Below are 70,854 nucleotides of genomic sequence, written 5' to 3' on the forward strand. Positions count from 1 at the left end.
GAGTTCTCCAAGTATTTTTCTTCTTTAGATAACGTTTTAAGAGTAAGTTGATGGTTGATGGTATCAGATTGCCAGATCCACACAGCAAAAGCCTGAAGGGACGGAGCCAGTCTGTGAAATGCTGGCCAAGAGTCCGTACCGCGACATACAGCTGCCTTTTACTTCGGTAAAGTTAGAAAGATATTCACAGATTCGGCTTTTCCGGATCAATAACTCATCGGCGGATGATTTATTCTACAAAACAGACACCTCTCTGTAACCACAGCAAGGCAGACAGTGAGCTGCAACCATAGTTTCCTCAAAACGAGTCTCCCACCGCGCAGGGAGAATTACATTGGACCCAGGCCAGTACAGACAAGAGAGCATGGAAGCATGAAATCACTGGACCCGCCCGGTAGGTTAAAAAAAATTGTTCACTACGGATTATTTTGGTGTTTTTGTCTTCTTAAAATGGGTGGGGGTGTCGGCGACATTGCAGCGTAAACACAGAAGTACTAGCGCCTGTGAACGGGGGCGTAATAGAGCGGCTGCTGCTCCAGACAGCCGCTTCTGCTGGTAGAAGCGGTAGCGGTAGCAGAAGCGGCTGCTGTAGCAGCAGCAGAAGCGGCTTCTCCGGCCCCTGTAGCGATCGCCACCTCCCCTCCGCCGCTATTTAAGTAGAACAATGACTAGAGCAGAATTAAGTTGTATTTACCGGAGATGAAGTGTAGGCTGCAAATTCTGTCGTAGTCTGATGTCTCCCCCAGTCCATTGGGAGTGTCTGCCTGCGCTCTTTTGAAAATATCCATTTCTTTCTTCGGTAAACGACAGAAACGTACATCCAACGATTGGGAATGCCTCTCTGTGCAACCGGGAGCACAACAAGTCGTAGGCATTGTTTAGATTCCAAAAATAAACTAACTAAAAGTACGCTCTAAATCACCCGTTTTGTCATGTAGTAGACGAGAGCAGCTGTGCTTTTTGCCTACCCCGCAGGACCCGGATGTAGCGCTGACGTCACGCGTGAACTGGTCTATATGCTGGAGATAGGCACCAGCAGCCCCGCAACCCCATGAGGAATTAAGCGGGTCAAAAAATGGATGGATGGATGGACGGATAGATATATTTGTTTGTTTGTTTTATTAGGATCCCCATTAGCTTCAGCATCAGCTAAAAGCTATTCTTCCTGGGGTCCTTCAGTCTTCCACGTGACAATACAATGTATTACATCCCATTACACACTATACATACAAGACATTTACACAAAATGTAATACATATTTACATTGAACACCTTTTATCATTAAAAAGTAACATAAATAAATAAACATGATTAACATAAAATTTTGCTACTCCAGATAGATCTATATCAAAGAACTAGCTAACAAGAACCCTACACAATATCTCCTCAATAAAATTAACCTTAACTATCCAAATTTCTTTGAAGGTAATATTTCTTATGTGCAGTTTTGAAACCATAGAGAGTGTTTTGTTGTATGATAGTCTTTGGGAGTGAATTCCATTCACACATTGCCCTGTACCTAACTGAACGTTGAATTGATTTTGTTTTAACTCTAGGTAAAATAAAACTACCTCCTACTGCATGTCTTGTTGGATAATAATGTGTATCAGTACTAAAGGATAGTTTTGTATATAAAATGAAAGGCGTTTTATTTGTTATAACATTATATAGAAATACCATTACTGAATACACCAATCTGTTTTTAACTTTTAACCATAAAAGACTATCGTGCATTTTGTCCACATTTGATCTAAACCCACATGAAAGGGCAACATGTGCAGCTTTATTCTGAATTACTTGTAGTTTTTTTATATTAATTGATGAAGTATTTGACCAAACCACTGAGCAATAATCAAGATGTGAAAAAAACAACGCATCAGGTACTTGTGTAACAACCTGCGGTGTAAAGTATTTTGAACACCTTTTAATGACCGATAAACTATTACCCATTTTAGTTAACAAGTTCTGAACATGTCTATCCCAACACAATCTATTATCAATTATCACTCCCAACAGTTTAGCCTCTTGTTTTTGATCCACAGAATTTTGCTCTATGGTGAGTTCAAGTTTCGGTTTGGAAAGTAAAGAAAAAGGAGTTCCAACCACTAAACAGGTAGTTTTAGATACATTGAGAACCAATTTGTTACTCCTTATCCAGTCCACAACTAACTGTAGCTCTCTTTGTAGTTTTGTATTTAACTCACTAATATTAGTTTCTGCTAAATATATGGTGGAATCATCTGCAAACATTGAGATGCTTGGCTTTTCTAAAACAGATGGAAGATCATTTGTAAAGATTGTGTACAGGAGCGGCCCAAGACAACTTCCTTGAGGCACCCTGTGTCCCACAGCCCTTACATTTGAAAAACTGCCATTAAAATAAACTAGTTGTCTTCTATCCGACAAATAACTTTTCATCCATAATAATGCAGTTTGTGAAAAGCCATAATACTCCAGTTTTTTTAACAGTAATTTGTGGTCAATGATATCAAATGCTGCAGTGAAATCAAGCATTACATCACCTATTATTTTTCTCTCCTCCATATCCTTGAACCAGTCATCAACCATCTGAGTCAGGGCAGTGGCTGTTGAGTGTTTTTCTCTATATGCATGCTGAAACGTTGTAATCAAATCATTATTCTTAAAATAAGATTGAATCTGTTCATAAACAATTCTTTCCATTATTTTACCAAGAATTGGTAATAAACTTATTGGTCTACTGTTTGATCCAGAAAAGGGCATTTTCTTATTTGTAGGGATTGGCACTACTTTACATATTTTCCATTCTTGCAAACATATATTGTGCATGAAACACAAATTAATTATATGAGCAATAATAGGAGCAATAATAGCAACTATTGGTTTAAGCAACGTATGATCAAGGTAGTCTACACCAGGTGGGTTTATTTTTTTTACAATTCATCAGAAGTAATTCCACTTTAGAAACACTTACACTCTTGAATTTAAAGCTACAGGTTTTGTCTTTCATCATCTTATTTATTAGTGTATTTGATAACTCTGTCTTGTATGGCTGTGTGGTATCTTTTAGTTTGTTTATTTTGTTCATGAAATAATCATTAAGATGATTTGCTATATCACTTGGTCTAGTAAAAAATTCACCTTCATGTTCTAAATAAGCTGGAATTGATTTACTATTTCCTCTTAATATATTATTCAGTGTATTCCATAATTGTTTACTATCATGTTTTATTGCTAGAATAAATATGTGTGTGTGTTTGTAGAGATCCATCCATGATCAAATCCTGTCCTCTGTTGGAATTTTTAAATGTATTCCATACAACGCCACATTAAAGCATTAGTGTATATATATATATATATATATATATATATATATATATATATATATATATATATATATATATATATATATATATATATATATATATATACACACACATGGATGCATACATATATACATACAAAATTATTGAAGTGGACTTCTAAGTTTTAATTGTATACCCCTTACTTTGACTATTAATGGTAAGAGTTGTTGTAGTTGCAAAAACAAGCCACGAGATGGAGCCCTTGCTTCATTTTCTGAAAAGCTCTTTACAATAGGTTTTTGTCAAACTATCTAAATAAATATTCCTATTAAATCAACGGTTTGCTCTAAAATTCTGAAAATATTCATGAATGTCCAAGAGTGTTTTATCTAACCACACGATTTTTTTGATGGTCATTAAAAAAATGGATTCAGAGAAAAAAAAAATTTAACTTTAAAATCTTGTATCATTAATTTTTAAAATCTTGTAAATTGGTCAAAATCGCCTGGATTTTTACCAAACTGAAAGACATGTTTATTCTGGCTGTGCTTTACAGATAGAGGCCATTTTTATTGGGATTGACCAATATTTGTGGAAAATACATTGATTTCTCCATTTTACAAACTTTGAAAAAAACAGAGTGTGGCACTTTCAAACACTGGAATACATGCAGTGAGAGAACTGTTGCACCTTATTCAAGGAATACATCCTGAAAATCTGAGCTTGTTACACCACACAAGTGATTTTAGGTGAATTTTTGAAGTTTTCCCGTTTTTTTCCACACTTTTGGAAATAGGCCCCGCCCACTTGTTTCAATAAATACCATATTTAATACTTTAGTTAAGGGCAATGTCTGGAAGGGAATGAAGAAGGTTTTGTAAAAATCCGATCAGCCATTCTTGCGTAGTAGATTTCTTGACATCACAGCGCCCCCTAGTGATGGACGATCCTCAAATGCGGGTTACATGTGCAAAATCTTATTTGGACAATGGGTTATGAAGGACATGTCAAAATCTGTTATGGTTTTACAATAACCAGCAATTACATTTAGAGCTAGCTAGCTAACAATCACTTATTGTAGCGTTACTTTTTGAAAAAGTAAAAATTCAAAAATCTGCCGCGTTAACTTTTTTTATTTGTCCATGACACGCTTATATATAAAGTTTTGCGCGGATTGCACAAAAAATGTAGGAGGAGATTAACAAGAAAGGTCCAACCTTTGTAGCCATGTAGCGTGAAAACCAGCTGGGAAACGAAGGGTGTGCCAATTCCCTTTATTTTGCAGAATCATCCAATAAACAAATTGATGTGAAGTTTTTGAGTGTAGGACCAGTAGTTTGGTGGTTATAGGCCAAAACGCGTTGTCCTTTGTTATAGCGCCCCCTAGTTGTTGAGGGGTCTGAATTTCTGGGTTTGAGTAGCGGTGCACATTCTGTACTTGGATACCTGATTCAATAAGTTCGTTACAAATCCGCATGGGCTGCCCAACGCGTTTTAGCGGAGAATAATAATTACCCGTAATAATAATAAATAATTTAAAAACACGGGAAAAACAATAGGGTTCTCTGCTCACAGAGCAGACGAACGGCATAGCCGTTCGCCTGCGCTGCGGGCTTGGAACCCTAATAATTTAAAAACACGAGAAAAACAATAGGGTTCTCTGCTCACAGAGCAGACGAACGGCATAGCCGTTCGCCTGCGCTGCGGGCTTGGAACCCTAATAATAATAATAACAACTAGAACTGCAAGCAGTTATTAACGGGTTCCAAGCCCACGTACCGCCCCCTTTGAGCATGTTCCTGGACTTCAGCGTTCAACACCCTCATCCCACAGCATCTGGTGGAAAAACTGGAACATCTGGGCTTCAGCACACCCCTTCACCACTTCTTCACCTCCTGACCACTGTCGGTCCGGGTCTGACAGACCACCTCTGATGTCATCACCCTCAGCACGGGCTCCCCTCAGGGCTGCATTCGGAGCCCCTTGCGGTTTACTCTGAGACACGACTGCACCCCCAGGTTCACCCCCAATCACATCATGAAGTTCGCAGATGACACAAACTCATCAACAGTTCAGCTATGGAGGTGGTTAGCAGCACCAAGTTCCTGGGGGTGCACATCACGGTCAACCTCACCTGGTCTGTGAACACCACATCACTGGTGAAGAGGGCACAGAAGCGCTTGTACTTCCTGCAGAGGATGAGGAGAGCCCACCTGCCCCCACACATTCTCACAACCTTCTACAGAAGTACCATAGAGAGCATTCTGACCAGCTGTCTCTCTGTGTGGTGTGGAGGCAGCAGCACCTCCGACTGGTGGAAAATGAGGAGAGTGGTGGGGACAGCAGAAGGGATCATAAGGGCTCCTCTTTCCTCCATTAAGGACATTTCATCCCAGCGCTGCATGTCCCCAGCCCATAGCATCAACAGAGACCCTCAAACCCCCACCATGAACTGTTCCCCATATATATATATATATATATATATATATATATATATATATATATATATATATATATATATATATATATATATAAATATAAATATAATGAATGTTCTTCATTTACAGTGACCCTTTAAACCAATAATGCTATTACTCATTTTCATGACAACTCATAATATGTGAATTACATGTTTCCCGTAACTTATACCTTTTTATTCTAAGTTCAACCAAAATATTCTCTTCTTATCCTTGCAGCTTGTAGTGTTAAATAAGACTAAAATCGTTTCATTTGAATCAAGGTATGCAGATGTTGATAGATATATCTATCAGTGACGTGCGGTAGGGTTCATAGCTGGTGAAGCACTGACATCATCAGTCAGATTTACAAATATATACACTCTACAGAGTAGACTCATTGCAAAGTGCTGAAGGAGACTACTTGAGCCAAATCAATTAATCAAGAGACATGGAAAAAATATTATTTGTTAAAAAAAATAAATAAAACTAAATTATTTGTCATTTGATTGGTAGCAGTTTATGAGTTATGATGGATTTCTACATTTGTAACACATTCAAAAACTAACCTACATTACGCACATTTCATTACAAAAACAAAACATGAATAATTATCTCTGTCTTACCTCTACTTAGAAATGAAGTCCAGCTGCACTCTTTCTGAACAAAAATATCGGTCACTTTCCGGTAAAAGTTCTTTTTATCTTCTTCAGTTTTAAAAGTTTCTCAGTCTCAGTGGAGCTCACTGCCAGGGAGGAAAGCCTTCCTTCATCAGTCCTGTTCCAGCTGTATGTTTAGAGTCTTTTTAGTGCTTTACTTGTCTAGCAAAACTCGCTAATAACACATCCATAACTTGCTTTGACTCTACTATTTGGGGATCAAAGCGGTGCCCCTTGAGCGCCCCCTGCCTAGAGGCCAAGGAACTGCCGGCCTCACCTACAACCAGCTCTTTGGCTTTTATGATCACCCAGCAGCACACGAAAACACATAGTTTAATGACCAAAACACAATTCGTAATCCACATATATTAAATTGTGGAAAATCAGTTCATCAGTGTTTGAACAATTGAATTTATGATCTAGAGACGGGAAGATGCATTCACGGAATGGAAGTCAGCGCAGTTAACATGGGATTGCGCAATCCCAGAGGAGGCCAAGATCGCTGGCTTGGTGGCGCTTCACTATCAAGCACCACCAAGGATTTACGTTAAAAATAGCCATAAGTCTTCGATTTTAAAGAGAATATGATAAAAAAAATAAGGAAATTAGATTAAAAAAGCTATTATTATTACAAATGACTGAGTGAATCACAATATATATTGTTATCATTATTCTATATTTTCTTTCTTTCCATGATTGCCTCCCCTGAATGCATGTCACTGCTATCTATAACTATAACCCATAAACTTTGCACAACATTCGCATATTTGCTCATTTTGCATCATTGCATCTCCAAGTAGCATTACAAATGCTGTCGAACTCTCAGTTTCTAAATGCATTCTCGCACAAATGCCCTTTGCACAATCAATTCAGTACATGGTTTTAAAAATACTTACCTGTACACTGTGACTTTCTCATGCATTGTTTACACTTCAATTGTTTACTTTTAAATCACTGCTGCACCTTATATTGTAATTTAAATTGACTGTAATTTACAAGCTGTATTCTTGCACAAATTGCCCTCTGCACAATCAATTCTGCATATACAAACGTTTTTTAAAAAATACACACCTGTACACTGTGACTTCTCCTGATTTGTTTGCATTTCAATTGTTTACTTCAAATCACTGCTGCACCTTATACTGTAATTTATTTTACTGCAATTTACAAGCTGTATGCAACAGAATTTCGTTCTGTATGCACTCTGTGCATACAAAATGACAAATAAAGTTTTCTAATTCTCACTAAGTCTATCTATCTATCTATTTATCCATATTATATTATAGCGTTACTTTTCGAATAAGTCTGATCCATATCTGAACTATGGATCTTTGCAAATGTTCTTGCCATTACTTTTACTTTTTATTCATTTGTTAATGCTGTTCCTTCTTCATGTTTTAGAACTGGATATGTTCTCTCTGATCTATTTCCCTTCATTTTCTTAATCATTCCCCATACCTCAGCTATAGAAGTTGTTCTGCCTATTGAATCACAAAAATCTCTCCATTTTGTCTTCTTTGCCTTCTAAATAACTTTCCTTGCTTCTGCTTGATCTTTTTTATGTTCAATTAAATTTTTTAAATTATGTGTTCTTTTCAAAACTCTAAAAGCTATCCTCCCATTTCAAGTCTCTGCTCCGCTTAGAAAAAACACAGGATGTGACGTCACTTCCGGTGATGTGCCCAAATATGGGCATAATGGCCGCCCTGTTCACAGTTCTGGATGGCAGAGCTCTCGATGATGAGAGCTGTAAACTGATCACAAACTTCATAAATTTGTTAAAATTCAACGGTTTGCTCTAAAATTCTGAAAATATTCATGAATGTCCAAGAGTGTTTTATCTAACCACACGATTTTTTTGATGGTCATTAAAAAATGGATTTAGAGAAAAAAATTATTAAACTTTATAATCTTGTATCATTAATTTTTAAAATCTTGTAAATTGGTCAAAATCGCCTGGATTTTTACCAAACTGAAAGACATGGTTATTCTGGCTGTGCTTTACAGATAGAGGCCATTTTTATTGGGATTGACCAATATTTGTGGAAAATACATTGATTTCTCCATTTTACAAACTTTGAAAAAAACAGAGTGTGGCACTTTCAAACACTGGAATACATGCAGTGAGAGAATTGTTGCACCTTATTCAAGGAATACATCCTGAAAAGCCGAGCTTGTTACACCACACAAGTGATTTTTGGTGAATTTTTGAAGTTTTCCAGTTTTTTTCCACACTTTTGGAAATAGGCCCCGCCCACTTGTTTCAATAAATACCATATTTAAGACTTTAGTTAAGGGCAATGTCTGGAAGGGAATGAAGAAGGTTTTGTAAAAATCCGATCAGCCATTCTTGCGTAGTAGATTTCTTGACATCACAGCGCCCCCTAGTGATGGACGATCCTCAAATGCGGGTCACATGTGCAAAATCTTATTTGGACTATGGGTTATGAAGGACATGTCAAAATCTGTTATGGTTTTAGAATAATCAGCAATTACATTTAGAGCTAGCTAGCTAACAATCACTTATTTTAGCTTTACTTTTCGAAAAAGTCAAAATTCAAAAATCCGCCGCGATAACTTTTTTTATTTGTCCATGACACACTTATATATAAAGTTTTGTGCGGATTGCACAAAAACTGTTGGAGGAGTTTAACAAGAAAGGTTTAACCTTTGTAGCCATGTAGAGCGAAAACTAGCTGGGAAACGAAGGGTGTGCCAATTCTCTTTATTTTGCAGAATCATCTAATAAACAAAGTGCCATCAAGTTTTTGAGTGTAGGACCAGTAGTTTGGTGGTTACAGGCGTAAACGCATTGTCCTTTATTATAGCGCCCCCTAGTTGTTGAGGGGTCTGAATTTTTGGGTTTGAGTAGCGGTGCACATTCTGTACTTGGATACCTGATTCAATGGATTCGTTACAAATCCGCGTGGGCCGCCCAACGCGTTTTAGCGGAGAATAATAATTACCCGTAATAATAATAATAATAATAACTAGAACTGCAAGCAGTTATTAACGGGTTCCAAGCCCACGCACCGCCCCCTTTGAGCATATTCCTGGACTTCAGCATTCAACACCCTCATCCAAGCCCACCTACGCCGCGCCCCCATTGAGCATGTTCCTGGACTTTAGCGTTCAACACCCTCATCCCACAGCATCTGGTGGGAAAACTGGAACATCTGGGCTTCAGTACACCCCTCAACACTTCCTCACCTCCTGACCACTGTCAGTCCGGGTCTGACAGACCACCTCTGATGTCATCCCCCTCAGCACGGGCTCCCCTTAGGGCTGCGTCTGCAGCTCCCTGTTGTTTACTCTGATGACACACGACTGCACTCCCAGGTTCACCCCCAATCACATCATGAAGTTCGCAGATGACACAAACTCATCAACAGCTCAGCTGTGGAGGTGGTTAGCAGCACCAAATTCATCAGGGTGCACATCACGGACAACCTCACCTGCTCTGTGAACACCACATCTGGTGAGGAGGGCACAGAAGCGCTTGTACTTCCTGTGGAGGATGAGGAGAGCCCAACTGCCCCCGCCCATCCTCACAACCCTCTACACAAGTACCATAGAGAGCATTCTGACCAGCTGTCTCTCTGTGTGGTGTCGAGGCAGCAGCACGTCCGACTGGTGGAAAACAACGGTTGTCAAGCTTCTGAAGTTTGCGCACGACACCACTCATGGGATTTATCTCTGATGGTGACGAGTCCGCCTACAGGTGGGAGGGTGACCATCTGGTGACCTGGTGCAGGGAGAACAACTTAAAACTCAATGCTGTAAAAATAGTGGAGATGGTTGTGGACTTCAGGAAGAACTCAGCCCCAGCTACCCCAACACCCTCTGTGACTATATATAATATATTTCAGTCGTCAGTCAAGTCAAGTTATGTTGCGAGTTCAGTTGTTTTTTTTTTCTTTTCTTTGTTCAGTGGTTTGTGTTGTTACCACTGGCAAGTTCATGTCAGTAAGAAGAATGAAGTTTGTCAATGGAGGTTCAGTTCTGCTTGGGGCACAGGCTCGCCATGTCCTTTCAGAGAGAATCCATGGAATCTGATCCAGTAGTCTGATCCAGCTTTTTGATCAGCAGCAACAAAAAAACCTAGCCTGCACACGATAATATTATTATTGCATTCAGCTAAATAAACTCACTTTATCAATTTTTACAGCATTGTTTTTTTCTTCATTCCTCACATTTCCATTGCGATGTTTTACATGCACTTTAAAAATTTTTCCCAACTCAAAACACCGGAATCATCTTTAACCCATGTAAAACAAAAATATAAAATCCTTTTTAATTATGAAACTATGACCTGTAATTTAACAAATTACAGCATAGGTTTTTTTAATCCTCTTCCAAGTCTTTGTAAATCATGAGATGAAATACAGTTATCACCTTACCAAAGAGCATGAAATCCTTCTACATCCAATACTCTCCATCATCCATTGTATGGACGAAACCCAGCGCTGAACACAGAGAAATGTCGGACTGGATCAAATACTGTGTGTGTGATGGGTTCAAGTACCTCGCTCAACGTAGGAATTTACACATGTACAGCCTCAAGCTATTTAACTAAGATGTAAACGAGGTTTAAAATGTCTACTGTTTAGTTTGATATTAATGAACAGTCATAATTTTAATTTACATGTAGTATGGTTGAACTAGAAGAATTAACAGTGGGATGTTGATAAACTGACTGTATATTTGTATTGTAGTGCAGAACCATAGATTTACTTCTGAGTCAGTTAGCTTGCAGTTAGTTGACCTCCATGCAGATTTGGCTCTGAAGGAACAGTCTGTTAAGAGTGATCCTATATATATATATATATATATATATATATATATATATATATATATATATATATATATATATATATATATATATATATATAAGTGCTGTCAAACGATTAAAAATTTTAATCGCGAATAATCCTATGATGTCGATAGTTAACTCGAGATTAATCGCAAATTAATCGCATATTTTATCCTTTTATTTCTGAAAGTGTAATAGCCTATTTGGGCATTTTAATATGCAATTTTGCAATAAATGACACTAATAAAATACATGCTTGTACAAAAAATATTTTTGTTATTTTTCAAGCACTTTTCAGAATTGGTATGAAAACATCCTGGTGCCAAATGTTAAACTCTGGACTATAATGGCTATATGACTAATCATGATACCCTGATGTTTACACCATGTGTAAACAAATGTGTAAATACCTGTTTTCATGCCGATGTATTTTTTTTTGCCTCTTAAACAAAAGGTATTATGCATACATATAAATTAATAAAAATTGAACATTTCGATAAAGTCATAAGTTTTGTTCATTTCTTCACTCTCTCTCTCTCTCACACACACACATCTAATTCTGAGCTTTCACACCAACAACAATAATTTCTTTGAAAATTTTTGCTTGCTGTTTCTATCCATATTCATAGAGTTTAAGCCTGGAAAAAGGTTTTAAATCTCCAGGTCATTCCAGCCTTACACTTTGCTTGCAACTGGGCAGGAGCTTAATACCCTGAATGAGACTGTTTAGCAACTGTTAGTAACTCCAGGTCCTTCGTTTGGAAAAGTGATTCATCCCTGGGTTGTCAAATACAGAGACAACAAATTAATAAGCATTAAAGAACGGTTTATGGGTTGGGTTTCTGCAATGTTATCAACGTGTAAAAGCTCATCTTCAGAACCAATCTCTGCTTAAAATGGTGATCTGCACCAAGTAATCTACTTTCAGCAGTTATCACCGGTTATTGCACCGTAAACTGCAGAAAATACGTGCAGAGTTGCTCTGTCTGCCTTTACTACCGTCGGCTCCTATGGCGGAGGGATATTTCAGCTGGATACACTCAAATGTAGCGCTTGCAGGCCACTTAATAACCCCTATTTCGTCACTTATTTAAGACCCCAAATAAGCGATTTCACTTTCAGAAACCTGCCCAAAAAAAACGCAACCCGTGACTCATGAAATTTAGAAGCGCTTTTAGAAAAAAGAAGCCCAAAGTCGCGTGTGTCCGATGTGTGTGTGTTTGTAGAGATCCATTCATGATCAAATGCGGTCCTCTGCTGGAATTTTTTAAAGCATTAGTGTAAATATATATATATATATATATATATATATATATATATATATATATATATATATATATATATATATATATATATATATATATATATATGGATATATATACTTGCCAGCGGACTTCAAGCTGGATTGAAGATTGGCAAACGGTGCAGCAGTAGTTGAGCTTCTGCCACAAGAACTTCTCATCTTCTTCTGGCAGGAGTCCTTTTTTAACCCATTTCAATTTCTTCCAAGCTCTTCCTACCCAGAGCTCTGAAGTGGTTCTTCTAATGACAACCACCCCTGTTACAGTGGCCAGTCTGATATAGGGTGGCAAGGTGCATGATTCACTGGCCATTCTCCGGTCTCTGGTTTTCCTTAGCTAAGAACTGGCTTGAGCTGCTCCACCCCTTGGATCCCCTTCTTGTGCAGCAGCACAGTGTTACAATCTAAAACCTGCTTTACCAGCACTAAAAGGTACTTCTCACCTCTTTTTCCTGTCATCCCCATGGGGCCCACAACATCTATGCAAACTGACCCCCACGGGACGATGCTTTAATGGTTAAGCCATCCGTACGCTGCCCTCGGCGACCTGCGTTGTATCGACCACATACTTCACAGCCCCTCAGCACGCGACGGACGTGTTTTAGTGGGATCCAGAGTTCCTGCTCTTCCAATTCTTTACGGGTAGGTAGCACGCCTGCATGTCCCAAGGCCTCATGCACGCTCCGCACTACCTCATCCACGTACACAGCTGGGACCACCCGACCCCGGGGTGTCCTGTCCCACTTCTCGATCCCGACAAAGACGATTCTTCTCTGTTGGACATAACAGTCTACTTCATTATTCCCGCGCCAATGCGCTCCATCTCTGGTGTGAGCTCTCTGATGCTCCACCTGGAGATCTAGGTCCAGCCTCAACTCGGCTATCTTCTTCCACAGGTCATGATAAGCAACTTGTTTCCCCTTGGCAGTTTCAAAACCATTTTCTTCCCAAATGGATGGGTCCTCTTTCAGGGCCTCACCAGCCTGTGCACTTCCCAGGGTTCTACCTTTCTGGCGACATCTTTCCCTGTCGCATTGCTTCAGTATGAACCCCCAGTAAGCAGCTTGGTCGGGCCCTCTTCTCGAACCATCAGTGTACAACCCCCACTCAGGAGGCTCTTCTTGATCGGGCGCTGACGGCTGCTTCCTGCAGGCTGGCTGTGCTGGTCCGATCTCGAGGTCAGGGTCGTGTAGGATGTCTTCCCACCGGCCCCATCTGGTGATGTTTCTCATGGAAGAACGTGGAGTTGCAACCATCTGACCCTGGGATTTTCCTGGATCTCTCCTCGGTACCTCCTGCCCAGAGAGGTCATCCGAGAACTGGGACTCACAATTTTCAATGGCCTCAGCCATCCTTTGTCTTTGTCGTCTCGAGTTGTCTGCCGCCCCAAAGCCTCTCCTGGATCCTCGGAGCAGGGATGAGTGCAGACCACTGGCTACTAGCTTTACTATATGGGTCAGGTCAGTTACCCTCAATAAAGCTCATCCCTCACCTACGCCGACGGTAGTTACTGCGAGGGTTGTGACTGACGGCCGGAGCCAGCCACTAACAATCCTACTCAACTTCAGATTGTTACAGGTTGTGGTCTATGAAGCAGCCTTTCTACTCCCTACCACTACTTTTTGGGGTCTCCCTCTCTCAGGGCCCCACGTTGGGCGCCATGTCAGATTTTTGGCTTTGAACTAAAACCCCACTTCCCCCACATCCTTCCTATTTTGGGTTAAAGCTCAAACTAGCTGGGGTTCTAAGGACCTCTGAATCTAACGAGTATTACCCTGTTTAGAATTCCTGTGAGATCTTTTCAGCTAGATGAGTAGGATACGACTGACCGGCTAACCACCTTCGTCCTAGGGCCACACCCTTCTTCAGTGGACAGGTCAGGCAACCTAGTAGCCCGAAGCCACCTGTAACCCATCCACCGCCCTAGTTAACGGTGGCTCCTACTCCTATAAATCAGCACTTGTTACACGATCAGTATTTTTTAAAGACTCAAAAGTCCCTAAGGGTGTTGTTTTAAAGTTTGGGCTAAAGGCAACCTTTTAAGACCTCCAAAATATTTCTAGAACCATGCACCATGACTATTTTACAATCATAGAAGAACTCGGAAAAATGTTGACTCACAAATTGAATGTCCACAACTTTGAACAAAATTTTATATGCTTCTTTAATTAGTACGCTTTAGCAGGGGATTAGAAACAGCATTAAGCAATTTAACAAATTACAAATGAATATTAAATCAACGTCCTATCTCTTATCTAAGGCTGCTTACTAATATATTTAGGAGAGGATTTTAAATTTTGAGGAGCAAACTGACCCGAACCTCAGATGGAAACTTATAGTGGCTTTGATTGCTGGATAAGGAGTTGTTCAGCCGAACAACGTGCCTTCTCTTGATGGCAAACCCGATGTCCCGTTGATGCCCCATTCACAAAGACTCACGCCTTGAGTCTCTGCCTTGATGTCCGTGCCTGAGGTGCGTCTCCTTGGCTTGAGAGGTTGGTCTAACTGCAGAGCTGACATCTCATGGGTGCAACTCGCATCTTCGGTTCAGCTCATCGACCAGGTCAAAACCACAGCAGTTCTTCTTGACAGGATTTGCAGATCGTTGGCCCCGAATTGTGGAAAAACACGAAAAATAGATAATCTGACTCAGTCTCGGCAGTTCTCAGAGACACGGGCGCCGTGTTCTTCCTTTGGCTCCACGATCGTCCTTCCGTCTTGGGTCTTCTTCTCTTCTGCTCCGCGCTGCATGTCTTCTGAGATGAGAATCTGAGCAACGAGTACCCAAATCACCCTTCTTTTATGTGCTGAGAGAGCTGTTGGGAGGTTGCAAACCTCAACCCCCCCCCCCGTCTCCACCGAACACTTGCACCCAGTACCTTATCACCTCATAAACTTTTCACCCTATGCAGATCTCTGGCCGAGTCAAAAGTTTTCGCTCCTCTTTCTCCGACCCCAGGCAGCAGGTCATTGAACCAAAGCATCTGATTCCACTTCCTCTTTTCTTCTCGGCAGATTTCCTGTAGCCAGCAGCTGCAGTCTCCTTCCAAGCGCTACTTCCTTTTTCCACAAACTATTTTCTCCTTAGCCTGTCTGACACTTGGACTGCACTAAAATAATCATCATTTCACTCATTTAATACATGAATGCTTGATCTTTGTAAGAAAGAAAAACAATCAGTCAAAACATGCAGTTTAATAAAGAGAAAACAATCAATTTAAACACACAATTAAAGAGCTCTTTATGTTATCTTTTTTATGTAATACCTTTAATTTCCAAATTATCTCTTAATTTGTGAATGGTAGAGAATATGGTTGAGCTCACCACACCACCGATTTTAGAGGTATTTTGACACCCCCTTCTTGAGGTCAACCAGATTCGACAGCCAAGGTCCCTGCAGGACCCTAGAACAGTCCATCCAGGTCGAAACAGCTGAATCTCCAGGACATTATCAGAGTTTTCAGTTAACCATATGAATCAAACCCTTAAGATTGTGACTCCCCACTCAAAACAATTGACCTTACCCTAGGGAAATTAATGTTACATGATTATAAAATTGAAGAGAAAAAATCTTGGCAGGAAAAAATAAAAATAAAAAATCTTCGCAGCTGAGCAGCAAGCAAAAAATAAAAAAAACAGGCCCTTTAATGCCGAGGTTCCGGCCTGGGCAGCCAGCCAGGGGGAATTGAACAGCGGGTCAGGGTCCAAGGCCGCGTTGGTGTAGGTGAACACGGCAGCATAGGTCATCACCAACATCATGGATGGAAGATCTGAGATAAACTGCAGCCTATACACCATAGGCACGTCCAACTTCTAAAAGCCACCTCTCCTTAAACTCTTCTCGACAGGCAGTATAGAACGTCAGATTACCTTCATTCCATGAACAGAAGCACGAGGTAGGGGAAACTTTACCCAGGTCCCAGCAGGTGATGAAAATCCCACTAGGAAAGTGTCGTACTCGGCAGTCCCCACATACTTCGGCATCAGTGACCTTGACTTGATGTTTCAGTAGTCGAGTGAGCTCGCTGCCCGAGGCATGGTGACTCAGGGTTTTTCCTTTCCCCGGCACTTGCCAGCGGACTTCAAGCTGGATTGAAGATTGGCAAACGGTGCAGCAGTAGTTGAGCTTCTGCCACAAGAACTTCTCATCTTCTTCTGGCAGGAGTCCTTTTTTAACCCATTTCAATTTCTTCCAAGCTCTTCCTACCCAGAGCTCTGAAGTGGTTCTTCTAATGACAACCACCCCTGTTACAGTGGCCAGTCTGATATAGGGTGGCAAGGTGCATGATTCACTGGCCATTCTCCGGTCTCTGGTTTTCCTTAGCTAAGAACTGGCTTGAGCTGCTCCACCCTTTGGATCCCCTTCTTGTGCAGCAGCACAGTGTTACAATCTAAAACCTGCTTTACCAGCACTAAAAGGTACTTCTCACCTCTTTTTCCTGTCATCCCCATGGGGCCCACAACATCTATGCAAACTGACCCCCACGGGACGATGCTTTAATGGTTAAGCCATCCGTACGCTGCCCTCGGCGACCTGCGTTGTATCGACCACATACTTCACAGCCCCTCAGCACGCGACGGACGTGTTTTAGTGGGATCCAGAGTTCCTGCTCTTCCAATTCTTTACGGGTAGGTAGCACGCCTGCATGTCCCAAGGCCTCATGCACGCTCCGCACTACCTCATCCACGTACACAGCTGGGACCACCCGACCCCGGGGTGTCCTGTCCCACTTCTCGATCCCGACAAAGACGATTCTTCTCTGTTGGACATAACAGTCTACTTCATTATTCCCGCGCCAATGCGCTCCATCTCTGGTGTGAGCTCTCTGATGCTCCACCTGGAGATCTAGGTCCAGCCTCAACTCGGCTATCTTCTTCCACAGGTCATGATAAGCAACTTGTTTCCCCTTGGCAGTTTCAAAACCATTTTCTTCCCAAATGGATGGGTCCTCTTTCAGGGCCTCACCAGCCTGTGCACTTCCCAGGGTTCTACCTTTCTGGCGACATCTTTCCCTGTCGCATTGCTTCAGTATGAACCCCCAGTAAGCAGCTTGGTCGGGCCCTCTTCTCGAACCATCAGTGTACAACCCCCACTCAGGAGGCTCTTCTTGATCGGGCGCTGACGGCTGCTTCCTGCAGGCTGGCTGTGCTGGTCCGATCTCGAGGTCAGGGTCGTGTAGGATGTCTTCCCACCGGCCCCATCTGGTGATGTTTCTCATGGAAGAACGTGGAGTTGCAACCATCTGACCCTGGGATTTTCCTGGATCTCTCCTCGGTACCTCCTGCCCAGAGAGGTCATCCGAGAACTGGGACTCACAATTTTCAATGGCCTCAGCCATCCTTTGTCTTTGTCGTCTCGAGTTGTCTGCCGCCCCAAAGCCTCTCCTGGATCCTCGGAGCAGGGATGAGTGCAGACCACTGGCTACTAGCTTTACTATATGGGTCAGGGTCAGTTACCCTCAATAAAGCTCATCCCTCACCTACGCCGACGGTAGTTACTGCGAGGGTTGTGACTGACGGCCGGAGCCAGCCACTAACAATCCTACTCAACTTCAGATTGTTACAGGTTGTGGTCTATGAAGCAGCCTTTCTACTCCCTACCACTACTTTTTGGGGTCTCCCTCTCTCAGGGCCCCACGTTGGGCGCCATGTCAGATTTTTGGCTTTGAACTAAAACCCCACTTCCCCCACATCCTTCCTATTTTGGGTTAAAGCTCAAACTAGCTGGGGTTCTAAGGACCTCTGAATCTAACGAGTATTACCCTGTTTAGAATTCCTGTGAGATCTTTTCAGCTAGATGAGTAGGATACGACTGACCGGCTAACCACCTTCGTCCTAGGGCCACACCCTTCTTCAGTGGACAGGTCAGGCAACCTAGTAGCCCGAAGCCACCTGTAACCCATCCACCGCCCTAGTTAACGGTGGCTCCTACTCCTATAAATCAGCACTTGTTACACGATCAGTATTTTTTAAAGACTCAAAAGTCCCTAAGGGTGTTGTTTTAAAGTTTGGGCTAAGGCAACCTTTTAAGACCTCCAAAATATTTCTAGAACCATGCACCATGACTATTTTACAATCATAGAAGAACTCGGAAAAATGTTGACTCACAAATTGAATGTCCACAACTTTGAACAAAATTTTATATGCTTCTTTAATTAGTACGCTTTAGCAGGGGATTAGAAACAGCATTAAGCAATTTAACAAATTACAAATGAATATTAATCAACGTCCTATCTCTTATCTAAGGCTGCTTACTAATATATTTAGGAGAGGATTTTAAATTTTGAGGAGCAAACTGACCCGAACCTCAGATGGAAACTTATAGTGGCTTTGATTGCTGGATAAGGAGTTGTTCAGCCGAACAACGTGCCTTCTCTTGATGGCAAACCCGATGTCCCGTTGATGCCCCATTCACAAAGACTCACGCCTTGAGTCTCTGCCTTGATGTCCGTGCCTGAGGTGCGTCTCCTTGGCTTGAGAGGTTGGTCTAACTGCAGAGCTGACATCTCATGGGTGCAACTCGCATCTTCGGTTCAGCTCATCGACCAGGTCAAAACCACAGCAGTTCTTCTTGACAGGATTTGCAGATCGTTGGCCCCGAATTGTGGAAAAACACGAAAAATAGATAATCTGACTCAGTCTCGGCAGTTCTCAGAGACACGGGCGCCGTGTTCTTCCTTTGGCTCCACGATCGTCCTTCCGTCTTGGGTCTTCTTCTCTTCTGCTCCGCGCTGCATGTCTTCTGAGATGAGAATCTGAGCAACGAGTACCCAAATCACCCTTCTTTTATGTGCTGAGAGAGCTGTTGGGAGGTTGCAAACCTCAACCCCCCCCCCGTCTCCACCGAACACTTGCACCCAGTACCTTATCACCTCATAAACTTTTCACCCTATGCAGATCTCTGGCCGAGTCAAAAGTTTTCGCTCCTCTTTCTCCGACCCCAGGCAGCAGGTCATTGAACCAAAGCATCTGATTCCACTTCCTCTTTTCTTCTCGGCAGATTTCCTGTAGCCAGCAGCTGCAGTCTCCTTCCAAGCGCTACTTCCTTTTTCCACAAACTATTTTCTCCTTAGCCTGTCTGACACTTGGACTGCACTAAAATAATCATCATTTCACTCATTTAATACATGAATGCTTGATCTTTGTAAGAAAGAAAAACAATCAGTCAAAACATGCAGTTTAATAAAGAGAAAACAATCAATTTAAACACACAATTAAAGAGCTCTTTATGTTATCTTTTTTATGTAATACCTTTAATTTCCAAATTATCTCTTAATTTGTGAATGGTAGAGAATATGGTTGAGCTCACCACACCACCGATTTTAGAGGTATTTTGACAATGGATACATACATGGATACATACGAAATTATTAAAGTGGACATCTAAGTTTTAATTGAATACACCTTACTTAGACTATTAATGGTAAGAGTTGTTGTAGTTGCAAAAACAAGCCACGAGATGGAGCCCTTGCTTCATTTTCTGAAAAGCTCTTTACAATAAGTTTTTGTCAAACTATCTAAATAAATATTTATTTTAAATCAACGGTTTGCTCTAAAATTCTGAAAATATTCATGAATGTCCAAGAGTGTTTTATCTAACCACACAATTTTTTTGATGGTCATTAAAAAAATGGATTCAGAGAAAGAAAAAATTAAACTTTATAATCTTGTATCAATAATTTTTAAAATCTTGTAAATTGGTCAAAATCGCCTGGATTTTTATCAAACTGAAAGACATGGTTATTCTGGCTGTGCTTTACAGATAGAGGCCATTTTTATTGGGCATTGACCAATATTTGTGGAAAATACATTGATTTCTCCATTTTACAAACTTTGAAAAAAACAGAGTGTGCAACTTTCAAAAACTGGAATACATGCAGTGAGAGAATTGTTGCACCTTATTCAAGGAATACATCCTGAAAATCTGAGCTTGTTACACCACACAAGTGATTTTAGGTGAATTTTTTAAGTTTTCAAGTTTTTTTCACACTTTTGGAAATAAGCCCCGCCCACTTGTTTCAATCATTACCATATTTAGGACTTTAGTTAAGGGCAATGTCTGGAAGGGAATGAAGAAGGTTTTGTAAAAATCCGATCAGCCATTCTTGCGTAGTAGATTTCTTGACATCACAGCGCCCCCTAGTGAAGGACGATCCTCAAATGCGGATCACATGTGCAAAATCTTATTTGGACAATGGGTTATGAAGGACATGTCAAAATCTGTTATGGTTTTACAATAATCAGCAATTACATTTAGAGCTAGCTCGCTAACAATCACTTATTTTAGCGTTACTTTTCGAAAAAGTCAAAATTCAAAAATCCGCCGCGATAACTTTTTTTATTTGTCCATGACACAGCTTATATATAAAGTTTTGTGCGGATTGCACAAAAAATGTAGGAGGAGTTTAACAAGAAAGGTTTAACCTTTGTAGCCATGTAGCGCGAAAACTAGCTGGGAAACGAAGAGTGTGCCAATTCTCTTTATTTTGCAGAATCATCCAATAAACAAAGTGCCATCAAGTTTTTGAGTGTAGGACCAGTAGTTTGGTGGTTACAGGCGTAAACGCGTTGTCCTTTATTATAGCGCCCCCTAGTTGTTGAGGGGTCTGAATTTCTGGGTTTGAGTAGAGGCGCACATTCTGTACTTAGATACCTGATCCTATTGATTCGTTACAAATCCGCATGGGCCGCCCAACGCGTTTTAGCCGTAATAATAATAATAATAATAATAATAAATAATTTAAAAACACGAGAAAAACAATAGGGTTCTCTGCTCACAGAGCAGACGAACGGCATAGCCGTTCGCCTGCGCTGCGGGCTTGGAACCCTAACTAGAACTGCAAGCAGTTATTAACGGGTTCCAAGCCCACGCACCGCCCCCTTTGAGCATATTCCTGGACTTCAGCATTCAACACCCTCTTTCAAGCCCACCTACGTCGCGCCCCCATTGAGCATGTTCCTGGACTTTAGCGTTCAACACCCTCATCCCACAGCATCTGGTGGAAAAACTGGAACATCTGGGCTTCAGTACACCCCTCAACACTTCCTCACCTCCTGACCACTGTCAGTCAGGGTCTGACAGACCACCTCTGATGTCATCACCCTCAGCACGGGCTCCCCTTAGGGCTGCGTCTGCAGCCCCCTGTTGTTTACTCTGATGACACACGACTGCACTCCCAGGTTCACCCCCAATCACATCATGAAGTTCGCAGATGACACAAACTCATCAACAGCTCAGCTGTGGAGGTGGTTAGCAGCACCAAATTCATCAGGGTGCACATCACGGACAACCTCACCTGCTCTGTGAACACCACATCTGGTGAGGAGGGCACAGAAGCGCTTGTACTTCCTGTGGAGGATGAGGAGAGCCCAACTGCCCCCGCCCATCCTCACAACCCTCTACACAAGTACCATAGAGAGCATTCTGACCAGCTGTCTCTCTGTGTGGCGTCGAGGCGGCAGCACGTCCGACTGGTGGAAAACAACGGTTGTCAAGCTTCTGAAGTTTGCGCACGACACCACTCTCATGGGATTTATCTCTGATGGTGACGAGTCCGCCTACAGGTGGGAGGGTGACCATCTGGTGACCTGGTGCAGGGAGAACAACTTAGAACTCAACGCTGTAAAAATAGTGGAGATGGTTGTGGACTTCAGGAAGAACTCAGCCCCAGCTACCCCAACACCCTCTGTGACTATATATAATATATTTCAGTCGTCAGTCAAGTCAAGTTATGTTGCGAGTTCAGTTGTTTTTTTTTCTTTTCTTTGTTCAGTGGTTTGTGTTGTTACCACTGGCAAGTTCATGTCAGTAAGAAGAATGAAGTTTGTCAATGGAGGTTCAGTTCTGCTTGGGGCACAGGCTCGCCATGTCCTTTCAGAGAGAATCCATGGAATCTGATCCAGTAGTCTGATCCAGCTTTTTGATCAGCAACAACAAAAAACCTAGCCTGCACACGATAATATTATTATTGCATTCAGCTAAATAAACTCACTTTATCAATTTTTACAGCATTGTTTTTTCTTCATTCCTCACATTTCCATTGCGATGTTTTACATGCACTTTAAAAATTTTTCCCAACTCAAAACACCGGAATCATCTTTAACCCATGTAAAACAAAAATATAAAATCCTTTTTAATTATGAAACTATGACCTGTAATTTAACAAATTACAGCATAGGTTTTTTTAATCCTCTTCCAAGTCTTTGTACATCATGAGATGAAATACAGTTATCACCTTACCAAAGAGCATGAAATCCTTCTACATCCAATACTCTCCTTCATCATCCATTGTATGGACGAAACCCAGCGCTGAACACAGAGAAATGTCGGACTGGATCAAATACTGCGTGTGTGATGGGTTCAAGTACCTCGCTCAACGTAGGAATTTACACATGTACAGCCTCAAGCTATTTAACTAAGATGTAAACGAGGTTTTAAAATGTCTACTGTTTAGTTTGATATTAATGAACAGTCATAATTTTAATTTACATGTAGTATGTTTGAACTAGAAGAATTAACAGTGGGATGTTGATAAACTGACTGTATATTTGTATTGTAGTGCTGAACCATAGATTTACTTCTGAGTCAGTTAGCTTGCAGTTAGTTGACCTCCACGCAGATTTGGCTCTGAAGGAACAGTCTGTTAAGAGTGATCCTATATATATATATATATATATATATATATATATATATATATATATATATATATATATATATATATATATATATATATTAGTGCTGTCAAACGATTAAAAATTTTAATCGCGAATAATCCTATGATGTCGATAGTTAACTCGAGATTAATCGCAAATTAATCGCATATTTTATCCTTTTATTTCTGAAAGTGTAATAGCCTATTTGGGCATTTTAATATGCAATTTTGCAATAAATGACACTAATAAAATACATGCTTGTACAAAAAATATTTTTGTTATTTTTCAAGCACTTTTCAGAATTGGTATGAAAACATCCTGGTGCCAAATGTTAAACTCTGGACTATAATGGCTACATGACTAATCATGATACCCTGATGTTTACACCATGTGTAAACAAATGTGTAAATACCTGTTTTCATGCCGATATATATTTTTTTTGCCTCTTAAACAAAAGGTATTATGCATACATATAAATTAATAAAAATTGAACATTTCGATAAAGTCATAAGTTTTGTTCATTTCTTCACTCTCTCTCTCTCACACACACACATCTAATTCTGAGCTTTCACACCAACAACAATAATTTCTTTGAATATTTTTGCTTGCTGTTTCTATCCATATTCATAGAGTTTAAGCCTGGAAAAAGGTTTTAAATCTCCAGGTCATTCCAGCCTTACACTTTGCTTGCAACTGGGCAGGAGCTTAATACCCTGAATGAGACTGTTTAGCAACTGTTAGTAACTCCAGGTCCTTCGTTTGGAAACGTGATTCATCCCTGGGTTGTCAATTACAGAGACAACAAATTAATAAGCATTAAAGAATGGTTTATGTGTTGGGTTTCTGCAATGTTATCAACGTGTAAAAGCTCATCTTCAGAACCAATCTCTGCTTAAAATGGTGATCTGCACCAAGTAATCTACTTTCAGCAGTTATCACCGGTTATTGCACCGTAAACTGCAGAAAATACGTGCAGAGTTGCTCTGTCTGCCTTTACTACCGTCGGCTCCTATGGCGGAGGGATATTTCAGCTGGATACACTCAAATGTAGTGCAGGCAGGCCACTTAATAACCCCTATTTTGTCACTTATTTAAGACCCCAAATAAGCGATTTCACTTTCAGAAACCTGCCCAAAAAAAAACGCAACCCGTGACTCATGAAATTTAGAAGCGCTTTTAGAAAAAAGAAGCCCAAAGTCGCGTGTGTCCGATGTGTGTGTGTTTGTAGAGATCCATTCATGATCAAATGCGGTCCTCTGCTGGAATTTTTTAAAGCATTAGTGTAAATATATATATATATATATATATATATATATATATATATATATATATATATATATATATATATATATATATATATATATATATGGATACATGGAGACATACATGGATACATACGAAATTATTGAAGTGGACATCTAAGTTTTAATTGAATACCCCTTACTTAGACTATTAATGGTAAGAGTTGTTGTAGTTGCAAAAACAAGCCACGAGATGGAGCCCTTGCTTCATTTTCTGAAAAGCTCTTTACAATAGGTTTTTGTCAAACTATCTAAATAAATATTTATTTTAAATCAACGGTTTGCTCTAAAATTCTGAAAATATTCATGAATGTCCAAGAGTGTTTTATCTAACCACACAATTTTTTTGATGGTCATTAAAAAAATGGATTCAGAGAAAGAAAAAATTAAACTTTATAATCTTGTATCATTAATTTTTAAAATCTTGTAAATTGGTCAAAATCGCCTGGATTTTTATCAAACTGAAAGACATGGTTATTCTGGCTGTGCTTTACAGATAGAGGCCATTTTTATTGGCATTGACCAATATTTGTGGAAAATACATTGATTTCTCCATTTTACAAACTTTGAAAAAAACAGAGTGTGCAACTTTCAAAAACTGGAATACATGCAGTGAGAGAATTGTTGCACCTTATTCAAGGAATACATCCTTAAAATCTGAGCTTGTTACACCACACAAGTGATTTTAGGTGAATTTTTGAAGTTTTCAAGTTTTTTTTCACACTTTTGGAAATAGGCCCCGCCCACTTGTTTCAATCATTACCATATTTAATACTTTAGTTAAGGGCAATGTCTAGAAGGGAATGAAGAAGGTTTTGTAAAAATCCGATCAGCCATTCTTGCGTAGTAGATTTCTTGACATCACAGCGCCCCCTAGTGATGGACGATCCTCAAATGCGGGTCACATGTGCAAAATCTTATTTGGACTATGGGTTATGAAGGACATGGTAAAATCTGTTATGGTTTTAGAATAATCAGCAATTACATTTAGAGCTAGCTCGCTAACAATCACTTATTTTAGCGTTACTTTTCGAAAAAGTCAAAATTCAAAAATCCGCCGCGATAACTTTTTTTATTTGTCCATGACACACTTATATATAAAGTTTTGTGCGGATTGCACAAAAAATGTTGGAGGAGTTTAACAAGAAAGGTTTAACCTTTGTAGCCATGTAGTGCGAAAACTAGCTGGGAAACGAAGAGTGTGCCAATTCTCTTTATTTTGCAGAATCATCCAATAAACAAAGTGCCATCAAGTTTTTGAGTGTAGGACCAGTAGTTTGGTGGTTACAGGCGTAAACGCATTGTCCTTTATTATAGCGCCCCCTAGTTGTTGAGGGGTCTGAATTTTTGGGTTTGAGTAGCGGTGCACATTCTGTACTTGGATACCTGATTCAATGGATTCGTTACAAATCCACATGGGCCGCCCAACGCGTTTTAGCGGAGAATAATAATTACCCGTAATAATAATAATAATAATAACAATAAACTAGAACTGCAAGCAGTTATTAACGGGTTCCAAGCCCACGCACCGCCCCATTTGAGCATGTTCCTGGACTTCAGCATTCAATCCCACAGCATCTGGTGGAAAAACTGGAAAATCTGGGCTTCAGCACACCCCTTCACCACTTCCTCACCTCCTGAGCACTGTCGGTCCGGGTCTGACAGACCACCTCTGATGTCATCACCCTCAGCACGGGCTCCCCTCAGGGCTGCATCCGGAGCCCCTTGCTGTTTACTCTGATGACACACGACTGCACCCCCAGGTTCACCCCCAATCACATCATGAAGTTCGCAGATGACATAAACTCATCAACAGCTCAGCTGTGGAGGTGGTTAGCAGGCCTAAGTTCCTGGGGGTGCACATCACGGTCAACCTCACCTGGTCTGTGAACACCACGTCACTGGTGAAGAGGGCACAGAAGCGCTTGTACTTCCTGCAGAGGATGAGGAGAGCCCACCTGTCCCCGCACATTCTCACAACCTTCTACAGAAGTACCATAGAGAGCATTCTAACCAGCTGTCTCTCTGTGTGGTTTGGAGGCGGCAGCACCTCCGACTGGTGGAAAATGAGAGTGGTGGGGACAGCAGAAGGGATCATAGGGGCTCCTCTTTCCTCCATTAAGGACATTTCATCCCAGCGCTGCATGTCCCCAGCCCATAGCATCAGCGCTGCATGTCCCCAGCCCATAGCATCAACAAATAATATGATTGAACTTGACTTTGTAAAGTGCCTTGAGATGACATGTTTCATGATTTGGCGCTATATAAATAAAATTGAATTGAATTGAATTGAACAGAGACCCTCAAACCCCCACCATGAACTGTTCCCCATATATATATATATATATATATATATATATATATATATATATATATATATATATATATATATATATAATGAATGTTCTTCATTTACAGTGACCCTTTAAACCATTAATGCTATTACTCCTTTTCATGACAACTCATAATATATGAATTACATGTTTCCCGTAACTTATACCTTTTTATTCTAAGTTCAACCAAGATATTCTCTTCTTATCCTTGTAGCTTGTAGTGTTAAATAAGACTAAAATCGTTTCATTTGAATCAAGGTATGCAGATGTTGATAGATATATCTATCTATCAGTGACGTGCGGTAGGGTTCATAGCTGGTGAAGCACTGACGTCATCAGTCAGATTTACAAATATATACACTCTACAGAGTAGACTCATTGCAAAGTGCTGAAGGGGACTGGTTGAGCCAAATCAATTAACCAAGAGACATGGAAAAAATATTGATTATTTGTTTAAAAAATAAATAAAACTAAATTATTTGTCATTTGATTGGTAGCAGTTTATGAGTTATGATGGATTTCTACATTTGTAACACATTCAAAAACTAACCTACATTACGCACATTTCATTACAATAACAAAACATGAATAATTATTGCTGTCTTACTTCTACTTAGAAATGAAGTCCAGCTGCACTCTTTCTGAACAAAAATATCGGTCACTTTCCGGTAAAAGTTCTTTTTATCTTCTTCAGTTTTAAAAGTTTCTCAGTCTCAGTGGAGCTCACTGCCAGGGAGGAAAGCCTTCCTTCATCAGTCCTGTTCCAGCTGTATGTTTAGAGTCTTTTTAGTGCTTTACTTGTTTAGCAAAACTCGCTAATAACACATCCATAACTTGCTTTGACTCTACTATTTTGGGATAAGAGCGGTGCCCCTTGAGCGCCCCCTGCCTAGAGGCCAAGGAACTGCCGGCCTCACCTACAACCAGCTCTTTGGCTTTTATGATCGCCCAGCAGCACACGAAAATACATAGTTTAATGACCAAAACAGAATTCGTAATCCACATATATTAAATTGTGGAAAATCAGTTCATCAGTGTTTGAACAATTGAATTTATGATCTAGAGACAGGAAGATGCATTCACGGAATGGAAGTCAGCGCAGTTAACATGGGATTGCGCAATCCCTGGGGAGACCAAGATCGCTGGCTTGGTGGCGCTTCACTATCAAGCACCACCAAGGATTTACGTTTAAAATAGCCAAAAGTCTTCGATTTTAAAGAGAATATCATAAAAAAATAAGGAAATTAGATTAAAAAAACAATTATTATTACAAATGACTGAGTGAATCACAATATATATTGTTATCATTATTCTATATTTTCTTTCTTTCCATGATTGCCTCCCCTGAATGCATGTCACTGCTATCTATAACTATAACCCATAAACTTTGCACAACATTCGCATATTTGCTCATTTTGCATCATTGCATCTCCAACTAGCATTACAAATGCTGTCGAACTCTCAGTTTCTAAATGCATTCTCGCACAAATGCCCTTTGCACAATCAATTCAGTACATACAAATGGTTTTAAAAATCCTTACCTGTACACTGTGACTTTCTCATGCATTGTTTACACTTCAATTGTTTACTTTTAAATCACTGCTGCACCTTATACTGTAATTTAAATTGACTGTAATTTACAAGCTGTATTCTTGCACAAATTGCCCTCTGCACAATAAATTCTGCATATACAAATGTTTTTTTTTTAAAATACACACCTGTACACTGTGACTTCTCCTGATTTGTTTGCATTTCAATTGTTTACTTCAAATCACTGCTGCACCTTATACTGTAATTTATTTTACTGCAATTTACAAGCTGTATGCAACAGAATTTCGTTCTGTACGCACTCTGTGCATACAAAATGACAAATAAAGTTTTCTAATTCTCTCTAAGTCTATCTATCTATCTATCCATATTATATTATAAGCGTTACTTTTCGAATAAGTCTGATCCATATCTGAACTATGGATCTTTGCAAATGTTCTTGCCATTACTTCTACTTTTTATTCATTTGTTAATGCTGTTCCTTCTTCATGTTTTAGAACTGGATATGTTCTCTCTGATCTATTTCCCTTCATTTTCTTAATCATTCCCCATACCTCAGCTATAGAAGTTGTTCTGCCTATTGAATCACAAAATTCTCTCCATTTTGTCTTCTTTGCCTTCTAAATAACTTTCCTTGCTTCTGCTTGATCTTTCTTATATTCAATTAAATTTTTTAAATTATGTGTTCTTCTTAAGACTCTAAAAGCTATCCTCCCATTTCAAGTCTCTGCTCCGCTTAGAAAATACACAGGATGTGACGTCACTTCCGGTGATGTGCCCAAATATGGGCATAATGGCCGCCCTGTTCACAGTTCTGGATGGCAGAGCTCTCGATGATGAGAGCTGTAAATTGATCACAAACTTCATAAATGTCTTAAAATTCAACGGTTTGCTCTAAAATTCTGAAAATATTCATGAATGTCCAAGAGTGTTTTATCTAACCACACGATTTTTTTGATGGTCATTAAAAAAGTGGATTCAGAGAAAAAAAATATTAAACTTTATAATCTTGTATCATTAATTTTTAAAATCTTGTAAATTGGTCAAAATCGCCTGGATTTTCACCAAACTGAAAGACATGGTTATTCTGGCTGTGCTTTACAAATAGAGGCCATTTTTATTGGGATTGACCAATATTTGTGGAAAATACATTGATTTCTCCATTTTACAAACTTTTAAAAAATCAGAGTGTGCAACTTTCAAAAACTGGAATACATGCAGTGAGAGAATTGTTGCACCTTATTCAAGGAATACATCCTGAAAATCCGAGCTTGTTACACCACACAAGTGATTTTTGGTGAATTTTTGAAGTTTTCCAGTTTTTTTCCACACTTTTGGAAATAGGCCCCGCCCACTTGTTTCAATAAATACTATATTTAATACTTTAGTTAAGGGCAATGTCTGGAAGGGAATGAAGAAGGTTTTGTAAAAATCCGATCAGCCATTCTTGCGTAGTAGATTTCTTGACATCACAGCGCCCCCTAGTGATGGACGATCCTCAAATGCGGGTCACATGTGCAAAATCTTATTTGGACTATGGGTTATGAAGGACATGTCAAAATCTGTTATGGTTTTACAATAATCAGCAATTACATTTAGAGCTAGCTAGCTAACAATCACTTATTTTTGCGTTACTTTTCGAAAAAGTCAAAATTCAAAAATCCGCCGCGATAACTTTTTTTATTTGTCCATGACACGCTTATATATAAATTTTTGCGCGGATTGCACAAAAAATGTAGGAGGAGTTTAACAAGAAAGGTTTAACCTTTGTAGCCATGTAGCGCGAAAACTAGCTGGGAAACGAAGGGTGTGCCAATTCACTTTATTTTGCAGAATCATCCAATAAACAAAGTGCCATCAAGTTTTTGAGTGTAGGACCAGTAGTTTGGTGGTTACAGGCGTAAACGCATTGTCCTTTGTTATAGCGCCCCCTAGTTGTTGAGGGGTCTGAATTTCTGGGTTTGAGTAGCGGTGCACATTCTGTACTTGGATACCTGATCCAATTGATTCGTTACAAATCCGCATGGGCCGCCCAACGCGTTTTAGCGGAGAATAATAATTACCCGTAATAATAATAATAATAATAATAATAATAAATAATTTAAAAACACTAGAAAAACAATAGGGTTCTCTGCTCACAGAGCAGACGAACGGCATAGCCGTTCGCCTGCGCTGCGGGCTTGGAACCCTAATAATTTAAAAACACTAGAAAAACAATAGGGTTCTCTGCTCACAGAGCAGACGAACGGCATAGCCGTTCGCCTGCGCTGCGGGCTTGGAACCCTAATAATAAATAATTTAAAAACACTAGAAAAACAATAGGGTTCTCTGCTCACAGAGCAGACGAACGGCATAGCCGTTCGCCTGCGCTGCGGGCTTGGAACCCTAATAATTTAAAAACACTAGAAAAACAATAGGGTTCTCTGCTCACAGAGCAGACGAACGGCATAGCCGTTCGCCTGCGCTGCGGGCTTGGAACCCTAATAATAAATAATTTAAAAACACTAGAAAAACAATAGGGTTCTCTGCTCACAGAGCAGACGAACGGCATAGCCGTTCGCCTGCGCTGCGGGCTTGGAACCCTAATAATAATAAATAATTTAAAAACACTAGAAAAACAATAGGGTTCTCCGCTCACAGAGCAGACGAACGGCATAGCCGTTCGCCTGCGCTGCGGGCTTGGAACCCTAATAATAAATAATTTAAAAACACTAGAAAAACAATAGGGTTCTCTGCTCACAGAGCAGACGAACGGCATAGCCGTTCGCCTGCGCTGCGGGCTTGGAACCCTAACTAGAACTGCAAGCAGTTATTAACGGGTTCCAAGCCCACGCACCGCCCCCTTTGAGCATGTTCCTGGACTTCAGCGTTCAACACCCTCATCCCACAGCATCTTGTGGAGAGTGGTGAGGACAGCAGAAGGGAACATCAGGGCTTCTCTTCCCTCCATTAAGGACATTGCATCCCAGCGCTGCATGTCCCAAGCACATATCATCATCAGAGACCCCTCACACCCCCACCGTGGACTGTTTTCCCTGCTGCCCAATGGGAAAGGGTTTTGCAGCATCCACTACAGGTCCACCAGGTTCTGCAACAGCTTTTTCCCTGTTGTCATCAGTCTGTTGTACTGTTAAACTCTAAACTGGACTCTACACCATATTTGCACATTTTCCTCATTACCTGGCATTACCAATGTTGCCCAACTTTTATTATCTTTTTAAATAAATACACAACGTTAATGCATTTTTGCACAAATGCCTTTTGCATCATTTTTGTACATAAACAACAGTTGAACATTTTTCTACACACCGTCTCCTGCATTGTTTACATTTTGATCACTGTGACAAAGCCTTTGGTAAATACATTTTGTCAGAAAATGTTATTGTGCACAAAATATCAATGGAGGACAAATTTGTGCATTTGTTTCACCACAATTTTATTAAAAACAATACAAACAATGTAAATAAGCACAAAAAATAATTCAGTAAAACATACAAGTAAACTTAACACATTTGAGCAAAATTCCATTTTTCCTGTGTCCTGTTTGGCATGGTGGCAGTTAGAATTGTTGTCTGATTGCCATTGAGAGCCGAACAGTTTTGCTTTTACCAGTGGAACAACATATGACTTTTACCATAAAGTTGTTATATACAGTTGGTAAGGAGATGCTTTAAAATAAACAAAATGTTTCCAAAAAACTTAAATACCCAAATTGGAAAAAGTATCACTGTAAACATGCAAAACATTTGAAAATTAAAAAGCAATTAAAACAAAAATCAATAAAATTTGGAAAAAATAAAAAAATTGTGAGAAAAAAATTTAGATTGTCAAAAGTTGTCTTAAATAAATGAGAAGTACACAAAAGATTTCAATCTGTAAAAAGATTTAAAAAGTGTAAATTTTAAAAAGTAATCAAAAATTGAAAAATGTGGCACAAAACGATACATTTGCAAACTTAAAAAAGTTGCAAAAAAAAAAGACTGAAGTAAAAAAAATTAACACAAATGTGCAGAAAAAAAATGAAGTTTAGAAGGAAAAAAAAAAGCATAAATGCGAATACAATATACAAAAATAAAGCAAACAAAAATCAAGAGTTATCAAAACCTGTGGAAGCAAATGTGACTGAAGTAATTTGTGTATGTAATGTGTGCAAGTTGGTCTTAGGGGACCCTTGTTCTTGATTATCTATACCTATTTTGTATCCAAGTATGGCAATTTTTTGGTTAATTGAATTGGTGTTTCTTCTCTGTTGTTCTGTTCCTTCCATTATGTGTGTTTATCATAGGTTGGCATTTATTATCAATGATAAAATTGGTAGGCAGATCTATTCAGGTCAATAAGGTTTTTGGAGCACATAAAAATATTGACTGTTGTTGAAGATATTAGAAAAGTGAATACAGTTATATTTTTGTTTTATGGGTCTGAGGTTGAATGTATCAGAACTTCATGATATGCGTTTTACCTTTTTAGTAATGATCTAAAAAAAAAGGGGGGGGGTTGCTTTCTGCATATCTAAAATATAAGATTATTTTTGGTCAAATGAAAGTCATGAAGATGCTGTTGTGGTAGCTGTAGTACGTCGGTATAACTGTAGCACTGACTGTTGTTGGACCAAAGTCCTTAATGTAAATGTGGTCGATTAAAGTCTCACCGTCAGTTGTTGGTGTGGTTACTATTTGATTGTATAATCTTTGACCCATGAAATCCAGTATGGAATTAGAAGTCAGAGCATTGTCATTGAAGTCACCCAGAACAATCTTTGGTCCGGAAAGGGTATCGAAAAGGCTTAAAGCACTACCCAAGCGCATCTTAAAATGAGAGATGTTATATGATGGTGGACGGTACAACAGTAACACGTTGTAGTCATGAGGTTGTACATTAAATACAATTGCTTCTAAATCGTCATACTGTACATCAAGAATATTACAAGCAATCGTATTTTTGTAGAAAACACCAATACCACCATGATTTCTATTTTTCAAGCTGCAAGTGTTAGCTGTGTCAATGTATGATTGGGATCTTGTTTTGTGTTTGAATATCCAACCTGGCATTTCTACAAAGTTGAGCGGTTTATTGTCTTCAAGCCATGTCTCTGTTAGACATATCATGTCTGTATCCAACATCTTAAGGTTACTTTTAAGATCTTTTATATGATTTGGTAACCCTTGGATGTTGTGTAGACTGAGAGATAGATTGCTGTTGGGTACTGGGTTTAATGAAGGGCTAATGAAGCTAGTCATTACTTTTAGATTGTCTTCTATGTCAGGCTTTGCATAAATTGCAGTGGGTTTGAAATCTTGTATGACAAGGTTGTCAACTGATTTGACTCGACTTAATGCTACATAAGCTTGGCCAGCAGCAAAGATTTTTTTGAATGATACCACAGCTCTGTCTAATGTTAGGCCTTGCACCTTGTGAATAGTGCATGCCCAAGCAAGTCGTAATGGAAACTGTCTTCTAATGCCTCCAGTGTATGCCAATTTGTCTTCATCTTGATGTATTGGAGTTGCATATTTAAGTTCTGGATCAGAACAGGGGAATTTATGTCTCAGTTTTGTACCTATTCTCTTGTCATCAAAGTGTACATAAATCGTATGTGCAATGCGTTTTTCAGAAAACTTGATTTGAATTACAGTACCAAACACTCCATTAACCAGACCGTCTGAAATGTCCAAGTTTTTGATTAGCATCACTCTAGCTTTTGTCCCAACACTTAATAGTTTTTCCAAATATGTGTTTTCATGAGTAGCTTGTGTTTGAGATAATCTAATACAAGTACCTGTTTGCAGATTTTTTTTGAAGTCCTGTGCTTTAATTTGAACAATGTCTGTGCAAATCTTGTGCAGCATGTTAAAGTTATGGGTATGCACGTCAGAATTTGTTGCAAAAATGTGAAGGTCTTCTGTAAAGTCAGACGTACCTGTTTCTCGTTGTTTCAATAGTCTTTCATCATTTTCATTGAGCTTCATGCCTTTTTTGTGTTTCCTAATGCGGTTTAGTGTCATGGCAAACTGTTGATGCTTTTGTCGAACAATTTCAGTTAACTCAATGTGTGTAAAAGTGTTATGCCATAAGCAGAAGCCAGCCTCTTCTTTGTAAAGAGGCTTCCCTTTGACAGGTGGCAGCTGAAAAAAATCTCCGACAGCAATCACTGAAACATTACCAAAAGGTGAAAAGTCTGATGATTGTTTTATTTGTTGCAGTCTACCATGAATGTATGTTAATATTTTGTTGTCAACCATTGAGATTTCATCTATGACTAGTATCTGCAAATTGTGTAAGTTGGCTCTCAATGTATTTATTTTCTCTTCCCTTAATGGTTGATATGGTAGGGAAATTTGGTTACCTATTGCAAAACTGTTATGTATTGTGGTTGCATTTATGTTTAATGCAGCAACACCAGTTGGAGCAGTTAGCAAAACATGAGTATCATCTGGATAGTCTGATAGTCGTGCAAGTATTCTGTTTGATTCATAATACACCGCCTTTATCAAATGCGACTTTCCTGTACCTGCTCCTCCAGAAATGAAAACATGAAATGGGTTAGGGTTTTTTCCATTAACCTTATCAACGCACCACTGTCGTATCTTGTAGAACACTTCAGCCTGTTGTTCATTTAAAGAACGCATGAGTGATTGGCCTTCCTCGTGTGTGATGTTTTGCTTTCTGAACTCTACTGCAAAAGGTGTTTTTTCTACTAGTTCAAGATCTGGAATTTCTTCCCTTTCATCAGGGTTTTTATTGTTGTTTAAAGCACTTTCTGCTTGGCATTCCAGTCGATCTAATTCAGACTCAGGACACAAGTTAGCCCAACCATCCTCCTGAAATCCATGGTCTTCGACATGATCTTGACAATGTTGCAATTCCTCTGCTTTAATTTCAAATTTTGATCTGTTATGGTCGACAACATCTTTGACAGGTTGTATTTGTTTGGAAGCAGTTGTAAAGGAACCTTCAGTATAAAACTCTTGGAAAGTTAAAAAATCTGATGGTTTAATCTCATCATTTGAGTAATAGGGCAAGAACAACTGAAGCAAGCTTTGATAATGTTTTTCAGGCTCTTGTGTTGGGGAGAAACGAGCATATCTGACAACAGCTGCATCTGACCTGGTCCTTTTTTGAACATAGCCACATTTGTTATCAAGTGATATAACAGAGGATTTTTGACTTTTGGGAACACATCTGTATTCAGAGGCAAAGGTTGCTAAACACATGTCTCTAAATTCAGGTGTTTTGGGTCTATTTTTGTATCTATCTGTGATATTGGTCATCCATATCTGGTTATTGGTTGGGTCAAGGTTTTGAGCCCTGCTCTGTATTACACTGAGTGGAAGGCTCATTTTAACAATGTTGTCTCCTGTTGGCACAAAAACCACTTTCCTTGATCCTTCTTTCAATCTCATGTTTGTTACTCTGTAAACACTTTCTTGAGCAGAAACCTCTCGGTTGTGTAGGAATATGCTGCCCAACTTGTTTAGGGATTCTTTTGCTGCCAAATTACCTTGATTTTTTATTTCATTCTGGGCATGTTTTAACAATAAACCCATTTCCCTTTCAGCTTTTGAAATGTATGAAATTATATAAACCACACAGGCATAGGCGTCACAGACAAATTGAATGTCCATATTTGCATTCCAGCAACGAAGAAGGTCTCTATTGTATTGATTAACCCACACATCATTTACATTGCGTTTGTGGACAACACTTAGTTTGTGTGCAGTTAATTGATAAGCTTTTTCAAATATTGATTGATTGATGCCAATGGAATCGAAAAGATCATCAATGGTGTTATAGGTTGCATTTTCATTTGTCAGTGCTTCTTTAACTTTGGCCATCATTTGTTTGGCAACCACGGTTTCATCTGGTGGCGCTTGACTTTGTAGTTGTTGCTGATCTGTGTTAGGCTGGTTTTGTTTTTTAGCTGATGTTTTTTTTGAATTTTTACAAGAGACATTTGGCTGTGGTTTTGAAATAAAGGTTTGGTTACTAGGTGGTCGAGGAAAATTGAACCTACATGGTGTGCCCTTTTTTTTACACGTTTTAGAATGTTTTCTGCTGTGCATCTGAACACCAGAGACAACTTCATGCATGGGGTCACTTTCAGGTGGAAGCTCACATGTCACATATTTGTCAATAAATGTGATAACTTCTTCATTGGTGTTTACACCAATCTTAGGTGACTCCACCCAAAAAAGGCAGTGTGTGTGACAACTGCCACGTTGCTGGAATTCTACTCTGTAAAAGTAATCAATGACCTTTCCAATGGGTTGAGCTGGAGACATTATGACTTCTTTTAACAAACAATGAAACCTATGGTCAAACATTCTAGCTGCTGTTACAGGATTATTTTTTAACAAGTCACACTTTTGGGTCCATTCCATGTCAGCAATATTGCCTATGACATTGTCTGCAAACATAAATGCTTCCATAAATTCTGGCCAGCGTAAATCAGCAGAAGAAAATGACATAAAGAATGTGGGAATTCCAAGAGTTCTCACCATGGCCATCAAGTCCTTCTGAACACCTTGCCAAAATACAGGTGTGCCTCTAATTGGTTTCAAAAACTTGTAGCCCATATCATAGTTTAAGAGGTCTTTCAAAAAGTCTGGGTTGTTAGATGAAGATGACGCAACATCAGTGTTATGCTGTCCCTGATATCCTTTTCTCAAAGCTATTGATACATTGGAAACCACTTGATTAATTTCAGACAAGTATTAGAGCATAGAAAATATATTCCAAATTCTTTCCAAATCTGCCATCTGCATTTAATATTCTGCTTTTTAGATATTTAGCAAGTGTAATTCTGTGATCTCTCTGTTCGTGGAATGTGCCTGTTCCTTTTGGAAAAAGGACAGGAAAACACTTTGCCTCATTAGCAATGTCACTGAGCAATCTTACAGGGCTATTTCCTTCAGCAGGAGCAACAGATAAAATACTTTCAAAGTGATTGTCCAGAATTTCTTGTGCAATGTCAACAGGTTGCAAGCATGTATCCAAATACATTCCATGGTGCTGGTTATCAGTGTAATGTTCTGGAACATCAACTGAGCCACAAGCGGGCTGGCCAGGCCCAGAGCCACAAGCGGGCTGGCCAGGCCCAGAGCCACAAGCGGGCTGGCCAGGCCCAGAGCCACAAGCGGGCTGGCCGGGCCCCGAGCCACAAGCGGGCTGGCCGGGCCCCGAGCCACAAGCGGGCTGGCCGGGCCCCGAGCCACAAGCGGGCTGGCCGGGCCCCGAGCCACAAGCGGGCCCCGAGCCACAAGCGGGCTGGCCAGCCTCTTCAATTGTAACCTTTTCCAACGGATTAGACCACTCGTTGTTGATATGTACATCAGTGTACCACTTGTTCTGGGCTTTTAAAAAGTTCAGAGCATTATGAACTTTTTGCGTGTTCACATACTGATACTCATAGTGACCCTTGAATGTTAGTTTACGTTTTAGTTTAACTCTAATCATCAGATCTTGATCATCTAATCTTGGAAGAATATTACAAACAGCATCACTGCTTGATGGCACGCATGTCACAGGCCCATGAACCCCGTTTTGGCCTCCCTTTGGTAAAGCTAAAAGCTTCATAAAGGGAATGTGTTGTGCAATCAAATGTTGTTCTAATGAATTTAGTGCATCAAGTTCTTCAGGAATAGGATCTGGGTGGAGATTATTTACAGCACTGTCTTCTGGTACTACACCTCTAAGAATCTTGTTATTGCAGGTGTGACAAATCCATAACATGCTTGCAGTGGTTTTTTGGAGATGGCAATTTACTTCACAAGAATTTCCACAAGTGTGGACATATGTATAAGTGATGCATTTCTTCGCTACAGATTCTGCCAAAGCACTTTTTCTGTATTGGTTTAAGTTACATTTTACAACTTGATGTTTAAACAATAACTTGTGGCAAACACAACAGACATAGGTTGGACCTGACTGGACTTTTATCTTAAACTGATTGATAACAAAGTCGATGTTGTGTTTTTGGAGGAATATAGTATTCCTTCTTTTACCAACAGCATCTTTAATAGATATAGCATGATCGATATTGATATTATACAATTCCTTGTGGTAAAGTTTTATTCGTTTACGATGGGGAGAATTGTTTCTATACCTTTCAACATTCATGGCTTGTAACTCCAATTTAGATTCTTTACTCATGGATGCATAATGGTCTTTGCTTCTCTGTTTGACAGCTTCTTTAAATTCTGTTTGATGTTTATATTTATATACATTTATACCTTTGCTGTACTGTTTCACGTTCTCCTGAAACTCGGGATCATTCGCATATTTATCTTTGCTGTGCTGTTTCACGTTCTCCTGAAACTCGGGATCATTCGCATATTTATCTTTGCTGTACTGTTTCACGTTCTCCTGAAACTCGGGATCATTCGCATATTTATCTTTGCTGTGCTGTTTCACGGTCTCCTGAAACTCAGGATCATTCGAATATTTATCTTTGCTGTACTGTTTCACGTTTTGCTGAAAGTCTGGATCATTCGCATATTTATCTTTGCTGTACTGTTTCATGTTTTCCTGAAACCCTGGATTATTGGCATACCTGTTTTTGCTGTATTGTTTGACATTTTCCCTAACCATAGGATCATTGGCATATTTGTGTTTTTTGTATTGTTTGAGGTGTTCCCGAAAACTAGGGTCACTAGCATGCTTATCTCTACTGGACTTTTTAACCTTTTCTTTGAAATCTGGTTTTGTTGCATAGTTCTTAACACTCTGTTGTTGCATGTAAGTTCTGTAGTCTTGGTCTTTGTCATAACATTCCTTGATTTTAGTCTTCTTGATCTGTCGGTGTAAGTCATCCAAATTGTACCTCTTTCTCTTTTGTCTTTTTTCTCTTGTATCCCCTTTTTTACAGCTTGTGATTTTGTCTTTGTTAATGGTATGGTGTTTTACATGACATGAAGTGAAACCGATACACTCATTAGAGACTTTATCTGTTACACAGGTTATGGGTTCATAATGACAATTGTTGTAATGATTAAGGTAGAGTCCCTTGCAATGGCCATCTGTGTTGTTGGAAGGATATCTTAACCATTTTTCGGAAGTATATGTGTATATGTCCACATTAAATAAATCTGCCGCCGCCTGAATTTCCACTTCAGTGGCCCAAGTTCCCACATACTTCATTTTTGAAGCAGTTACATATTGTTGCACAGATGTGTACTGAGGTCTAATAATTTTTGAGTATATCTCTGGATTTGCAAGCATCTGTTTTACAATAGCATAACGAACACACCTATGCTTTTCTTCAGATCCAATAAAAACATAGGACAGAGCACGGAAAAAGCAATTCCCATCTGACCTTATACTTGTGGCTGCACAAGGCACAGGTTGATCTACAGTAATGCTGGAAACAGTCTTCTCTTCCTGAAAACTTGGGACAACGTTAAGCTTTGTGCATATTCTCCGTTTTTCAGTCAGTGTCAGTGGACTAAATGTGAGGCTGTTGCAATTACTTTGAGACACTATCGTCACAGAGTCATCAGTTACATGACCTGGTTCCAAAGAAACACCGAGCATATTCTCATCTGGGCTTGCTATATTTGCAAAACTGTCATGCAATGCTACACTGTCAGTATCCATTCCACCAGTCCTAGCAGAAAATGTTCCATCACTAACAACCTTAACACCAGTAGCTTCAAACAAGTGGTATGCATTATGCAGCTCATCATTGCCACATAAAGACTGAACTAGGTTTGTGATGTGCATGTTCAATGAATCAACTGTGGCATGGTGTGCAAGAATACTGGAGCCATTTAAATCCAGACCACCATCATCACCGCGTGCATGTGGATCAAAGACCGAAAACCCAGACTCATGCTTCAAAACTGCACATGTGCTGTTCATAATTGTGATTAGGCAGGCGTCGTTGTCATCGAGTGCTCTTTGTAAAGCCTTATCTAGAGGCATAGCAACATTGGCAAGATCCTGATCATATTCTTGGATGTTAACATGTCCAGTAAATGTGTCTAAATATTGTAGGGTGAATGTGTTTCCGTCCAATGTGTATTTTGTGGGTAATTCCCTGACAAAAACGTATCCACTACCATTGACATCACTAATCATGTCATGCTGCTTCATGAAAGTGTACATTTTATCACCATTTATCAACAGTCCATCAATATCACTTGTTGACCAGGTTCTTGCATTGTGAATGGCATTAGTCATGATAGCAGTAGTACTATTGGTGGCACACTGTTTTGATTTATTTGAACCAAAGTAGTCATGGCCCTGGTGAAATGAACCTCTTGTAATTAGTGTCTGATAAGGAAGACTTCTCTTACCGTTTTTGGTGACAGTTTCCCCACCAGCCACTAGTCTGTCACAGCCCTAATACAAAAACACAAGGGTACAATTAGAGTTGGGATAAGAAGTTTATTTAACTTCTTTGCTGGTATGCTCCGTTTGTGTGAATCAAGTTAAACATGTTCTGTACACAAAGTTAAAACGTTTCACATAGTAGTTTAATGTTGTAATAGCCAATTTAGAAGTGAAACACTATGTATCCATGTAAACAGTGAGACAACCCATGATTGAAGCTTAAAGTATTTATGGCTAAATCAACAAATACGTACAAATTTCACTTTACAAATAAAAACAATATTCTTTACTTCATTATAATATTTTTTCTAGAAGATCAGACGTCTTCTCAACAATTTGCTTTTTTCATACATAACATTCCTTCAAATTTTAACAGGCAATTAATAAAAAATAAAATAAAAATAAAAAATAAAAAAAAACAGTGCCAACAATGTGTTTGGGACCAAAAGTATACATTATGCATGTTAACACATCAGGATTACCTTTGTTTTTTGAAATGGTGCAGTTGGATTCAGCTCCACCGAAAACTGCTCCAATTCTTCCTCCACCTGTAAATAATAGGAAACATTTTATTACAAATTATGATTTCATTGAGAAACAATTGACAATCTTAAATAGGTTAACAAATACTAGCCTGTAGATGTGGTGCTTTCTTTGGTGAAGCACAGCTTTGATGTTGGCTTGAAGTTGGAGAAGCCTAAAGTTCAGAAGAAGTGAAGAATAATTTCATGTTTTATTAGCCAATTTAGAAAGTGAAACAAAAATATGTATACATGTCATAGATATAGTGAGTTAATACATCACATAACATTAAAGTATTTTTGTCTAAATGAAATAGACATGAATTTCACTTTACAAAAAAAATATGATTTACTTTGTTATATTCCTTGTTCTAAATGATTAAAAGTCTTGTCAATAATTTATACTTTAATACATGGCATTCCTTCAAATTTTAATAGCCAATTCATTTAAAGACAGTGCCAAAAATGTTTGGGATCAAAATTATACATATTAACACATTGCACATATTAACAAAACACCATTCCCCATCAGTATTACCTTAGTTTTTTGAAATGGCGCAATAGAAGCATCTCCAAAAGTTGGTGTGTTGCCATCCCCCAATATTTCCAGCATTTCACCATCAAACCACTTTGGATTGAGCTCCACAGAAAAGTCCATTTGTTCTTCCACCTGTAAACAATAGCAAACAGTTTATTACACTTTATGGTTTCAGTAAGAATATAATTAAAAAGTTTAAATAAAAATTAGAACAAGATCCTGGTAGAAGCGGCCGAAATTAGTTTTCTCTGTAGTGTGTCTGGGCTCTCCCTTAGATAGGGTGAGAAGCTCAGTCATCTGGGTCTCCTCCTGGTGGGAGGAGACCCAGATGAAGACACAGGATACGCTGGAGGGACTATGTCTCTCAGCTGGTCTGGGAATGCCTTGGGGTTCCCCCAGAGGAGCTGGCCCTATTGAAGCTCCTACCCCTGCGACCCGACCGTGGATAAGAGGAAGAAGATGGATGGATGGTTAAATAAAAATGTTTTACAAATACTAACCTTTAAATGGAGTACTCTCTTTGGCGAAGTACAGCTTTCTTGTTTACTTGAAGCTGGAAAGGTCTATAGTTTGTCAGAAAAGAATGACAATCATAAATCTAATAAATAAATATTTATAATACATTCAAATGTTAAGTCAAAAACAGTAAATTACTTTACCTTATTGTGAGATCCGACAATGTTCCATTCAAAGGGATCTTGTGGGGCCACAACTGGAACCTCAGGTGTACAAAGCAACTTTGAGACTTTTTCAGCAGTTGGCTTGGGAACCTGCTCAAGCATCTTTGGAGGAGAGCATGACATGGTGGGCATCACCTCCGTCTCTGCAGTTGGCTTGTGAATCTGCTCATGTGAGGCCTCATATATTGCTTTATTTAGGATTTTCATCCCATCATCGTCACTTAGGTGTACCTTTTAACAAAATAAAAACGGTACATATTAATAATCAATTAATTTTGTTAAAGTTATACTTTATGAAACTTTTTGAATTCATTACCCCATCTCTGCTCCACAGGTGCAGTTTTCTCATTGGAAACAGCTCAGCAACTGATTTGTATGAGACACCTTGAAATGCAGAAAATAGACAAATGTTAAATACTTCTTAAAATAGTAAGTTACAAATTGAGGCATTTAATTCAGAAATACTTGTGTGATATTTTTACAAAGCAAAAGGCTATATTGTCAGTATTTACCCAATTGCACCGATACTCTGTGGAATTCTTGTCGTAAAAGAGACTGAACCTGAGGATCCACGTTTAGTCTTGGAGGGAAATCCAACACAAACACCTTTAAAAAGATATAAAGTAGGAAATTACTTAACAGTCCCTAAAACAATCTTATAAACATTTACATTTATGGTATTGTTATGAGAACCGTACAGAACACTAAATCATACCCGTGCCTTTAAACACTTTAGTTATATACAGTGCATGTTTTTATTAAAAATGTCAAGCAATTGTTTTACTTGCTTGCATTTATGGTGCTACATATACTTGTATTTTTTGTTACTAATTTACTGCTTACAAATTTGTATCATAAACCAACACAACAGCTTACCTTCGGAAAAAGTGTGCAAACAGTTGTTAGGAGCTTTTTAAACTGTTTCCCAGCTTCACTGACAACGGTGCTTCTCTTCAAAGTGTTGCTTGGAGCTAACAAACAGACTAAATCAGGTATTCGTGGTATCACAGCATTCAAGATTTCGGTTCTCAGGTCCAACGCTGCTCCTCCAGGGACAGCCAAGAAACCAAAATAAAGACTCTCTTCTTTAATAGGAGCAAATCCATCCACAATAGCCCTTAGATGAGAGTCTCCGATAAGAAAGACAAACTAAAAGAAATACAAAATAGTATTACAACATTGCTTATTATTATTAAGTCAATGTATGTGTAAAATAAACTTACTTTCTTGTCTTTTGATTCTGGTGGAATGACCAGTTTGCAGGTATTGTTGGCAGAAGAGGTCGGCCAAGGTCTACTTCTATGCCGCGTTCCTGTTCCTTGACCTTCCAATCAGAAAACAACAAATATTTTGGTTTAAGCTTGTTAAATCAACAGTATGCAACCAAAGCACAAATGTCACAAGTATCTATTAAACACACATACAAGCCACAAACGTGCTTTCTTGAACTTTGATTTCGACATCCAGTGGTTTGGGGTCTTCCATCTTCCTTTTAAAGGCTTGTGTACGGCGAAAACCTTTGCCGCGAGGCATCTAAAAATAAAGAAAAATAAGGTCAGCATACTATAAACTACAACAACTTCAGTCTGCAGCTACCTGGGCCAGCAGATGGGCCAAAACCACAGAGACACCTGAAAGTCTACCACAACCTGTTGGCCTGCAACCACAGATAGCTAGGTGGAGGTTAAATGTTTTAAAAACTGTAAAAAGGAAATCCCCATCCACTGTAAAACTGGGGGACATTGTTGCTTTAAACCGACATGTTGATGAATGTACATTGTCCTAATTGAAGTTAATAACTTAAATATTAAATTAAATTAAATTAAATTTTAAGCCTTTCTTCACCACACTGAAACATCTCCAATTCATTTGTTATTTTGTTGTTGTATCAAACAGCTCCTGCAATTACTTTGATTACTTAAAGAAAACAAAAAATATATCCCAGAAATGAGTAAACTAGTAAAAGCTGTAAAATAGGACAATGACGTTTGTAACTTTAATTCTAGTAGATAATGAATTAAACACAATCCTCACACTTAAATATTTCTCCAATATACTAAGAAGCTCGAGAGTGTGAAGCAAAGCTTTAAAGATGAATATCTTAAGGTTAATTCTCTGAGATGTTTATGTAAAAATGTAACCTTTAACAAACTGATGACAAATTGAATTTGTTTAACTCAGTAAACTATTAACATCACCTCCAAAAACTATTGATTTATACAGCACAATAAGAATTCAACCAAACATCAACATATTTGGCCGAATTAGTTCACCTCTAATTTGGCAGGGAAAACAGCGGGAGGTTTGGTATTAAAACAAACACAGGCGGGGGGTCCGTTCTTCATAAGTTGCTTAAAACATCCGAGATCAAATGACACATCCAAGATGATTTCATCCGGCTAATCCTGATCCGGCTAGTTGGGTTCTTCGAACACACCTGTTGTTTACGATTAGTATGGCTGGATTGAGTTATCTGAGACAACTGCGCGTTCATGCGTTTGTTTAAAAGGGGAAATGTATCGATAGTAGAAACATTGATCAGCAACGCTGCTATTGGCTGTTCAGCATGGCCAAAGAGCGCCCACAGTTTTTCTCCCAAGCAGAACACGAGCTTTTAATGGAAGGTTATGCTGAATTTGAGTCATTAATTAAAACACCTCAAAATCTGTTAAGGCCAGGAGAGAGGGCTGGCAAAAAGCAGCAGACAAATGAATGCATAAATATGTCCATGGTAGATGTTTCTATCACTTTCTACAGTATGAATTTTTGCATTTTAATAATTTCATATTTACTTTGTTATTTTATGTCAGAGCCTCCACGGGACCCACTAGAACAGTGGTTCTCAACCGGTGGGGCGCGCCCCCCCGGGGGGGCGCCGACACTCTCCCGGGGGGGCGCGAGTAGGCTACAGGATGGGAGTGGAAAAAAACTGGAAAAAAAAAATTTGCACTTTTTTTTTTTATCACTAAACTACTTTCATAAAAAGTTAAAGTTTTGTATATACATAACTCCTGAATAAAAATTAAAATGTGTTTGGACTGATTTAAAAAAAAAAAGTTTTGAACAAATTTGATTTTTGTCGATAGTGAGCGCAAATGCAGGTGATAAGCGGTTTTCATCCGGGTTTTTCGCGCATGCGCGCCGGACTGGAAGGAAGCTGACGAGTTCTCGGCATATTTTTCTTCTTTAGATAACGTATCACAAGATCGTTTTAAGAGTAAGTTGATGGTATCATATTGCCAGATTTATACAGCAAAAGCCTGAAGGGACGGAGGGAGTCTGTGAAATGCTGGCCAAGGCTTGTACGGCGACATAGCTAGTAGCTTAGCTGCCTTATAAACACGGCAGGCAATACACATGAGAGAGCATGGAACCATGAACCCACGGGACGGCTAAGAATTATTTTATATCGGGACATAGACACCAGCAACCCCCGCGACCCCATCAGGGATTAAGCGGGTCAGAAAATGGATGGATGGACGTTCATACATGTTTGTTTAACATCAGAAAGCGGACACACAGCAGACACACAGCGCTTCAGCAAAGAGAACGAGCCGCCCGGTAGGTTTAAACAGACATTGTTCACTAAGGATTATTTCGGTGTTTTTGTCCTATTAATCCTTTTCACAGACTCATGCCAGAGGGTTTGCATACATTGTACATGTATGTATATTTTAAAAAAAATCGCCGTAGTTAGCTGTAGTGCAGACCGCGGTGAAGTTAGCTTGACATTGGACATTCAACCTCCGCGGAGTCAGCGGGATCTAGCTCACGGTTGATCCGGTTGAAGGACTCCGATTTCGGCTAGCGTGTCTCAGCTGCTCCCTTCTCCCATACGCGGTGGGACCGTGAATAAATCTGATTTGATTTTTGTTTCTCAAGCGTGCTCCGCTGACGCCGCGGAGCTTGAATGTCCATGTCAAGCCAACTTCACCGCGGTCTAGTGCAGGCCAGAAAGTAGCGCTACATACTTAGCCGAAGGATTAAAAGGTCCGAAAGAAATGGGATACATTCGTAAAAGAAACGCAAAAGGACTGGATTGCCAGCAGTGACAAAAGTGTTTTATGTAATTCACACTTCACAAGCGAGGATTGTGAGGGGTACTTACAATGGAGCATGGGCTCTATGTCTTGGGCAGCGTTAGATATAGTCTCCTCAGGTTCACCTTGTTCAAACTCCGTTTCTTCGTATATTAATTTCTTATCTGAGTCGCCGATGCTTGAGGGGGAGTTTGAAGATGTATCAGACATTTTTTTAATTTATTTTTTTGTACGTAGAGTAAGAGTTATTAATAAAATTGAACAAATCGGCAGCAAAAGACGTAGTATTTGCAGGCTGATGCACGGTACTAGTTCTGTTTGTGACGTCGCATTCCGGAACAACCCGAATGCAGAACGTTCGTGCTCTTTCGCTTATACAGCAAGTTTTATCAAAATTACTTCCAAACGGCGCACATAATTCACATATAATATACATTTCTTTACTCTGGTGACTATTTGAATGCATCTGGCAAAAAATACGTTCAGTCCAAGAGTTAGACTAGTAATGATAATAGGCCAACTGATGATAATAATAATGATGATAATAATAACAACAACAATAAAGCATGTAACCTCATAATTATATAGCAATAGCCTTGTAATAATGATAGGCATATACTACTCATAATAATAATAATAATAATAATAGTAATAATAATAATAATGCCTGCAAGCTCACATTAGAAGTCTGGTGCTACTGCCAATTATAGCAATAGCCTAGTAATGATGATAGGCCTACTGATTATGATAATAATAATAATAATAACAAAAAAAAGCATGTAACCTCACAATTATATAGCAATAGCCTAGTAATGGTGATAGGCCTATACTACTCATAATAATAATAATAATAATAATAATGCCTGCAAACTCACATTAGAAGTCTGGTGCTACTGCCAATTATAACAATAGCCTAGAAATGATAATAGGCCTACCTACCGCTACTGATGATGGTAATAATAATAATGTGGGCCTAAAAATAATAGCCTAGGGCTATCTATCTATCTATCTATGCAAGGTAGAGCGGGGCGGGGGGGGGTGGGGGATCTGGGCGGGGGGCACTGGGGCCCCAACTGCAACGAACCAGCTTTGGGGGGGCCCAGCTTGCAAAAGGTTGAGAACCCCTGCACTAGAACATGGGGACAAGTAAAAGTGAAACACAAGAATATTCTACAAAATGGTAGCTTTTAATTATTATACTTTATTTTAAAAAGGCACTTGTTATGTCAAGAGATCCAAATTTCAGTGTCATTCCTTAGACACGGGAAGTAAAGGACCCATGCAAACTGGGAATTTTAACACAAAAAAAAAAAATCTTTATCCATAAAAAATTAAACTTTTCCTTTTCCAAGTCATCCACAGTTGACACGGTAAAACTGTATTGCTCCGTGTCTAGATAATCCATCCATAATCCATTTCTAATACAATATACGGCTCGACAGGAAGCACGCCTTTCAAAGTAAACTAAACTTCACAATAAAACGGCCCGAACAAATCTTACTGAATAGGATAAAAATAAAAAGCAAACATCATACAAATAACTTAAATCTTTTAGATTTATGGCTCCAACACCACTTTTTCCTCTTTAAAAGCCACTGTTAAATGATGTGTTTGTCTGTTTATACATGGCTACGACAGACTTCTCCATCTCCTCCGCCTATACAGCCGTGATCTAATCCTGTTTACATGAAATAAGCCTGTTAGCGAGCAGGTTTAAGCTGGCGCACATGTTGCTATGACAACAAGTGCAGGAAGTCTTTCGAAGAACCAAACGATCCAAGATCATGCCAAATCGTCAACAATGAAATCCGGCTAACTGAGTTAGCGACGTACGAAGAACGGACCCCGGGAGCCTGTTTGACCTCCAGCAAGAACACGGCGGAGGAGTTTTTGAATAGGGCTTGGGCGTCATGACATATTACTTTTCGGTGGCCGCCATGTTGACTGCCTTTGCTACTCAGGCTATTGCCTATGACTACCGGGCCATATTTTAATTAACCAAACAGATATTCAAGCGTTAAATCTTCACATTCTTCTAGAAGTTACTTTACTTTCACAGAAAGCTCCAACTTACAGCATTGGTGCTTCAAGTTAACAACGCTTCAACTCAGACCAACTAAACCTTGTAGCCTTTACCGCATTGTGTCAGAGTGGGGGAAGGGTGAGGCTTTGTTTACAAACCAACACGCGGTGTTTTGGAACGAGGAACGGACCCGAAAAATCTACCATACCTCCCTACATATCAGAAAGAAAATATCTAAGCAACAACACAACAATAATTTTTCTGTCTTTAAAAAGTTTGTTTTAGCTGTGCAACCTGCAAGATTTTTTCATTAAAACGGCAGCAGTAAAAGCCGATCGTAACATGCACTACGTGACAATTGCAGACTATAATATTGATCAAATTCACTTACCTTTAAAATTGTTCCACGTTCTTTGAAGAACCTTCAGAAATGCTGATTCTTCTTATGCTCAAGGCTGGATAATCCTTAATGCTCACAATGTTGTCGCTGTAGAGAATGAAACGAGAGGTGTAGTCCTTCACCTTATAACGGCCGTCGGCTTCCGGTTTCTTCTTCTTCTTCTTCTTCTTCTTCTTCTTCTTCTTGTGTTTATTGGCGGTTGGCAAACAGCTTTCCGGTGTGCATTACCGCCACCAACTGGTGAGGAGTTTGGGGCAAAATGGCCCTATTGCCAAATATACTTATATGTATGTATCTATATGTCTATATCTATAATATTAATTTACAGATGGTAAATCTTTCTAATTATTCCTGTTATTAAATATTTAAATAAATATTGATAACATTTATTTTTTTACTTTTTTACGAATATCTACCAAAATTTAAGTTTCTCCTTATTAACACCTCTAACCAAATTCCTTCTTTCTTCTTCATATTTCTTACAATACATCACTATATGTTCTAGTAGCCAATTCATTATTTATTCTCTTATTTACTTTGATATTGAAATCTGGAACATAAAATGCAATACCTAACCCATCACTCACACTTTTAGATGCATCTTTATATATTTGAATATAGCCATAAAAACTATTAACATATTCCTGTATCAGTTTATGATTAATATTACCTTCTTTTTTCCTTTCTAACCATATCAAATCTACTGTAGTTTCAGGTTTGATCCAGGGAGGGATTACTGCTTCTTCTTCTTTTGGTGGTTTTATTCACTATGGACCAGAAAACTGTTTATGGAGTCTGTAATGACTCAAAGACACCTCGAGAACCGCACAGTCTGTGTATGGACGGATAAACTTGCTGGTAGAGCACCCCCATGGAGGACTAAACAAGCTTCCAAATAAGAAGCGAACCGGTGATCTCCAATGGAGAATTTTACATGGAGCCATCGCTACAAACTCGTTTTTATCGGTTATTAATCAGGGTGTTTTAAACGAGTGTCCTTTCTGCAGTCTGTCTGAAAATGTTTTTTATGTTTTTATGGACTGCACAAGACTAAAGACCGTTTTTGGCCTTTTAACAAATGTTTTTAGTCTTTTTGATCTAAAATTCTGAAAATATTCATGGATCTCAAAGAGTGCTTTATCTACTCACGTGATTTTTTAAATGGCCATTGAAAAAAGCGTTTGAGAGAAAAAAATTATTAAACTTTATAGTCTTGCACATTTACATTTTAATGTCTTGTAAATAACTCAAAATCGCCTGGATTTTTACCAAACTGAAACCTCTGCTTATTGTGCATGTGCTTTAGAAATAGAGGCCATTTTTTTGGGGATTGAACAATATTTGTGGAAAATACATTGATTTCTCCATTTTACAAACTTTTAAAAAATCAGAGTGTGGCACTTTCAAACACTGGAATACATGCAGTGAGAGAATTGTTGCACCTTATTCAAGGAATACATCCTGAAAATCTGAACTTGTTACACCACACAAGTGATTTTAGGTGAATTTTTTAAGTTTTCAAGTTTTTTTCACACTTTTGGAAATAAGCCCCGCCCACTTGTTTCAATCATTACCATATTTAGGACTTTAGTTAAGGGCTATTACTGGAAGGGGATGAAAAAGGTTTTGTAAAAATCCGATCAGCCATTCTTGCGTAGTAGATTTCTTGACATCACAGCGCCCCCTAGTGATGGACGATCCTCAATCGCTGGTCACATGTGCAAAATCTTATTTGGACTATGGGTTATGAAGGACATGTCAAAATCTGTTATGGTTTTAGAATAATCAGCAATTACATTTAGAGCTAGCTAGCTAACAATCACTTATTTTAGCTTTACTTTTCGAAAAAGTCAAAATTCAAAAATCCGCCGCGATAACTTTTTTTATTTGTCCATGACACGCTTATATACAAAGTTTTGCGCGGATTGCACAAACAATGTTGGAGGAGTTTAACAAGAAAGGTTTAACCTTTGTAGCCATGTAGCGCGAAAACTAGCTGGGAAACGAAGGGTGTGCCAATTCTCTTTATTTTGCAGAATCATCCAATAAACAAAGTGCCATCAAGTTTTTGAGTGTAGGACCAGTAGTTTGGTGGTTACAGGCGTAAACGCATTGTCCTTTATTATAGCGCCCCCTAGTTGTTGAGGGGTCTGAATTTTTGGGTTTGAGTAGCGGTGCACATTCTGTACTTGGATACCTGATTCGATGGATTCGTTACAAATCCGCATGGGCCGCCCAACGTGTTTTAGCGGAGAATAATAATTACCCGTAATAATAATAATAATAACTAGAACTGCAAGCAGTTATTAACGGGTTCCAAGCCCACGCACCGCCCCCTTTGAGCATGTTCCTGGACTTCAGCATTCAACACCCTCATCCAAGCCCACCTACGCCGCGCCCCCTTTGAGCATGTTCCTGGACTTCAGCGTTCAACACCCTCATCCCACAGCATCTGGTGGAACAACTGGAACATCTGGGCTTCAGCACACCCCTTCACCACTTCCTCACCTCCTGACCACTGTCGGTCCGGGTCTGACAGACCACCTCTGATGTCATCACCCTCAGCACAGGCTTCCCTTAGGGCTGCATCCGGAGCCCCTTGCTGTTTACTCTGATGACACACGACTGCACCCCCAGGTTCACCCCCAATCACATCATGAAGTTCGCAGATGACACAAACTCATCAACAGCTCAGCTGTGGAGGTGGTTAGCAGCACCAAATTCATCAGGGTGCACATCACGGACAACCTCACCTGCTCTGTGAACACCACATCTGGTGAGGAGGGCACAGAAGCGCTTGTACTTCCTGTGGAGGATGAGGAGAGCCCAACTGCCCCCGCCCATCCTCACAACCCTCTACACAAGTACCATAGAGAGCATTCTGACCAGCTGTCTCTCTGTGTGGTGTCGAGGCGGCAGCACGTCCGACTGGTGGAAAACAACGGTTGTCAAGCTTCTGAAGTTTGCGCACGACACCACTCATGGGATTTATCTCTGATGGTGACGAGTCCGCCTACAGGTGGGAGGGTGACCATCTGGTGACCTGGTGCAGGGAGAACAACTTAGAACTCAATGCTGTAAAAATAGTGGAGATGGTTGTGGACTTCAGGAAGAACTCAGCCCCAGCTACCCCAACACCCTCTGTGACTATATATAATATATTTCAGTCGTCAGTCAAGTCAAGTTATGTTGCGAGTTCAGTTGTTTTTTTTCTTTTCTTTGTTCAGTGGTTTGTGTTGTTACCACTGGCAAGTTCATGTCAGTAAGAAGAATGAAGTTTGTCAATGGAGGTTCAGTTCTGCTTGGGGCACAGGCTCGCCATGTCCTTTCAGAGAGAATCCATGGAATCTGATCCAGTAGTCTGATCCAGATTTTTGATCAGCAACAACAAAAAACCTAGCCTGCACACGATAATATTATTATTGCATTCAGCTAAATAAACTCACGTTATCAATTTTTACAGCATTGTTTTTTCTTCATTCCTCACATTTCCATTGCGATGTTTTACATGCACTTTAAAAATTTTTCCCAACTCAAAACACCGGAATCATCTTTAACCCATGTAAAACAAAAATATAAAATCCTTTTTAATTATGAAACTATGACCTGTAATTTAACAAATTACAGCATAGGTTTTTTTAATCCTCTTCCAAGTCTTTGTAAATCATGAGATGAAATACAGTTATCACCTTACCAAAGAGCATGAAATCCTTCTACATCCAATACTCTCCATCATCCATTGTATGGACGAAACCCAGCGCTGAACACAGAGAAATGTCGGACTGGATCAAATACTGCGTGTGTGATGGGTTCAAGTACCTCGCTCAACGTAGGAATTTACACATGTACAGCCTCAAGCTATTTAACTAAGATGTAAACGAGGTTTAAAATGTCTACTGTTTAGTTTGATATTAATGAACAGTCATAATTTTAATTTACATGTAGTATGGTTGAACTAGAAGAATTAACAGTGGGATGTTGATAAACTGACTGTATATTTGTATTGTAGTGCTGAACCATAGATTTACTTCTGAGTCAGTTAGCTTGCAGTTAGTTGACCTCCACGCAGATTTGGCTCTGAAGGAACAGTCTGTTAAGAGTGATCCTATATATATATATATATATATATATATATATATATATATATATATATATATATATATATATATATATATATATATATATTAGTGCTGTCAAACGATTAAAAATTTTAATCGCGAATAATCCTATGATGTCGATAGTTAACTCGAGATTAATCGCAAATTAATCGCATATTTTATCCTTTTATTTCTGAAAGTGTAATAGCCTATTTGGGCATTTTAATATGCAATTTTGCAATAAATGACACTAATAAAATACATGCTTGTACAAAAAATATTTTTGTTATTTTTCAAGCACTTTTCAGAATTGGTATGAAAACATCCTGGTGCCAAATGTTAAACTCTGGACTATAATGGCTATATGACTAATCATGATACCCTGATGTTTACACCATGTGTAAACAAATGTGTAAATACCTGTTTTCATGCCGATATATTTTTTTTGCCTCTTAAACAAAAGGTATTATGCATACATATAAATTAATAAAAATTGAACATTTCGATAAAGTCATAAGTTTTGTTCATTTCTTCACTCTCTCTCTCTCACACACACACATCTAATTCTGAGCTTTCACACCAACAACAATAATTTCTTTGAATATTTTTGCTTGCTGTTTCTATCCATATTCATAGAGTTTAAGCCTGGAAAAAGGTTTTAAATCTCCAGGTCATTCCAGCCTTACACTTTGCTTGCAACTGGGCAGGAGCTTAATACCCTGAATGAGACTGTTTAGCAACTGTTAGTAACTCCAGGTCCTTCGTTTGGAAACGTGATTCATCCCTGGGTTGTCAAATACAGAGACAACAAATTAATAAGCATTAAAGAACGGTTTATGGGTTGGGTTTCTGCAATGTTATCAACGTGTAAAAGCTCATCTTCAGAACCAATCTCTGCTTAAAATGGTGATCTGCACCAAGTAATCTACTTTCAGCAGTTATCACCGGTTATTGCACCGTAAACTGCAGAAAATACCTGCAGAGTTGCTCTGTCTGCCTTTACTACCGTCGGCTCCTATGGCGGAGGGATATTTCAGCTGGATACACTCAAATGTAGTGCAGGCAGGCCACTTAATAACCCCTATTTCGTCACTTATTTAAGACCCCAAATAAGCGATTTCACTTTCAGAAACCTGCCCAAAAAAAACGCAACCCGTGACTCATGAAATTTAGAAGCGCTTTTAGAAAAAAGAAGCCCAAAGTCGCGTGTGTCCGATGTGTGTGTGCTTGTAGAGATCCATTCATGATCAAATGCGGTCCTCTGCTGGAATTTTTTAAAGCATTAGTGTAAATATATATATATATATATATATATATATATATATATATATATATATATATATATATATATATATATATATATGGATACATACAAAATTATTGAAGTGGACATCTAAGTTTTAATTGAATACCCCTTACTTAGACTATTAATGGTAAGAGTTGTTGTAGTTGCAAAAACAAGCCACGAGATGGAGCCCTTGCTTCATTTTCTGAAAAGCTCTTTACAATAGGTTTTTGTCAAACTATCTAAATAAATATTTATTTTAAATCAACGGTTTGCTCTAAAATTCTGAAAATATTCATGAATGTCCAAGAGTGTTTTATCTAACCACACAATTTTTTTGATGGTCATTAAAAAAATGGATTCAGAGAAAGAAAAAATTAAACTTTATAATCTTGTATCATTAATTTTTAAAATCTTGTAAATTGGTCAAAATCGCCTGGATTTTTATCAAACTGAAAGACATGGTTATTCTGGCTGTGCTTTACAGATAGAGGCCATTTTTATTGGCATTGACCAATATTTGTGGAAAATACATTGATTTCTCCATTTTACAAACTTTGAAAAAAACAGAGTGTGCAACTTTCAAAAACTGGAATACATGCAGTGAGAGAATTGTTGCACCTTATTCAAGGAATACATCCTTAAAATCTGAGCTTGTTACACCACACAAGTGATTTTAGGTGAATTTTTGAAGTTTTCAAGTTTTTTTCACACTTTTGGAAATAGGCCCCGCCCACTTGTTTCAATCATTACCATATTTAATACTTTAGTTAAGGGCAATGTCTAGAAGGGAATGAAGAAGGTTTTGTAAAAATCCGATCAGCCATTCTTGCGTAGTAGATTTCTTGACATCACAGCGCCCCCTAGTGATGGACGATCCTCAAATGCGGGTCACATGTGCAAAATCTTATTTGGACTATGGGTTATGAAGGACATGTCAAAATCTGTTATGGTTTTAGAATAATCAGCAATTACATTTAGAGCTAGCTCGCTAACAATCACTTATTTTAGCGTTACTTTTCGAAAAAGTCAAAATTCAAAAATCCGCCGCGATAACTTTTTTTATTTGTCCATGACACACTTATATATAAAGTTTTGTGCGGATTGCACAAAAAATGTTGGAGGAGTTTAACAAGAAAGGTTTAACCTTTGTAGCCATGTAGCGCGAAAACTAGCTGGGAAACGAAGAGTGTGCCAATTCTCTTTATTTTGCAGAATCATCCAATAAACAAAGTGCCATCAAGTTTTTGAGTGTAGGACCAGTAGTTTGGTGGTTACAGGCGTAAACGCATTGTCCTTTATTATAGCGCCCCCTAGTTGTTGAGGGGTCTGAATTTTTGGGTTTGAGTAGCGGTGCACATTCTGTACTTGGATACCTGATTCAATGGATTCGTTACAAATCCGCATGGGCCGCCCAACGCGTTTTAGCGGAGAATAATAATTACCCGTAATAATAATAATAATAATAAATAATTTAAAAACACTAGAAAAACAATAGGGTTCTCTGCTCACAGAGCAGACGAACGGCATAGCCGTTCGCCTGCGCTGCGGGCTTGGAACCCTAATAATAATAATAATAATAATAAATAATTTAAAAACACACGAAAAACAATAGGGTTCTCTGCTCACAGAGCAGACGAACGGCATAGCCGTTCGCCTGCGCTGCGGGCTTGGAACCCTAACTAGAACTGCAAGCAGTTATTAACGGGTTCCAAGCCCACGCACCGCCCCCTTTGAGCATGTTCCTGGACTTCAGCGTTCAATCCCACAGCATCTGGTGGAAAAACTGGAACATCTGGGCTTCAGCACACCCCTTCACCACTTCCTCACCTCCTGAGCACTGTCGGTCCGGGTCTGACAGACCAGCTCTGATGTCATCACCCTCAGCACGGGCTCCCCTCAGGGCTGCATCCGGAGCCCCTTGCTGTTTACTCTGATGACACACGACTGCACCCCCAGGTTCACCCCCAATCACATCATGAAGTTCGCAGATGACATAAACTCATCAACAGCTCAGCTGTGGAGGTGGTTAGCAGCACCAAGTTCCTGGGGGTGCACATCACGGTCAACCTCACCTGGTCTGTGAACACCACGTCACTGGTAAAGAGGGCACAGAAGCGCTTGTACTTCCTGCAGAGGATGAGGAGAGCCCACCTGTCCCCGCACATTCTCACAACCTTCTACAGAAGTACCATAGAGAGCATTCTGACCAGCTGTCTCTCTGCTGGCTTCAGCCCCTCCGACTGGTGGAAAATGAGGAGAGTGGTGGGGACAGCAGAAGGGATCATAGGGGCTCCTCTTTCCTCCATTAAGGACATTTCATCCCAGCGCTGCATGTCCCCAGCCCATAGCATCAACAGAGACCCTCAAACCCCCACCATGAACTGTTCCCCATATATATATATATATATATATATATATATATATATATATATATATATATATATATATATATATATATATATACATACATATATATACATATATACACACATATATATACATATATACACACATACATATACATATACATATACATATACATATATATATATATATATATAATGAATGTTCTTCATTTACAGTGACCCTTTAAACCATTAATGCTATTACTCCTTTTCATGACAACTCATAATATATGAATTACATGTTTCCCGTAACTTATACCTTTTTATTCTAAGTTCAACCAAGATATTCTCTTCTTATCCTTGTAGCTTGTAGTGTTAAATAAGACTAAAATCGTTTCATTTGAATCAAGGTATGCAGATGTTGATAGATATATCTATCTATCAGTGACGTGCGGTAGGGTTCATAGCTGGTGAAGCACTGACGTCATCAGTCAGATTTACAAATATATACACTCTACAGAGTGTCACAGGCCGGCTCAATGCCCATGACAAAAAGGAGGGGAGACAAAACGGTTTAGGCCAATCAACAGTTTATTGTAACCTATAAGTAACTTTAAATAAATAAAACAGGGATCAGATGTGAGTCTGTAAGAATGTTTAGTGTGTGCAGTGTATGAGTGGGTGAACATGTATGTGAGAATGTGTCTGAATGTTAACCAAAACCAAACGGAACCAACCAACAAAGTGAGTACCTGGAGGAGCAGAGAGAGAGAGAGAGTGTTAATGGAGCCCAACTTATATAATGAGCCCAAGTGGCTCCAATTAATAAGACCCGCCTCTGCCTGCAGGAGGAACCGCCCCTGCAGGTCAGAGGAAAGGGCCGTGACACCCCCCTCCTTAAAATGAGGGTTCCACCCTCAACCCAAAATTTGGCCCACATTAAAACCAATTCAAAATGTTCCCCAAAACACAAATAGCTACCAGTCCCAGCTCTAGTCGTTGCTCTGCATCCCTGACCAACTGTCCATCCCTCCATCTCAGCAGCCCTGGTACCTGGGGAGCAGTTTAAGAGAAGGAGGAAGAGACAGCCAGCAGAGGAAAACAGAGAAACAAATAAAGTTAGTTCAATGGAGCACGGGACAAAGCGTCAGCTATAATGTTACTTTTACCACTGATGTGTCTAATGTCAAGGTTATAAGGCTGTAGGAACAAGGCCCAACGCATCAGCCGCTGGTTGGGATTCTGCAAAGACTTCAAAAATGTAAGTGGATTATGGTCAGTGAAAACGATCAAAGGAGTCAAACCAGAGCCGACATAGACCTCGAAGTGCTGTAAAGCCCAGATGAGGCCTAGTGCCTCCTTTTCTATGACAGAATAGTTTTGCTGGTACTTATTAAATTTCCGGGAGAAGAAACTGACAGGACACTCAACTCCCTCGTCACTTTCTTGCAGTAAGACAGCCCCAGCCCCTATCTGACTAGCATCTACCTGTAATTTGAAGGGTTGACCAAAACGTGGTGCTGCCAACACAGGAGCTGAACACAAAAGAGCCTTTACTGCCTCAAATGCTGCATGGCACTGGGTGGACCAGATGAACTCAGCTTTGGCCTTCAACAGGTTGGTCAGGGGAGACACTACTACGGAAAAGTTTTTACAAAAAGCACGGTAGTAGCCTGCCATTCCCAGGAAGCGCATTAGTTCCTTCTTGGTGGTTGGCTGTGGGAACTGCTTCACAGCGGCGATCTTTGCTTCCAAAGGACGAACAAAACCCTGACCAACAATTTTTCCAAGATAAGTCACAGTGGCTTTGGCAAACTCACACTTTGCCAAATTAACAGTCAGCCTGGCCCACACCAGTTTTTCAAATAGGGCTTGTACTCGCCGGATGTGCTCCTCCCAACAATCTGAATAAACGACTACATCGTCCAGATACACGGCACACCCTTCCAGACCTGACACCACCAGATTCATCAGCCTCTGGAAGGTGGCTGGAGCATTCCGCAACCCGAAAGGCATTACGTTGTAACAGTACAAGCCAGATGGAATGACAAAAGCAGCAATCTCACGGGCTCTCTTTGTCAAAGGCACCTGCCAATACCCTTTAAGAAGATCAAATTTGCTAACAAACTTTGCTGACCCAACTTGATCTATGCAGTCCTCCATCCTAGGAAGAGGAAAAAGATCTGCTTTAGTGACACTGTTTACTTTTCGATAATCAGTACAAGGTCTAAAAGTTGAGTCAGACTTTCTAACTAAAAGACAGGGTGATGCCCAATTGGAAGAGCATGGCTCAGCAATTTTATTTTTCAACATGTATTGCACCTCTGTCTCCAACTGTTGTTTCTTCTCCTCGGATACTCTATAAAACCTTTGTTTAATGGGTTTAGCCTCTCCAATGTCTATGTCATGCTCGATTAAATGAGTCTGTGAAGGAGTGTCAGAAAACAAAGTAGGATAACTTCTAATGAGTGCCACCAACTCATCACGTTTACCACAATCTAGATGATCTACCAGTGCACTAAGATTTTGCAAAGTCTGAGAGTTTTTCAAACGACCTCTCAAAACTTCATCTGAAACCACAGCTACCTCCTCTTCTCCCCCCTCCAAAAAGTTAAGGCCACTAGGGACAGTGATGGGCGCAGCAGCCAACGCTGACCTCACTGCTGAAGTGCTTTCAACTTGAACTGGACTACGGGAATGATAGGACTTTAGCAGGTTTATGTGACATAGTTTAGAGGATTTCCTATGACCTGGGGTTTCAATGAGATAGTTTAAATCGGACACTTTACGCAACACTGTAAATGGACCATAATATTTTGCCTGAAACGGTGAATTGACAAGTGGCAAAAGAGCAAGGACACGATCACCAGGACTAAACTCGCGCAGCTCAGCTTGTCTGTCATATTTCTGTTTCATTTTCTTTTGAGACAATTCCAGTTTTTCCTTAGCCAGTTCACCAGCTCTGTATAACTTCAGTCTAAACCCATTCACATAGTCAAGAAGGTTTTGAGGTGGTTCATCAGGCAAACAACCATCCTGCAAAACTGCCAATGGCCCTCGGACTTTGTGACCAAACACTAAATCATTTGGGCTAAACCCTGTGCTTTCCTGCACTACTTCACGAGCGGCTAGTAACAACCAGGGTAACCCTTCCTCCCAATCTGCTGACAACTCTGTACAGTATGCACGAAGCAAAGACTTTAAAGTCTGATGAAAACGTTCCAAAGCTCCTTGGCTTTGAGCATGGAATGCAGTAGACTTGTTATGATTAACTTTAAGCTGTTTAAGAATTTGGGCAAACAAATGGGAAGTGAAATTAGAACCCTGATCTGACTGAATAACTTTTGGAATACCAAATGTAGAAATAAACTGAGTCAATGCTTTTACAACTGATTTTGAAGTTATTGTGCGAAGTGGAAAAGCAGCCGGATATCTAGTTGCTTGGCACATTACAGTCAATAGATAGCTATGTCCAGACTTAGACCGTGGTAATGGCCCAACACAATCAATAATGAGATGTTCAAAAGGCTGCCCTATGGCTGGGATTGGGTACAAAGGTGCTGGCTTGACTACCTGGTTTGGTTTGCTGGTGAGCTGACATGTATGACAAGTCCTAATAAACTGAGTTACATCTCTTTTAAGACGTGGCCAGAAAAAATGACGGAGTATGCGGTCACAAGTTTTACGCACACCCAGATGACCTGCTACTTCACCATGTGATGTTTGTAAAACCTTGTTTCTCAATACAGTTGGGACAACTACTTGAAAGACTGGATCTCCCAAACCCTGGTCCCTCTGTGGAACCCATTTCCTAACTAAAACTTCATCTAGAAGGAAATAACACATAGCACTGTCTCTCACAACTGACTCAGGCATAACATTAGCAAAAAGATTAGACAAAGTTGTATCAGCTTTTTGTTCAGCTACTAATGTATCTTTAGAAGTAGACAACTGTTCTGTCTGAAGTTTGAATGACAACTCAAGATTTTCTGGCTTAACATCACCCTCTTTAACTCTAGAGGCAGCACGGGTTACAGCACAAACAGGAAATACATCAGAAGGCACACTACTACAGTGCAAAGATAGACCTACAGGGAACACAGAAGTTGGCTTTTTAAAAATGTTGGGATTACCATCTGCCCACACTTTACACCCTGCAAGGTCATTCCCCAAAATCATGTGCACTCCCTCTACTGGCAACTGGGGCCGTACCCCAACATCTACATCACCTTCTACAAGACCACAAGCTAAAGTTACTTTATGTAAAGGAGAGGAAAATGGAACCAACCCCATGCCCTGTACAATGACACAACAACCAGTATCAGACATTTTAGAAAATGGCAACACAGACTCTAAAATAAAAGAATCCAAAGCTCCCGTATCTCTCAAAATTTTAATTGGGACTTCTTTGCTATCACCAACTAAAGACACTACACCATCAGAAATAAAAGCTGAAAAATCACAATGAGAAGAACCAACCTTAACCTGTGACTGCAACAGCTCAACCTGGAGGTCAGGAAGTGTAACAGGAGCTGCCATTACAGCAGGTTTAACTTGACCTGACCTTTTAGATTTAAGCAAAGGACACTCTTTCTTCCAGTGACCCTCAACTAGACAATATCTACAGGTATTGGCATTAACTGGTGCTTTATGACCAAATTTTTGCTGGGGCTTGTGATTTAAAACTTCAGACAAAGGACCATGTCTGAGACCATACTTATGAGTGGCACGGCTTGGTTCAAAGTGACTTTTGTGAGTAAGCACATACTCGTCTGCAAGGGCTGCTGCTTCACATGGAGATTGAACCTTACGTTCATTAATGTACGTTGCAACTGCCTCAGGCACTGAATTTTTGAACTGTTCTAACACAATTAAGTCACAAAGACCCTCAAAAGTAGTAGCTTCAGAAGCTGTAGACCAACGATTAAATGCAGAAGTCAAATCACGAACAAACTCTGAATAAGTCTGTGAATCTAACCTTTTCCTAAAACGAAAACGTTGGCGATATGCCTCAGGTACAAGCTCATACACTTTCAGTACTGCAGATTTTACTGTAGCATAAACCCTGCTGTCAGCTACACTCAATGCTGAGAAAGCCTCACGTGCTTTACCTGTGAGCACACATTGCAACAACGTAGTTCTATCCAAGTCTGTCCAACCTCTAAAATTTGCTATCCTCTCAAATAGAGTGAAATAAGTGTCAACATCTGACTCATCAAATTTAGGCAACAGACGAATGTTTTGTGCAACATCAAACTGTCCTCTGGTATCTGAAACTGGTCTATTAGTACCCCTCAATCTCTCCAGCTCTAGCTGCATTTGTAACAGCTCTCTCTGCTGTTCAAAGGTTAAAACAGGTGGACTAGGCTGACAACTTGCACCCTGACTGCAAAGAATTCCTGCCTCCATAAGACCCTGTTTTAAACCATCCCTAACAGTCTCTTTTAACTTTTTATCCACTATTTCAATTTCATAATGTTCAGCTATTTCAATTAACTGCTCCTTAGTACACAACTCTAAAGCTAATTCTGAAGGTGACTGAACAAAACTTTGCAAAATAGAAGACATTTTTCCTTTAAACAAAGTCAATACAACCTTTAACAAAGACAAAAACAAACTCACCTGCTGCCAGCTGGGTTTAGGACAGGAGCCACTCCCCACTAGACTCCAAAAACAGCTAACTGACTGAACCCTGGTCTTCGTGCAGTCACATGTGGTGGGGTTTTATGCACACAAAACCAGTGGAGTGAAAAGTAACCAGAAACTGGCAACCCCCACAACCACGGAGGTGCTCCCGAGCCGATGTTGGGGAAAAAGGTAATGGGGAAGCTCTACCCACGTTCACTGCCACCTAAAACAAAACCACCACGAGCCTCCTATTGACACTCGCTGATTTACCTAACAAGGGGAGGACTCCCACCTGGACACAAACCCAGAAAAGGCCCTAAGTGAGTCACCAAACAAAGAAGCTAAAAGCTAACCAAACAAAGGGAACACATGCTCACTGCTCTCTCCTAACAAAATGGCCAAACCAAAGCATCCCCTCAACAAAAGTCTGGAAAACTGAAGCAAAAATTAAGTACTCAAAACTACTGAATGCAATTAACTACAAAACAAGTAGCCAAACTACCACTTATCAATGATAAGATAAAAGGGGAAACCATACCAATGTTAACCAATCTAACAGAATGTTAAGTTAACCAAACAACAGCATGTTAAAGTACACAAAAACTAAAGGTACAACTAACATTAACTTAACTTGGACGAGCCCCCATTTGTCACAGGCCGGCTCAATGCCCATGACAAAAAGGAGGGGAGACAAAACGGTTTAGGCCAATCAACAGTTTATTGTAACCTATAAGTAACTTTAAATAAATAAAACAGGGATCAGATGTGAGTCTGTAAGAATGTTTAGTGTGTGCAGTGTATGAGTGGGTGAACATGTATGTGAGAATGTGTCTGAATGTTAACCAAAACCAAACGGAACCAACCAACAAAGTGAGTACCTGGAGGAGCAGAGAGAGAGAGAGAGAGTGTTAATGGAGCCCAACTTATATAATGAGCCCAAGTGGCTCCAATTAATAAGACCCGCCTCTGCCTGCAGGAGGAACCGCCCCTGCAGGTCAGAGGAAAGGGCCGTGACAAGAGTAGACTCATTGCAAAGTGCTGAAGGGGACTGGTTGAGCCAAATCAATTAACCAAAAGACATGGAAAAAATACTGATTATTTGTTAAAAAAATAAATAAAACTAAATTATTTGTCATTTGATTGGTAGCAGTTTATGAGTTATGATGGATTTCTACATTTGTAACACATTCAAAAACTAACCTACATTACGCACATTTCATTACAAAAACAAAACATGAATAATTATTGCTGTCTTACTTCTACTTAGAAATGAAGTCCAGCTGCACTCTTTCTGAACAAAAATATCGGTCACTTTCCGGTAAAAGTTCTTTTTATCTTCTTCAGTTTTAAAAGTTTCTCAGTCTCAGTGGAGCTCACTGCCAGGGAGGAAAGCCTTCCTTCATCAGTCCTGTTCCAGCTGTATGTTTAGAGTCTTTTTAGTGCTTTACTTGTTTAGCAAAACTCGCTAATAACACATCCATAACTTGCTTTGACTCTACTATTTTGGGATAAGAGCGGTGCCCCTTGAGCGCCCCCTGCCTAGAGGCCAAGGAACTGCCGGCCTCACATACAACCAGCTCTTTGGCTTTTATGATCGCCCAGCAGCACACTAAAACACATAGTTTAATGACCAAAACACAATTCGTAATCCACATATATTAAATTGTGGAAAATCAGTTCATCAGTGTTTGAACAATTGAATTTATGATCTAGAGACAGGAAGATGCATTCACGGAATGGAAGTCAGCGCAGTTAACATGGGATTGCGCAATCCCTGGGGAGACCAAGATCGCTGGCTTGGTGGCGCTTCACTATCAAGCACCACCAAGGATTTACGTTTAAAATAGCCAAAAGTCTTCGATTTTAAAGAGAATATCATAAAAAAATAAGGAAATTAGATTAAAAAAACAATTATTATTACAAATGACTGAGTGAATCACAATATATATTGTTATCATTATTCTATATTTTCTATCTTTCCATGATTGCCTCCCCTGAATGCATGTCACTGCTATCTATAACTATAACCCATAAACTTTGCACAACATTCGCATATTTGCTCATTTTGCATCATTGCATCTCCAACTAGCATTACAAATGCTGTCGAACTCTCAGTTTCTAAACGCATTCTCGCACAAATGCCCTTTGCACAATCAATTCAGTACATACAAATGGTTTTAAAAATCCTTACCTGTACACTGTGACTTTCTCATGCATTGTTTACACTTCAATTGTTTACTTTTAAATCACTGCTGCACCTTATACTGTAATTTAAATTGACTGTAATTTACAAGCTGTATTCTTGCACAAATTGCCCTCTGCACAATCAATTCTGCATATACAAATGTTTTTTAAAAATACACACCTGTACACTGTGACTTCTCCTGATTTGTTTGCATTTCAATTGTTTACTTCAAATCACTGCTGCACCTTATACTGTAATTTATTTTACTGCAATTTACAAGCTGTATGCAACAGAATTTCGTTCTGTACGCACTCTGTGCATACAAAATGACATAAAGTTTTCTAATTCTCTCTAAGTCTATCTATCTATCTATCTATCCATATTATATTATAACGTTACTTTTCGAATAAGTCTGATCCATATCTGAACTATGGATCTTTGCAAATGTTCTTGCCATTACTTCTACTTTTTATTCATTTGTTAATGCTGTTCCTTCTTCATGTTTTAGAACTGGATATGTTCTCTCTGATCTATTTCCCTTCATTTTCTTAATCATTCCCCATACCTCAGCTATAGAAGTTGTTCTGCCTATTGAATCACAAAAATCTCTCCATTTTGTCTTCTTTGCCTTCTAAATAACTTTCCTTGCTTCTGCTTGATCTTTTTTATATTCAATAAAAATTTTTAAATTATGTGTTCTTCTCAAAACTCTAAAAGCTATCCTCCCATTTCAAGTCTCTGCTCAGCTTAGAAAATACACAGGATGTGACGTCACTTCCGGTGATGTGCCCAAATATGGGCATAATGGCCGCCCTGTTCACAGTTCTGGATGGCAGAGCTCTCGATGATGAGAGCTGTAAATTGATCACAAACTTCATAAATGTCTTAAAATTCAACGGTTTGCTCTAAAATTCTGAAAATATTCATGAATGTCCAAGAGTGTTTTATCTAACCACACGATTTTTTTGATGGTCATTAAAAAAATGGATTCAGAGAAAAAAAATATTAAACTTTATAATCTTGTATCATTCATTTTTAAAATCTTGTAAATTGGTCAAAATCGCCTGGATTTTTACCAAACTGAAAGACATGGTTATTCTGGCTGTGCTTTACAGATAGAGGCCATTTTTATTGGGCATTGACCAATATTTGTGGAAAATACATTGATTTCTCCATTTTACAAACTTTTAAAAAATCAGAGTGTGCAACTTTCAAAAACTGGAATACATGCAGTGAGAGAATTGTTGCACCTTATTCAAGGAATGCATCCTGAAAATCCGAGCTTGTTACACCACACAAGTGATTTTTGGTGAATTTTTGAAGTTTTCCAGTTTTTTTTCCACACTTTTGGAAATAGGCCCCGCCCACTTGTTTCAATAGATACTATATTTAATACTTTAGTTAAGGACAATGTCTGGAAGGGAATGAAGAAGGTTTTGTAAAAATCCGATCAGCCATTCTTGCGTAGTAGATTTCTTGACATCACAGCGCCCCCTAGTGATGGACGATCCTCAAATGCGGGTCACATGTGCAAAATCTTATTTGGACTATGGGTTATGAAGGACATGTCAAAATCTGTTATGGTTTTACAATAATCAGCAATTACATTTAGAGCTAGCTAGCTAACAATCACTTATTTTAGCGTTACTTTTCGAAAAAGTCAAAATTTCAAAAATCCGCCGCGTTAACTTTTTTTATTTGTCCATTACATGGTTATATATGGAGTTTTGCACAGATTGCACAAAATATGTAGGAGGAGTTTAACTAGAAAGGTTTAAGCTTTGTAGCCATGTAGCGCGAAAACTAGCTGGGAAACGAAGGGTGTGCCAATTCACTTTATTTTGCAGAATCATCCAATAAACAAAGTGCCATCAAGTTTTTGAGTGTAGGACTAGTAGTTTGGTGGTTACAGGCGTAAACGCGTTTTCCTTTATTATAGCGCCCCCTAGTTGTTGAGGGGTCTGAATTTCTGGGTTTGAGTAGGGGCGCACAGTACTGTAACTTAGATACCTGATCCAATTGATTCGTTACAAATCCGCGTGGGCTCCACAACGCGTTTTAATTCCGTAATAATAATAATAATAATAATAATAATAACTAGAACTGCAAGCAGTTATTAACGGGTTCCAAGCCCACGCACCGCCCCCTTTGAGCATATTCCTGGACTTCAGCATTCAACACCCTCTTTCAAGCCCACCTACGTCGCGCCCCCATTGAGCATGTTCCTGGACTTTAGCGTTCAACACCCTCATCCCACAGCATCTGGTGGAAAAACTGGAACGTCTGGGCTTCAGTACACCCCTCAACACTTCCTCACCTCCTGACCACTGTCAGTCTGGGTCTGACAGACCACCTCTGATGTCATCACCCTCAGCACGGGCTCCCCTTAGGGCTGCGTCTGCAGCCCCCTGTTGTTTACTCTGATGACACACGACTGCACTCCCAGGTTCACCCCCAATCACATCATGAAGTTCGCAGATGACACAAACTCATCAACAGCTCAGCTGTGGAGGTGGTTAGCAGCACCAAATTCATCAGGGTGCACATCACGGACAACCTCACCTGCTCTGTGAACACCACATCTGGTGAGGAGGGCACAGAAGCGCTTGTACTTCCTGTGGAGGATGAGGAGAGCCCAACTGCCCCCGCCCATCCTCACAACCCTCTACACAAGTACCATAGAGAGCATTCTGACCAGCTGTCTCTCTGTGTGGCGTCGAGGCGGCAGCACGTCCGACTGGTGGAAAACAACGGTTGTCAAGCTTCTGAAGTTTGCGCACGACACCACTCTCATGGGATTTATCTCTGATGGTGACGAGTCCGCCTACAGGTGAAAGACTGACCATCTGGTGACCTGGTGCAGGGAGAACAACTTAGAACTCAACGCTGTAAAAATAGTGGAGATGGTTGTGGACTTCAGGAAGAACTCAGCCCCAGCTACCCCAACACCCTCTGTAACTATATATAATATATTTCAGTCGTCAGTCAAGTCAAGTTATGTTGCGAGTTCAGTTGTTTTTTTTCTTTTCTTTATTCAGTGGTTTGTGTTGTTACCACTGGCAAGTTCATGTCAGTAAGAAGAATGAAGTTTGTCAATGGAGGTTCAGTTCTGCTTGGGGCACAGGCTCGCCATGTCCTTTCAGAGAGAATCCATGGAATCTGATCCAGTAGTCTGATCCAGATTTTTGATCAGCAACAACAAAAAAACCTAGCCTGCACACGATAATATTATTATTGCATTCAGCTAAATAAACTCACTTTATCAATTTTTACAGCATTGTTTTTTCTTCATTCCTCACATTTCCATTGCGATGTTTTACATGCACTTTAAAAATTTTTCCCAACTCAAAACACCGGAATCATCTTTAACCCATGTAAAACAAAAATATAAAATCCTTTTTAATTATGAAACTATGACCTGTAATTTAACAAATTACAGCATAGGTTTTTTTAATCCTCTTCCAAGTCTTTGTAAATCATGAGATGAAATACAGTTATCACCTTACCAAAGAGCATGAAATCCTTACATCCAATACTCTCCTTCATCATCCATTGTATGGACGAAACCCAGCGCTGAACACAGAGAAATGTCGGACTGGATCAAATACTGCGTGTGTGATGGGTTCAAGTACCTCGCTCAACGTAGGAATTTACACATATACAGCCTCAAGCTATTTAACTAAGATGTAAACGAGGTTTAAAATGTCTACTGTTTAGTTTGATATTAATGAACAGTCATAATTTTAATTTACATGTAGTATGTTTGAACTAGAAGAATTAACAGTGGGATGTTGATAAACTGACTGTATATTTGTATTGTAGTGCTGAACCATAGATTTACTTCTGAGTCAGTTAGCTTGCAGTTAGTTGACCTCCACGCAGATTTGGCTCTGAAGGAACAGTCTGTTAAGAGTGATCCTATATATATATATATATATATATATATATATATATATATATATATATATATATATATTAGTGCTGTCAAACGATTAAAAATTTTAATCGCGATAATCCTATGATGTCGATAGTTAACTCGAGATTAATCGCAAATTAATCGCATATTTTATCCTTTTATTTCTGAAAGTGTAATAGCCTATTTGGGCATTTTAATATGCAATTTTGCAATAAATGACACTAATAAAATACATGCTTGTACAAAAAATATTTTTGTTATTTTTCAAGCACTTTTCAGAATTGGTATGAAAACATCCTGGTGCCAAATGTTAAACTCTGGACTATAATGGCTATATGACTAATCATGATACCCTGATGTTTACACCATGTGTAAACAAATGTGTAAATACCTGTTTTCATGCCGATATATATTTTTTTTGCCTCTTAAACAAAAGGTATTATGCATACATATAAATTAATAAAAATTGAACATTTCGATAAAGTCATAAGTTTTGTTAATTTCTTCACTCTCTCTCTCTCACACACACACATCTAATTCTGAGCTTTCACACCAACAACAATAATTTCTTTGAAATATTTTTGCTTGCTGTTTCTATCCATATTCATAGAGTTTAAGCCTGGAAAAAGGTTTTAAATCTCCAGGTCATTCCAGCCTTACACTTTGCTTGCAACTGGGCAGGAGCTTAATACCCTGAATGAGACTGTTTAGCAACTGTTAGTAACTCCAGGTCCTTCGTTTGGAAACGTGATTCATCCCTGGGTTGTCAAATACAGAGACAACAAATTAATAAGCATTAAAGAACGGTTTATGGGTTGGGTTTCTGCAATGTTATCAACGTGTAAAAGCTCATCTTCAGAACCAATCTCTGCTTAAAATGGTGATCTGCACCAAGTAATCTACTTTCAGCAGTTATCACCGGTTATTGCACCGTAAACTGCAGAAAATACGGGTAGAGTTGCTCTGTCTGCCTTTACTACTGTCGGCTCCTATGGCGGAGGGATATTTCAGCTGGATACACTCAAATGTAGTGCAGGCAGGCCACTTAATAACCCCTATTTCGTCACTTATTTAAGACCCCAAATAAGCGATTTCACTTTCAGAAACCTGACCAAAAAAACGCAACCCGTGACTCATGAAATTTAGAAGCGCTTTTAGAAAAAAGAAGCCCAAAGTCGCGTGTGTCCGAGGGTAAAAGAAACTTTGCGCTCACTGTTACCAACAGTGAGCGCAGCGCGTGTCTGTTTTGCTACAGTTTTCTAGCACTCTTGAAACTACGGAAAGCGCCGAGGGTAAAAGAAACACAGTCCGGAGAGCGCGGCGGGGGGGAAAACATTAAGGAACGGTGTGTGTGTTTTGACGACGCGCGATTAACGGCGACAAAAAACATTGTCGGCGTTAAAATGGGTTTACGTTAACCCCGTTAATAATGCGTTTAACTGACAGCACTAATATATATATATATATATATATATATATATATATATATATATATATATATATATATATATATATACATACTGGAGATAGGCACCAGCAGCCCCGCAACCCCATGAGGAATTAAGCGGGTCAGAAAATGGATGGATGGATGGATGGATAGACAGATATATGTGTGTGTGTTTGTAGAGATCCATCCATGATCAAATGCGGTCCTCTGCTGGAATTTTTAAATGTATTCCATACAACGCCACATTAAAGCTTTAATGTAAATATATCTATATATATATATATATATATATATATATATATATATATATATATATATATGGATACATGGATACATACATATATATATACATACAAAATTATTGAAGTGGACATCTAAGTTTTAATTGAATACCCCTTACTTAGACTATTAATGGTAAGAGTTGTTGTAGTTGCAAAAACAAGCCACGAGATGGAGCCCTTGCTTCATTTTCTGAAAAGCTCTTTACAATAGGTTTTTGTCAAACTATCTAAATAAATATTTATTTTAAATCAACGGTTTGCTCTAAAATTCTGAAAATATTCATGAATGTCCAAGAGTGTTTTATCTAACCACACGATTTTTTTGATGGTCATTAAAAAAATGGATTCAGAGAAAGAAAAAATTAAACTTTATAATCTTGTATCATTAATTTTTAAAATCTTGTAAATTGGTCAAAATCGCCTGGATTTTTATCAAACTGAAAGACATGGTTATTCTGGCTGTGCTTTACAGATAGAGGCCATTTTTATTGGCATTGACCAATATTTGTGGAAAATACATTGATTTCTCCATTTTACAAACTTTGAAAAAAACAGAGTGTGCAACTTTCAAAAACTGGAATACATGCAGTGAGAGAATTGTTGCACCTTATTCAAGGAATACATCCTTAAAATCTGAGCTTGTTACACCACACAAGTGATTTTAGGTGAATTTTTGAAGTTTTCAAGTTTTTTTCACACTTTTGGAAATAGGCCCCGCCCACTTGTTTCAATCATTACCATATTTAATACTTTAGTTAAGGGCAATGTCTAGAAGGGAATGAAGA

At 39.3% G+C, this 70,854-nt stretch overlaps 2 protein-coding genes across 2 annotated transcripts; both read right to left on the minus strand.

Moving 5' to 3' along the window:
• Positions 1-31,867: 31,867 nt before the first annotated feature.
• LOC118560736 lies at positions 31,868-40,610 on the minus strand. Its single transcript, XM_036132131.1, is given in 3 exon segments — positions 31,868-37,061; positions 37,063-37,485; positions 37,624-40,610. Coding segments are annotated over 3 exon segments (7,506 nt in total). The 5' UTR covers positions 40,528-40,610; the 3' UTR covers positions 31,868-32,882.
• On the minus strand, positions 40,541-44,800 carry LOC118560735. The gene is made up of 13 exons (XM_036132130.1): positions 44,693-44,800; positions 43,844-43,952; positions 43,643-43,743; positions 43,296-43,568; positions 42,932-43,025; positions 42,736-42,803; positions 42,399-42,650; positions 42,240-42,302; positions 41,740-41,871; positions 41,315-41,377; positions 41,163-41,228; positions 40,605-40,689; positions 40,541-40,554 (listed from the first exon to the last, which is right to left on the minus strand). The coding sequence occupies exons 1-13, from the start codon at positions 44,762-44,764 to the stop codon at positions 40,541-40,543; spliced, it is 1,392 nt and encodes a 463-aa protein (XP_035988023.1). The 5' UTR covers positions 44,765-44,800.
• Between the last annotated feature and the right edge of the window lie 26,054 nt (positions 44,801-70,854).

Source organism: Fundulus heteroclitus, unplaced genomic scaffold, assembly GCF_011125445.2.
Source record: "Fundulus heteroclitus isolate FHET01 unplaced genomic scaffold, MU-UCD_Fhet_4.1 scaffold_471, whole genome shotgun sequence".
Lineage (NCBI taxonomy): Eukaryota > Metazoa > Chordata > Actinopteri > Cyprinodontiformes > Fundulidae > Fundulus > Fundulus heteroclitus.

Bases quoted from the DNA above. Each gene is read 5' to 3' on its own strand.
- LOC118560735 (XM_036132130.1), bottom strand. From the start codon at position 44,764: ATGAAGAACGGACCCCCCGCCTGTGTTTGTTTTAATACCAAACCTCCC. The intron at 43,026-43,295 runs GTAAGCTGTTGT...ATCTTTTTAAAG, and splicing joins TTTGCACACTTTTTCCGAAG to GTGTTTGTGTTGGATTTCCC. The intron at 42,303-42,398 runs GTAAAGTAATTT...GACAAACTATAG, and splicing joins TTGTCGGATCTCACAATAAG to ACCTTTCCAGCTTCAAGTAA.